The sequence below is a fragment of the Pinus tabuliformis genome, chromosome 1_1 (assembly GCF_031772625.1).
Source record: "Pinus tabuliformis cultivar Carrire ecotype Pingquan chromosome 1_1, CPIR1, whole genome shotgun sequence".
Taxonomy (NCBI): Eukaryota; Viridiplantae; Streptophyta; class Pinopsida; order Pinales; family Pinaceae; genus Pinus; species Pinus tabuliformis.
In genome coordinates, this window is record NC_142297.1 from 131,013,816 (window position 1) to 131,085,904 (window position 72,089).

Below are 72,089 nucleotides of genomic sequence, written 5' to 3' on the forward strand. Positions count from 1 at the left end.
CCATAACACCATAATATTGGAAAACGAAAAATAATTTTTTAATGATAATTAACTAATGTTGACATTAGTTTTGATATAAAAATACTTGAAAAAATACAAAAGAAAAAAATAAATGTAACATAAAGTTATAAAATTATAGCCTTCTTGTCTTAAGAAGAAGCCAAATAAGATGGCGAAAACATATTTCACTATGAAAAATACAATGCAGCCTAAAAAAACTTTATTTATGTAATTAGAATAGGGGAAATGAGGAAAGAAAATAAACATTTAGTTATACATAGACCAAGAAAGATTCATAATTGACTTGAAAAAATAAAACCAAACACACAAATAAACACACAAGATTTACATGGTAAAACCTTCATAGAGTGTCAAGGAAACATCCACGGGGCAAGGGATTTGAATCTCTATTAATTCAACAATGATTCTCCACGATTACATTTCTCAGGCATTCACTAGTTTTATACAAGCCTCCTCCATTACATAAATGTTGTTTCAGAGTAAAACTAACTAGTAGTAACAATTATTACTCATATTTACATAATTCGTTTTCAAACTTCCAACAAAGTCCACCTTGACAACAATTTTCCTAATCCCTTGCCCATGCCTATTCATCATCTTTTATGCAAGCCAAGAGAAGGTAAACACCATCGCAGATTCTCTACTGTAACTGGCTTTGTGAATATGTTTGCACAATTTTGTCGCGTATGGAATTTTTGAAGAGCTACCTTTCCACCATTGGTCAGATGTCTCAGAAAATCATACCTTACATCAATGTGCTTGGTTCTGCTATGATAAGCAAGATTTGTAGCCAAGTGAATAGCACTTTGAATATCACAAAGTACATCCACTTTCCCTTGCATCCTTCCAATCTCATCAAGCAGACCCTTTAACCAGATTGCTTCTTTACTAGCATCTGAAGCAGCTATATATTCAGCTTCGGTAGTGGACAATGCAACTGTTTCTTGAAGCTTTGACATCCAACTAATTGCTCTACCTACAAGAGTAAAGACAAGACCTATAGTAGATCTTATTTTGTCCAAATCACCTGCTTAATCAGCATCTACATATCCGCAGATTGATCCTTCACTACCACTAAAGATGATGCAATGGTCACTTGTGCCTCTTAGATATCGAAGCACCCATTTCACTGCTCGCCAATGTTCTTCACCTGGATTTGCCATGAACCTGCTGACAACTCCAACTGCATGTGAAATGTCAGGTCTTGTAGATAACATCGCATACATTAAGTTGCCTATAGCATTTGCATATGGTATGAGACATATACTGCTTTTCTTCATCAGTTCTAGGACTCAAAACCAAAGAAAGCTTAAAACGGGAAGCTAGTGGAACATTAATAGGTTTCACATTGTTCATAGAGAACTTTTCAAGTATTTTCTCCACATACTTCTACTGTGATAACCAAAGCTTACCATTTTTCCTGTCTCTGTGTATCTCCATGCCCAAGATATGTTTTGCTGCTCCAAGATCCTTCATATCAAGCGTCCTAGAGAGTTGAGCCTTTAACTTGTTGATCTCTTCCATGCTTTTGCTTGCAATAAGCATATCGTCTACATACAAAGCTAAGATAATGAATATGCCGTTGAAACTTTTGAAGTATACACAATGGTCATACTCACTTCTTATAAATTTCTGGCTCACCATGAAGGAATCAAACTTCTTGTACCATTGTCTGGGAGACCGCCTCAAACCATACAATGAATTCCTGAGCTTGCAAACTAATCTTCTGTTGCGCCCTTGTACAAAACCTTCTAGCTGTTCCATATATATCTCTTCATTCAAATCACCATGTAGAAAAGCTGTTTTAACATCTAACTATTCTAACTCAAGATTAAGTAATGCAGTTAGTGCCAAGATAGTACGAATAGAAACAAGTTTTTTAACTGGAGAAAAAATATCATGAAAGTCTATACCTTCAACCTAAGAATACCCTTTCCTACCAGTCTCGCCTTATACCTTTCGATACTTCCATCAACTTTATGTTTTAGTTTGAAGACCCACTTGCATCCAACAACACTTCTCCCTTCAGGAAGCTCTACAAGATCCCAGGTATTATTCTTGGCTAAGGAATCCATTTCTTCTTCCATAGTTGTTTTCCATTTTTTGCTATCTGTATCATCTACTGCTTTTGGATAACAAGAAGATTCCCCATATTCAGTAATCAAAGCAAAAGATGAAGCAGAATCTTCATACCTTTTGGGAGTTTTTCTTTCCCTTGTAGACCTTCTTAGAGCGACTGGTTGTTGAACTGGTTCAGAAACTTGAACTGGTTCAAAAGCTTCAACGACTTCCTTTGTGTCTTCAAAACCTTTTTCTCCCGAGGTCTCTCCTTCTTTTTGACTATCACCGAAAGGTCTAGCCTCCAACTGAACTTGTTGATTTGGCGATACCTGTTCCTGTTCAATTCTTTCTACATTTGATTTTAAAAGAGAAGATTCATCAAATGTTACATCTCTACTAATGACTATCTTCCGCAATGTAGGATCCTACAACCTGTATCCTTTCACTGCATAGTCATATCCAACAAAGACATAGCGTTTCAATTTTGGATCTAATTTTGAACACTTATTTTTAGGAATAAGAGAATAAGCATCACAGCCAAATATCTTCAAATGTGAATAATCAGAAGACTGGCCTGTCCAAACTTCTTCAAGAATTTTACAATTAATTTCTATTGAAGGTGACCTGTTAACTAAATAACAAGCAGTAAATACTGCTTCTGCCCACAACTCCTTTTGCAAGTTAGCATTGTTGATCATGCTTCTGGCTCTTTCCATAAGAGTTCGATTCATACGCTCAACAATGCCATTTTGCTGAAGAGTATAAACAACAGTTTTGTGTTTAATAATTCCCTCATCCTTACAATATTGTTCAAATTCAATTGAAGTGAACTCACCACCATTGTCAGTGCTTAAACATTTAATAGATTTGCCTGTTCTTTTCTCTACCATTGCTTTAAATTGTTTAAAGGCATTGAATACATTAACTTTCTTTTTTAGCATAAAGAAACAAACTTTACGAGAGAAATCATCAATAAATGTTAAAAAATATAAAGCACCTCCATATGATACAATAGGGGATGGTCGCTACAGATCAAAATGAATATAGTTTAAAATATCTTTACTATTATTATTTCCAAATTTAAATCTCTATTTACAATGTTTTCCATACACACAATGTTTACAGAAATCTAACTTCAAGGATTTCAGATCGGGAAGAGATTTACGTTTCATCAGTACCTGAAGACCTTTCTTGCTCATATGACCTAATCGCTGATGCCAAAGACGAGTACCTGCTTCTTCCTTTTCTGATGCAACCATTGCTTCATTGACATGAGTACTTTGTTTTAACCTGTAAATATTTCCGACCTTTTCTACTTTCATAACCACTAGGGCTCCTTTAAAGACATTCAAGATGCCATCCTGACCTGTAAACTTATAACCATCTGAATCCAACACTCCCAAAGAAATCAATTTTTTCTTCAAATCAGGTACATGTCTAATACTAGTTAATGTTATAACTATGTGATCATACATCTTAATCCTGATATTCCCCATCCCAACAGTCTGACATAACACATTATTACCCATAAACACAAAACTACCATTTACATTTTCATATGAAGTAAACCAATTTCTGTGTGGACACATGTGATGAGAAGCACCAGAGTCTAACAACCAACTTTCTAAACCTTGAGAGACATTACATTTAGGTGAAGTTTCATCTATCATACATAATTCTTCAGCAGATAAAACTTTGTCTATCATATCTAAATCGACCTGATTCGCTTCCTTTTTCATGTTAACGGATTCTTTTCATTTCCAACAGTATTTCTTCAAGTGTCCAATTTTATTGCAATGCCAACATTTTGCCTTACACTTCTTTCCCTTGGATTTAGATCTGGAAGAACCCCTTGGTTTTTCTCCTCTTTCCTTTGAGCGTCCTCTAGCTACCATGGCTTCTAATGCAGTTGTTTCAATACTGGATTTCCTTCGTGCTTCTTCAGACAAGAGAGATTCCACGACTGATTCAAACTTCAAAAAATCAATAGTGCTCAAGTTGATTGAAGTTACGAAGTGATCCCATGATACGGGTAGAGAACACAACAAAGTTATGGCTTTGTCTTCTTCCTGAATTTTAATTTCCATATCTGTTAATTGGCATATAAGTGTATTAAAAACATTCAAATGTTCTGCAACTTATGAACTTTCTTCCATTCGAACATTGTACAACTGTCTTTTCAGATAAATTCTATTGGTTAATGACTTTGTCATATAGAGTTTTTCTAGCCTTCCCCACAATCCTGAAGCTCTACTATCTTCAACAATGTTGAAGAGAACCTCATCTACCAGGCATAACCTAATGGTACTGAGAACTCGGGCATCCAAGTCATCCCAGTCTAAATCAGTCATGGTTGTAGGTTTCTTAGTTGCCTCATCTAATGCCTTGTGCAACCCTTGTTGCACAAATAGATCCCTAACCTTCAGTTTCCAAAGAGCAAAATTTCTCTTTCTGATGAATTTCTCCACCTCAAATTTCGCATTCGACATCATGACCATTTTTTTTTTCTTCCTAGGGTTTTTAGTCTTTCAACTAGAGTTTATATATATATATATATATATATATATATATATATTTGTTTGTCTTTCTCAAATAAAAATAATTCCCTAATTCAACAAATTTTTATTACAAATCCTTTGTTTTCTTTTCACCAATTTAATGGAAGAAACCCTTTGTTTTTTTTCTTCAATTTACACACATCCACCCCTTTATTTTCACAACTTTCTAAGAAAAAAAATTATGACACAAAATTTCTTTCAAAAAATACCCGGATCCATGTCTGCTGATCAGTCTCTGGCAGCACGTAGGGCAGAGGGTCTTCTCCAGCACGAACTTCAATGGACACGCAGAGAATACACGCACAAGCAAAGGGTTTGTGGCTCTGGTTTTCACTGTTCTAGACTAACACGTAGCAAACCACGCTTCACGCCTTCCATGCAGCAATGGAGTTCTGGCAACAATGGTTCACGCCTTCCACGCAACAATGGAGTTCTGGCAGCAATGGGATTTTCTCCAGCAAATGTCTTCCTCTACAGCGGTAGGCTCATGCACAACAATGGCCTCACGTGGTTTTGATATTCTTACAAGTGGTCTTCACGCAGGTCTGGCAGGCAGACTATTTTCAGAGGTGTTCTAGATTCCTCACGCAGACAATGGATTTCTCTGGTCACGCAACAGCAGCACCAGACTCACGCTACGCAACACCAACATCATTGCACACAGAGGTGTTCTAGACTCCTCACGCAGACAACGGATTTCTCTGATCACGCAGCAGCAACATCAGACTCATGCCACGCAACACCAACAACAACTTCCTTTCTCCTTACGCAGAGACAATAGTAGCTTCGTGGCCTTCATGCAGAGACAACAACAACCTTCACGCAGGCAAAGGCAGGGACTCACACAAAGATGGGCAGCATACTCCTTAACTGCAAATGGCCTCCTTCCCTCTTTTTTTTTCTCACAGAGAGATTGCTCACTCAAACTCAACTAACAGGCTCCGATACCAATTGTAGTTCGAATAGGGGAAATGAGGAAAGAAAATAAACATTTAGTTATACATAGACCAAGAAAGATTCATAATTGGCTTGAAAAACTGAAACCACATACACAAATAAACACACATGATTTATGTGGTAAAACCTTGACAAGGTGTCAAGGAAACATTCACAGGACAAGGGATTGGAATCTCTATTAATTCAACAATGATTCTCCACGATTACATTTTTTGGGCATTCACTAGTTTTATACCTGTTGTTTCGATATAAAACTAACTAGTAGTAACAATTATTACATAGTTCTTTGTCAAACTTCCAACAAATTATTTGTGTAACTAACCAGCTCAAATTAATAGTTAGCTCCACCATTCGGATTACAATAGTACCGGCCAGGCCGTGCCGGCTGCGGGAATTAAAAAGGTCAAAGCGTTAAAAACTGATATAGTTTTTTTACCGTATGCTTGGAAAATCAATAGTTTTACTTTGTATTTTTAGTCGTTAAAAGGGAACAAGCTCTCATATTAGTTTTGTCTTCTGTAAGCAGCGATATATATGGTGAGCGATATGACAGTGGATAAGTCCAAGAAAGGATGGACCATGAGATTCCATTAGATTTCCAATGCCTCCGGAATTTTTATGAATATTGTATCATTTCCTTGACACTCCATCAGCATCGCAATTCATACCAATGAAGTTTTACAGTTACATCACTATCCTTCCAGAGACGATCGGAATCTCGGATTGGCGGTTGATTGATCACATGGTCCATACGTGACCGCACCATCCACAACTGACTTGGACCATTCATATGGTATATATATTTTTCTCTTCATAACGACAAATGGGACTAGATCATTGAATATTCAATCATGTTTATGTCGATAGGGTGGTCGATTTTTTTTAATTTTTTTTTTACCATATTTTGATTTTTGGGAAATTTGACAGATGTGAATTTTGAGAATATTTCAAAATATATAAGAAAAAGAGTAACGCAGTTCGTCTCTGTAAATTGAATATTTGATTTTTTTGGGGTTGATTTTCAGAAATATTTTAGATGAGTTGTAAATTGAATATTTGAATTTTTGAGAAATATTTTAAAATCTTAAAAGACACTATGAAAATTATAAATTTGGATATTTGAAATAAGGAGTTTAAAATTTCAACCATGAATGATTTTTTATTTTTTTTAATTGAACACTGAAGTGTGGAAATTTTAACTCATTTCTCTTTCCTACTTCTGGAAGGTTTTTTGTTTCTAGTTGAATATTGCGGTGTAGAAATTTGAACTCGAATCTCTGCTCTATTATTTTAGGGTTTATTGTTTAGGTAGTTATGTTATCTAGATGGTACTGATCTTTTCAGAGGGAGTGGAGCGCATAGGAATTTGCATGTTTTGTTTTATGTGAGGAAGTATGGTTACAACTTAGAGGAAAGTTATAATAGTTTATACTTTATTTTTTTAAAAGAAGTTAATAAGTAGAATTCGAGTAGGTTTAATAGTAATAGTTAATTATATGTATTTTATTGAGTTTAAAAGTTTATTTTATGAAAACAATGTGTATGTTTATTTATTTTAAAATAAAACTAAAATATTTTCTAAAGAGAAAAAAAATGTTTGAATTTTGTCTTTCTTTCATAAAATAAAACTAAAACATTTTCTAAAAAGAAAAGTATGTGAACTATTTTTTTTTTTAATGCATATTTAATTAGTTATCTATATAATCTAATATAATTTCATTTAAAATAATTAAAAAAGAAAAGAAAATATGTGAGTAAGATGTTTAAACCTTATACTTTTGAAAAATATTTTAAGTTGAGTTATACCAACCTCATACATATCTCTATATAAAAAAAATGTTAAAAAATATATGTTAATGTTATATAGAATAAACTATCCAATATGAGTTGATTAAAATATTTTAATATGAATTAATATTGACATATATTTAAAAATATATTAATAATAAAAAAATCAAATGAATCAATACAAATGTTATGCAATCTCTATAACATTCAAAAATACATTTCAAACAATTAAAATTTGTACATGACTTTTGCACTCTAAAATAAGTTTGCATGTAAATAAATTTGATCCCTCTCTGCTATGTTAGATACATGTTGGTTTTTTTAAAGAAGTTAGAATAATTCTTTTTGATTGGAAAAGTTATATGTTTAAGCTCTAGACTATTTGTTATATGTTTTGGAGACTTTTTTGGCATATTTTTCAGCGTAATTTTCTTCTGGAAAAGATTTGTTGGAATTACAACTTTGAATTAGAAACCCTCCATAATCTAAGTGCCCTAAAAAAATTTTTTAGAGTGTTCCGAATCAATATATACAATCAAAAACATATTTTAAACAACAAATATAAAGATTTGACTAAAAAAAATTTAATTGGATTTTAGCTAAAAATTCTAAAACATATAATGATTAAACAAGGTCTATGTTCAAATATAATAATCAAATCTTATTTTAAAAAAATTAAAAAATAAAAAATACTTAACTGGTTTATGATAGAAATATTAAACTAAGTGTTTAATTAAAAATATTTAATTTTTTTTTATTCAACTATTGCCACTTTTCCTTTTTGTATCTTTAATTTTTGTTTTAAAAAATAACATTATCATTATATCTATGTACATTCTTCTTTATTAACTTGTTTTTCTCTATGTACATACTTATTCTTGTATCTAGTAACCAACACTTCTTTATTAAGATGCATTTCCCTTTCTTAGTTACAAACACTTATTTTCTTGGCCCCGTGTCTATTGTATTTTCTTTGTGTATTTCAAGTTATACTTCATTACTTTAATTGCTATACGCACGTACTCCCTTGGCCATGCTTGAAGTTACTCTTGTGAATGTGGCACATATCTTTGGCCTTCTTTAAATGACTTTGCATTTCTTATTGTATTAAGATTATATTTTAATAGTTTTATTTAGATACTCTATTAACGACCTCCAAATTTTTTAGCAGTTTCTTATTACAAGTAGCCCATAAATAGTTAAGATTTTATATAGATAACTATATTGTGATTGCATTTGGAACATTGTTTTTGGAAGTTTTCTTTTTGAAGACGCAAGTGAATATAGATTTTTATTTTATTTTATGACATATATGCTTTATACAATTTTAGCTATATTTCTCTTATACTCTTGGATTTTGCACTACATTATATACAATTTTTAAAATTTTTTTGGAGTTAATTACACTACAAGCATTATAAGATATATTTCATAGGGATTATGTGTGAGAAATTTTTGGCACACAGTGGGAGATTTTTTTCCATTTTGCTTAAATTCTTTACATGAAAAAGGGGATGGTAGCATTCATGTGGATTTTAAAAGATCTATAGGTAGAATTTAAACAATCTAGTTGGAGATATGAATTCCCCTTGAAAAAGGTTATGTTTGAGGTTGAGAACAAGGTTTCCTTATCTTACTTGACACATGTCAAATTGGAATGTTTAATAATACTTATGTTACATTACGAAAATGACAAAGAGTTTCGTCAAAATGATCATGAAGGGTTATGTTGCATTTCAGTGTTCCTTGATATTTATGTTGAACTAATATATTTCAAATAGCTATTTTGTATTGCAATGTTCACCAATTCTTATGTCACATTATGAAGTTGGTACATGCTAATCTTTTTTTGGCACATTCTCCAGTGATTATTTTGCTTTGTCAAATCCATAAATGGTCATGTCTATTTATGAGATTGATGAAAAGTTAACTCACATTATGATGATCATTAATTATTACATTGTATTAGATTTAAAAAAAGTCATGTATAAATGTAATGCACACCAAAGAATATGGTTATGTCACTTTGTGACATTAAAAAAGAATTAAGATTATGATGTATTACATGTACAATAAAAATTATTACATTGATATGTACCTTGAAAGTTATGTTATATTTTCACATTCAAATATAAGCTTTTGTAAAATGGAGCATATTACATTGATATGTACCTTGAAAGTTATGTTATATTTTCACATTCAAATATAAGCTTTTGTAAAATGGAGCATATGCCATTTAGGTTGATTGCACTATTATATCATGGCAATAATATATTTATTCATATTAGGTGACAATGAAAAAGTAACACATAGATAATTTATGTCACATTTCTCAAAAATCATTATACATGGTGATATACACAATGATTATGTCGCATTGATATATTTTTGGAACATTATATCTCATTATGACATTATTGATGACTGTCATATTCACCAACTTACAAGAATACACTTTGAAGTCAAATCATTATGCCAACCATGCATGTGTGGTTTGCTTTTCCATTATGGTGGTTGTTTATTTGCACTTATATTAGAGGAAGTTTTAGCCTAAAAGTGGCCTCCTAATGAAAAAATAATAAAATAATAGTTACAATGATAAAATGAAGGTTATGAATATTGGAGGGAAAAGAAGAAAACTACATTTTTTAATTATATTTTTGGCTTATCTCCTTATAGGTTTACTCAAATTTAAAGTGCAGATGCTCGTTGGATGCATAATTAAATTCCACATCCAACGAGTACCCATTATGCATATTTTTAGAAGACCCACATTGATAAAAAATGAAGATGCATTAAAAAAACATGTTCAACACATTTTTTAATGTATCTTTATTTTTCTTCTATCAATGTGGGACTTCTAAGAAATATGCATAATCGGTACTCGTTGGGTGTGGAATTTAATTCTGCATCCAATGAATGTCTGCAGTTTTAAATTTGAGTAAACCTATAAGGAGATAACTCAAAAATACATTTAAAAAAAAAAATCATTTTTCTACTTTTCTCTCCAAAATATTTACATGTACCTCTTTTTAAATTTAAAGGTTTTTGATTGGTTACACATTATGACATAGAACTTACGTGAAAAATCCATAGGCATTTCTATGCTGAAATTTCCTCTAATGATTCCTCCTTGTTGATTGCTCCAAAACTTGGTTAGTTTGGACTTTGAGTCGACAACAATATGGATTGTTGGAAGCATTAATATTTCAGTTGATCAACTCATTCAAAGTCGGCATTTATCTAGTAAACAACTATATGTAAGATTCTACATGCATGTCATGAATATGTAGCCTTCACACATTTTCACCAACAAATTCTAGCATTGTGCCAACTTTTCCAACCTCCTAAGTAGTTATGTAGTCAATTTTCACCAAAAATCATCATTAGAGAGGGCACCTGTAAGATATGGTATTGAAAATAGTGGATGGATCTCTCTATTAGGTGATATGGATCTATCTCTATGTAGCCTTTATAATTTGATGTAATAGTTTGGCCTTGTACTTAAGACGGGAACTACGTACGAGTGTATTTGGTATGTTGCAGGTCAACAAAGAAATTTGAATTTGTGCAACTGCCTACTAAATAGAACTCAAAGGGATTAAATCCCATTCAATCTTATTTGTATAGTGTAGTTGGAGGTGGCTACACTATATATGTGGTTAAATAGTTCCTCATCCTACCAAGAGCCTAAGTAGCATCTACTAAACCATCACATTTTTTTTAAGAACATAGGCCCCATTGAGGATAGTTAGTAATAAGGAAAAATCATATTTTATAGATTTATGATTTCCTAATTCTTATCTCTCTGAATTGTTGGTCATGAAAAGAAAATAGTTGTGTGCATTCACATACTAATATGTTTGCATTGGACCATGCATCACGATGACCTCTCCATCTTTGCCACTTTTTTTCTTCCATGAAATTTTGCCTATTCATCTCACATTATTTATGACACCATTTCTGCAGGCTCATAGATGGGCATCCGCGACCATTAATTACAAATAATGATTAACAATATCCATGAACAATATTTTTTCAAACAATTTGCATATTCTTCAAAATTTCCATGAGCAACTTGACTGCATCATTTTTTTACATATTTGTTCTGCTTAAATTCATTGTTGCTACAATCCTACATTACATAATGGGACCAACAACAAGGACACACAAATACTCAAGAAAAGAGATAAATATGAGGAAGGATATCCAAGTTCATTTGCATTTTTTATCAAGAGTATTTATATACTAGGAAGATGGTTGGATTGGTTGTACATGATCCAACTAATAATTAGTTAGATTCACTTTATTAACTTATCTTTTATGACATATATATATTTTCTTAGTAAATAAATAATTATGTGTGATGACTATTACATAGGCCGAAAAGGCCTCCCAATAACCACCATACCTTAATTAAAGTTAGGTTTAGTAAAATCTCAACTAAGTCAAATGTACACTAATAGTGGAAAGACCCTTTGAATGTCCAATGGTAGTATCCTAAAGAAGCATCATAAAAAAGAAAAAATAAATAAATAAATTGAGGGTACAAGGATGCATCCTTAATGATGCATGTAAATGATTGGACTTAAAATATTTTATCCATTCTTCAAACATGTAATATTAGGTAGTTAAACCCTCAGTCTTACACTTCTAGCTTGCGATGAAACACTAGAAATTCCACATGGTCAATGTGTTTTGTAGGGTGAATGCAAACATAATTGGACTTACTTAAAACATAGCCAACCAAATAAATAGTATCGTATGCCTTTGTATATTATTAGAATTCTTCACAATTTGTCATGACTATGTCAACAATATGCTCATGACTATGTCGACAATATACTCAACTCAATGGAAAAAATTATCTTACCCCATTATCTAGCCAATATACTCCAACATGTTGAGTTTAACAAAAAAGATTTGAGCATAGACTGATTATAATACATGTCCATTTGGCATGTTGTTGTAAGACTTTGTTGATTACTAGCCCCTTTTTCTGTAATGATCCCTCTTACAAAATCCATGTAGACGAGTCATTGGTCCTATGGATACTCTTTCTCTAATGTAATATGCTCATGGTAAAAGGTAGAAAAGTGAAGTGACCATGGTATAATTTGTTACAACTCCCATAGACAATAAAGGGCATAAAATTCCAACATTAATAACTGTTATGAAAGAACATAGGTGGTTATAGAAGTGGGAAAGCATTAATAGTTTTTGCATGAGGGGGTCATATGAAGTTGGATGAAGATGAATTTGTGATGCGGGAGCATCAAGACCATGAAAAGGGGGTGTGAAAATTTTAGTATTTTGTTATTCTAATAAAGTAGATTCTGTAAATATTCTTTTTCTAAAAGGATATGAAGGAAATGGAATAGAATTTCTATGTTTTTCAGTTAAAATTAGGATAAGAGGGAGAATAAAACCCATGCTTTAAATCATTATGGGAAAAAGAAAAAGCTGGCTTTTGTAAAAGATAAGGATAAAATGCCTATTTTGGTCATAAAACAAAAGGCAGAAAATCTCTCAGCGGGAGAGGAAAGAGCGCCTTGAGCATATTTTTAAAGAACAAACTATGCGCTCGGATTCAGTTCAGTTCAGTTCTTGTAATGTATATATTCATAATACTATGGAATAAAATGGTGTGTGTTGGAATAATTTGTTTGGCCCTCATGCGCCTCTTGATGCATTGATAATTGAATTGGTTTCTTTCATGATGATTTACAACTTAATGATGGTTGCGCATGCCTCTGGTTTTCCACAGTTATTGCCTCTGTTTTATAATTAATTGACACACCTGCAAATTTATGATTACTGGTTGTCCATATACCGGCGCCGAGATTGTGAACTGCATGTAAGAGATTGATATCATGTCTATTTGGAGCTGTAGTTTACGATGTTAGTCTCTGCGTTAAAGTTGTGGTTTGGAGCACAGGAAAACCAGAATTGCCTGGATTCGATTGTGCCTATACTTCTGTTTATACCACGAGCTCTGTCGAGTTGTATTTGATGGCTGTAGCGGATTAAAGGCTTCTCACCCTAAGCCTTAATATCTTAGTTACCATCTATACCGGCGTAGGAGGCTGTGGGAACCGTGGTCGAGTACTCTGTGGCGAAGGGAGTGAAGCGGTATTGGCGTAAACGACTGTTTGTGTACTCGATTTATAAAGCATGCTACTGTTTATATGCCCGTTGTTGAGAGGAAGCGGTATTGGCCTAACGACTGTTTGTGTGCTCGATTTATAACGCATGCCAACAACATCTAAATTTCCAGGTGCGTAGGTGGCGCAGCGGAAGCGTAAGTGGCCTTAGCTATAGCAATATATGCGCATGTCTAAACAATCCAATCGAAGGAAGGAGGCCTGGAATAGTTATATGTAGTATGTAGGCTTCGGTCGAGGTAAGGAATTTAGGTGGATATATATATACATTGCGTGGCAATTATAACATGGAGTATATACAAATAGAAGTCCTCGATATGTGAGTCTTGTTTATGATGATTTCCATTATGTATTGCGTGGGTATATATATAAAGGAGCATGACTGATGCGACCAGTCCAAAGAAGAAGGAAATTGACGGAGGCATAGAAGACCTCACTGACAGATTGAAGAAACTGTCCCTAACGCCTGCAGTCCCGCCATCAATTTGGAATGAAAAAATTTGAAGGTTTCATACTTATCTTAAAGTGTGGAAACCTAGAGAAGTTTAGTAACTTTTGAAATCCCAACTATAAATATTTGGTAATTTTAATGTGACTCCATTGTAGGTGGAATTTCGACATGATTATGCCAACCTACAATTTCGACATGATTATGCCAACAACCATCACACTTGTAGATAAAATTTTGATGTCAAAATTATATGTTTAATTGCCTAAAAAGAAAAAACACGATTAGGTTTATTTGCTAGATGATTGTTGTGATTCTCTGCATAATCTTATAGACAAAATGTTTTGCAATTCTCTCAAGAAGAAGAAGAAAATCGGGAAGGGAAGGTCATCACTTTTAAGATCTTGACAAAGGAAAGCAATGGTCATTAAAGCATCAATAGTTGTAGAAATAGAGAGAAAAGTATGGATTCCTGTAGGGAAACAAAATGTTATCTAGACAATGAAAAAGGTTAAATAGAAAAAACGTAAAAGCCTTCTTTTCCAATGGTGACAAACCTTCAAAAAAGATCATGCATGAGCTACAAAAAAAACAAGATCTTCTAAGCAAATCCATCCACCACCGTTGAAGAAGTTAGGAAGAAGATCTTCCCAGAAATGAGAGAATGAAGGCCCAAACATAAATGCTTATACATAAATACTTATTCATGTCTAGAACAAAAAATAAAAAATAAAAATCATCAACATAAATGCTTATACATAAATGCTTATTCATGTCTAGAACAAAAAAGTAAAAAATAAAAATCATCATTACTAATAACAAAAAGGAAGTATTTTGAATCTACGCACAAAACTAGTTGTTATAAAGATAAAAAAAAACAAAACGAATACCAAACTTCGGCTACTAGAACATCAAATCCTGAGTTTAAATAAATAGTTTCAACATTAAAAGAATCACAAACCAAGTAACAATGAAATGGAATGATCTTTAAATTGACTGAAAAAAACGTGATGAGGATAATTGTGAAGAGCTACAAGTTATCAAAGAAATACTAAAGACAAGTAAAAATGCTAATCAATAAGTGTACTCCCTTGAATGGTATGGTAGTCCTTATTTATGAAAATGGTCCCTTTAATGGTAGTCCTTATTTATGAAAAACAGAGAAGCCGGTATTTGATAATATTTCAGCAAATTATTGTTATGTGGTACTCTTTATTTATGAAAAGGAGAGAAGCCCGTGCTTGATAGTTTTCCCTAAAATGGATAGCAAATTATTGTTATTTTTCCAGTTTATTGCGAATAAATGACTCTTAGTTTGCAAAATTTATCGCCTTTAAATTTAATATAAAATTAAATAAATTAAATTAACCACTATATAGGGTTAATATTAATGTTGGTGAAAGAAACGGATAATCACTTGAAACTAAAAATATTTATGCAATCCCTCTGACTTCCTTCCCATTAAGTAAAGCATAGAAAAAATAAATTAAATTAACAACTATATATATGGTTGATATTAATGTTGGTGAAAGAAACGGACAATCTCTTGAAACAAAAACACTTATGTAATCTCTCTGACTTGCTTCCCATTAAGTAAAGCATAGCAATAAAGATTTGTGAGACTGTTACGTAAATCTATAAATCGAGTTAATTAGAAGGTAATGTGTATCGCTCTTAAATTAAAACGATAAAAAATTGAATTGTTTTTTGATACATGGGAAAGAACAAAAATCCAAAACATGGCAGAGAACACAGATTAAATCGTGTCACCTATGTGACATGGAAGACCCCTGTAAATGTCCAGGGTTCATAGTTTTGTATGCTAGCTTGTTCTGAAGTTTTTCTTTGCTCCAAAAAGTAGCGGAAAAATGGAAGGTTTACAACCTCTTTCACTCCTTTTCCCTGCACAGAATTATCCAGTTGCTAAACATGCTTCAATTTGGCCAATAACCAAGTATATGTAATCGATTTCTTGGTGACTATCTCTAACAGATTTTGTTTAATGCTTAATTTTCCCAGTAACCTTCATAAACTTTTGTCCATCCTTCAGGTTTATAGCGCTTTCAAATAACCAGAATACATGTGAAATAATGTTAATTCTGTCTCCAAGCACTACCGCACAAAGTCAGAGCCAATGCACCTGATTTCATAACTACGCTCCAAGGAATGCCACGCTTCCCTTTTCTCACCAATCCCTTGACAAATGACCACAGATTTATCACCACCCATACACTGCAAAAGTACTCCGCAAATAGCTCGTCTCTATATATATGATATCTGCCTGACACAAAAATTACAGATCCAGAAACAATGGCTGCCAAGTTTATAAATAACACTGTGGGTGGTATAATGAATAATGAAGATGAATCAAATGTGAAGTCACTCTCACAAGAATCATCCTCGTCTCCGGAATATGTAATATAAAGAATTCATGAACCTCAGGATCAAGTAAATTGACAAAATGATGAAATCATATATTGCATACATGCTTAGTTAGTTGAATTCACTGATCTTACCCCGGGCAAGAATGATTTGCCACTTAACAGACATAAAGCTGGCAATATTGCATAAAAGAGCGTTGCCACTGAGAGGAATATCCATAGAGTGAAATAAGCAGAAACCATCCTCTGGCATACCATGATGTTTCTGTCAATACCCAGAAGGGGCATAATTTGCTTAAGAATATTTCGAGCAGCCCAGTAGCCCATCTCCTCATTTGCACAAGACTGTCTGGACCATTAGCTGGTGCAGTTCCCAGGAAGGCTGGCTGCTCAGGTATGCAGAATACAGAATGCCATCCCAGACAATGGACTTTGAACCCAGTCATGACATCCTCAATCGTAGATCCGTACATCCATCCCACCTGCAAAGGAAAGTACAGAGATCTGATTTTTTTGGTGCAATTTTGTATTCACAGATGGTATGCAGTTAAAGAAGAAAATGTGAAACCTAAGAAAGAAGAGAGTTTATAGTCATAGAAGCTATTGAAAAATCCCATGTCTGACTGTTCTTTTATTAACAGAAATAATGGTATGCAGTTAGAGAAGAAAATATGAAACCTCAGAAAGAGATCCCATATCTGACTGTTCTTTTATTAACAGAAATACACAATGCACAAACAATACTTTCTACATGGAAAGAGGAAAAGGCTAAACAATCAAATATACTCACCACATAAACCAATTCACTAAAAAATTAATAACAGACAACGCACACACAACACCTACTACATGGAAAGTGGGAAGGGTAAACTCACCATATAACGAATACATGGAAAGAGGGAAGGGTAAACAATCAAACATACTCACCATATAACCAATTCACCATTATGTAGACATTAATATGGCTATGTAGAGGAACATATTTTCCACATAAAAGGAGGCCAGGCTACACAATCAAGCATACTCACTACATAACCAATTCACCTTTTATGTAGACAGCATGTGGAAAGTATAGACAATAAAGCATACTCACCACATAACCAATTTACATTTTATGTATACATCAATATGTCATTTTACATAGAGGGACACGTGCAATACATTTGATATGGAAGGAGGGAAAGGCTAAATTGTCAAGCATACTCACCACATAACCAATTCACCATTATGTGAACATCATTCTATCATTTTACAAAGAGAGACGCATGCAATTCCTTTCATGTAGGAAAGAAAGACTAAACAATCAAGCATACTCACTACAGAACTAATTCGTCATTATATTAGTAGACATCAAACCCTTGTAATTGTCATCTACATTCTAGAGCCAGAGCTAATGCTGGGACTGGGACTAGTGACACCGGACAGAATAGAGATTATTTTGCAGGCTAGTTTCTACCAACAATTTACAGGAAAGAAACAAGAGAACACCCAAAATATAGAGAAAATGTCTCTAATATCAATGAGAATTATCAATTATCCTGCCTCATTCAAACCCCAGCCCACAAGCCAGGTTGTATAGCTAAAATTCGTCCAATAGGGAATTTTACCAAAATTGGAAAAATCCCAATAATCATGCCCAAAGAAATAGTCTGCCAAAAATCTGGCCCAAATCGGGTCAAAATCACTTCCTAAATGATAAACGAAAAATTACCATAAAAGGAAAAGAAAAACTAAAATTAAGGATTCAGAAAGGAAAGCGGTGGAATTTGAGGTCGAAAATGACACTCACCAAGCGTAGCTGGGTGGCCATGACATGTGCGCCGAAAAGAGCTTTCCAGATTGGGGTCATATGCGCGATTCCGATACTTGTAGCCAAAGTTATGGCCAAAATACCGAAGCACACTCAAACTTCCCCCAATTAGGGAAAAATCAACGTTTCCTTCCATCTTTGCGCTGATCTGCCAGCTCAAGGTGTCTCAGCGCCATCAACGTGCTATCTGATAGCTCATCATCCTCTGGCTCAGATCCTCCTGCATCAGTCGCCCCGGGTTGGAAAGAACTCGTCCTCGAGTTCACAGTAGTGTCATTAGGATCCCCAAAACAAGGACTCAGGTGCTTCACATTAAATACATCAGAAGTCCTCAAATGACTAGGGAGGTGCAACCTGTAGGCATTATCATTGATCTTTTGCAGTATCTCACAGGGTCCAATCTTTTGCTCCTTAAGCTTATTATACTCCCCAACAGGAAAGCGATCACGAGTTAATACTGCCCAAACAAAATCACCAACATCAAAAAGTACTTGACGACGATGACTGTCTACTCAAGCCTTGTACTTGGCATTTATCTCGTGAATGGCCAGTTTCACCTACTCATGTATGGTCCTAAGATGTTCATCCATCTCATCTTCCTTAGGGTTCAGACGACCTACTCGTGGAATAGGAGCTAAGTCCAACACCCTGGATGGATTCTGACCATAAACAATCTCAAATGGGCTCACTCCTGTGGTTCTGTTCTTTGACCAGTTATATGTGAACTCTGTCTGAGGTAATGCCAAATCCCACTGCTTGGGCTTAGTTCCTGCCAAACACCTCAAAAGGTTGCCCAAACTCTGGTTCACCACCTCAGTTTGACCATCCATCTGGGGGTGGTAGACACTGCTGAAATTCAACTGTGTCTCCAGATTCTCCCATAAACTCCTCCAGAAATGACTAATAAACTTGGTGTCACCATCTGAAGTGACTGATCGAAGAAAACCATGTAATCGTACAATTTCCCTGAAGAAAAGTTGAGTGATTCGGGCAACATCCATTGTCTTCTTGCAAGCTACAAAATGGGCCATCTTGGAAAACCTGTCAACCACAACCAAAATGGAATCCAAGGCCCGTTGTGTATGGGGCAAACCCAACACGAAGTCCATATTGACATCAAACCAAGGGCCTTCAGGAATAAGTAAAGCAGTGTACATGCCCACATTAGTGAGAACTCCCTTGGACCGCTGACAAACATAACAACGCTCCAGGGCCACATCACTAGTAAACTTGGGCCAATAATAATTAGAAGATATCAAGGCTAAAGTCTTATCTCACCCAAAGTGACCCTTGCTATGAAGTTCACTAATAATCCGCTGCCTGAGTGAGCAATCTGGAATGCACAACTGTAATCCTCGAAATAGATAACCATTATGCACAACAAAATCATGTCATTTACCATATGTTACCTCCTGAAATATCCTCCTGAAGGAAGGATCCGCTGCATACATATTAATGAATGTCTCAAACCCTGCAATTCTAGTGCTCATGGTGGTCAGGAGTAACGTGCGATGGCTTAGGGCAACTGCGACTCGGTTCAGGCTCCCGGCTTGGTGTCTCAGTGTAAATGTGAACTCCTGTAAGTACGCCACCCACTTGGCATGCTGCCTACTCAACTTGTGTTGGCCATTGATGTACTTCAAGGCCTCATGATCTGTGATAAGAATGAACTCCCTCTATACTAGATAGTGATGCCAATTCTTCAGGAACTGAACTATGGCATATGACTCCAAATCATAGGTGGAGTAATTCTTCTTTGATCCAAATAGCTTTTCACTGAAAAAAGCTATGGGACGCCCTTCCTGACTCAGAACACCACCGATACCAATTCCAAATGCATCACAATTTACCTCAAACACCTTCTTAAAATCTGGAAGTGCCAAAACTGGTGCCTCTTTCATCTTCTCCTTGACCAGTTGAAAACTGGCATCTGCCTCCTCAGACCACTGGAAATCACGACCCTTGAGGCACTTTGTGATAGGAGCAATCAGTGTGCTGAAATTTATGATGAACCTGTGGTAGAAGGATGCCAATCCATGGAAACTTCTGACATCATGCAAGGTCTTTGGCTTGGGCCATTCCAAGACCGCATCTATCTTTGACTGATCTGCATGAACACCATCAAGTAGACACCACAAAACCAAGGAAAGTGACGGAAGTAGTGAAGAAGGAACACTTATTCTGATTGACAAACAGGCACTCCATCCTCAGCATATCAAAAACTGCATGGAGGTGGTCAAAGTGTGACAACCATGTTTGGCTGTAAATGAGGATGTCGTCGAAGTAGACAACCACGAATTTCCCCATGAAAGGCTGTAGAACCTGATGCATAAACCTCATAAAAGTACTGGGCGCATTGGACAGTCCAAAAGGCATGACCATCCACTCGTACAACCCATGCTACGTCTTGAACGCTATCTTCCACTCATCTCTAGGCCTGATTCTGATTTGGTGGTATCTGCTCTTAAGGTCAATTTTTGAGAAGACCTTAGAACCGGACAGCTGGTCTAACATATCATCCAGGCGGGGAATTGGAAATCTGTACTTCACTGTAATTCTGTTGATGGCTCTGCTGTCTACACACATACACTAGGAGCCATCCTTCTTTGGCACTAACAGGACAAGGACTGCACATGGGCTCATACTCCCATGGATGTAGCCTCTCTCCAACAACTCTTCCACCTGTCGCTGCAACTCTTCAGATTCCTTAGGACTGAGGCGGTATGCCGGTTGATTAGGTAGACTTGACCCGGGATAAGGTCTATCTGATGCTGAATATCTATCATAGGTGGTAACCTAGGAGGGAGATCCTCTAGCATTAGGTTAGAAAAATCTTCTAGCAGCTACTACACCTCTGCTGGTAAATTTGTAGTCACGTCTGTTGCACTATTCCCACAAGGAAATAATGAATAGACCATGTCTCCACGCTCCATCTCAACTAAGAACCTGGATATAGAAAGCAGGTTATTATTATTGGCCACCAGGGTAGGAGTGGTTCCTTCCCGTCGAGGTGCCAACATTATCTTCTTCCCTTTGATGCTAAGGGAATAAGTATTCTTCCGTCCATAATGCACAACACTGCGATCATACTACCAAGGCCTACCTAACAATATATGAAAAGCATCCATAGACACTACATCGCACCAAGCATTATCAAAATATTTTCTACCGATTGAAAAAGACACTAAGCATCACCTATCTACTTTTACCTCACTGCCCTTATTTAGCCATGACAACTTATACGGCTTGGGATGGTGATCTGTCTTCAACTGTAGCTTCTGGAAAACCTCTTCAGACACCACGTTCTCACAACTTCCACTTTCAATGATCATCTTGCAGACTTTATCTGCAACTGTGCAGGTTGTGTGAAAATTATTGGTCCTCAACCAATCGTCCCCTGAATCATCCTTGGGAGTCAGTAGACTCTTGCGAACGACCAGAGTCTCATGTTCATTTCCATACAGTACATCACCCTCGTCATCATCATCATCAAACACAGGCTCTCTAATCTCCTTAGTTTCATCTACCATGTCATCCCCAATCAGGAGATTTTTGCCCTTCTGACTAGCAGGTTTCCTGCAATTAGTCGCTATATGTCCTTGTTCACCACATCTAAAACATTTAATACTTGGGTTAGAATTACCCTGGGGTGGCTGCTGCGTAGGACGGGCTTCTTGAGGGCGAACTAGTTAACTTCTCTGATCGCTTCTGATCACTGGCCTCCTATTTTGTTGTTTCTCCACAGCAAGTGCACACTGATATGCTTCAGAAATGGTCCACATCGAGTGAAGGCTAAGGGCATCCTGTAGGGGTTGACGTAAACCCCCCAAATACCACGCCACCATCTGCTCTTCCGTCTCAGATAAATCGTTCCGGGCTATCAATTGATAGAACTCCTCCGTGTAATCATCAACTGATCTCGGGCCCTGCCTCAATGAATGAAGTCGTTGCAACAAGAATTGGTTGTAGCCGAGAGGAAGGAAGTGACCCTTCAACTTCTTCTTCATCTTCTCCCAATCAGTAATCTTTGCCTTGCCCTGCCTTTCCTGTGAACGTCTCGACCGCTCCCACCACGCAGATGCTCTGCCTTTAAGTTTGATGGCGACTAGTTTCAATTTTACACGATTTGGGACTTCTTTATAATCAAAAATACGGTCAACCTCATTCAACCAATCAATAAATCCATCAGCCTATAACATACCAGAAAAATCGGGCAGATCCACTCTAAAACCAAGGTCTCCATGATGATCCTCCCGACCACGATGCTCCTGGAATAGGGCATGATTGTGATACGGGTTCACGAAACTAGAGTCAGAATCAGAATCATGATTCTCCATCTCACGATTTTCGAATTCTCGTGCTGCCAGATGCTGGGTTAACTCTGTAACTTGTCTCTGCAAATCCTCAATCATCACATCCCGAACGCTACGATCACAATGTGGGACTTCCTCATTCAGAACCTGCCCATGACGACCACGACCACGACCACCAGCCATTGAAACTGATGAACTCGCACCCCAGGAAGATGTTGAAGCTCTGATACCAACTGATGCCAGACAGAATAGAGATTATTCTGCAGGCTAGTTTCTACCAACAATTTACAGGAAAGAAACAAGAGAACGCCCAAAATACAGAGAAAACGTCTCTGATATCAATGAGAATTATCAATTATCCCAACATTGTCCAAACCCTAGCCCACAAGCCGGGCTATATAGCTAAAATTCGTCCAATAGGGAATTTTACCAAAATTGGAAAAATCCCAATAATCATGCCAAAAATTAAATACACGCCAAAAGAAATAGTCTACCAAAAATCTGGCCCAAATCGGGTCAAAATCACTTCCTAAACGATAAATGAAAAATTACCATAAAAGGAAAAGAAAAACTAAAATTAAGGATTTGGAAAGGAAAGTGGTGGAATTTGAGGTCAAAAACGATGCTCACCAAGCATAGTTGGGTGGCCACAACGTGTGCACCAAAAAGAGCTTTCCGGATTGGGGTCATATGCGTGATTTTGATACTTGTAGCCAAAGTTATGACCAAAATAGCGAAGCACACTCAAACTTCCCCAATTAGGGAAAAATCAACGTTTCCTTCCATCTTCGCACTGATCTGCCAGCTCAAGGTGTCTCAGTGCCATCAACGTGCTATCTGACAGCTCATCATCCTCTGGCAAAGTTATGACCAAAATACCAAAGCACACTCAAACTTCCCCAACTAGGGAAAAATCAACGTTTCCTTCCATCTTTGCACTGATCTGCCAGCTCAAAGTGTCTCAGTGCCATCAACGTGCTATCTGCTCTCATCATCCTCTGGCTCGGATCCTCGGGCATCAACTAGGGTGATCTTAAAACTCTTATATGTAGTGAATTTGGATGGTAGATTAAGTACATGGAATATAAGATGAAAAGTTATAACAGTGAGAGTTGTTTTACAACTTGGGATAGCCACATTTCTGTGTGAGTTTTGCATCTTTGTATTCTTAACAATTAAATCAAGCAAGTTATACAGCCTACCTCTTTGCCCCAGGCAGTGTTGGCTTCATAGTAGCAGCTAGAAAAGTTCAGAGCCTTATCTATTACCAAGGAAGGAAAAGAACAGATGCTGTTTTGGGTGTCTCTCGTAACTGTCTGAGCAGATGCTGCAACGGCAGAAGATGGTGCAAAGATACTTGAAAGAGCCTCCAAAGACCAGCTGCCCAAAAGCCAAATGAATAAATATTATCAGCCGGCAACGTTGTATTGTAATCAATACAAGGGATAAGCTTTCATTTCAATTTCAAGACTGATTGGAGCAGAAAGGGGTCCATTAAAGACTCCGTTCTTCTGAAATTAGTACACAAAATGCCCCGGTTAGATAGTAATTGAAACCGAAGACTCACTGATGCAACTGACATAGGCTAACCAGTCTAGGAATCTTTACCTTTTGCATGGTTATGAATTTTTCTTATATCTTTGTTCTTATACTGGTCTGCAGCTGGTGGTACTCCATATAACGCTTTTTTTCGATCCTGTTCCACAGTAGACTGCACCTTGGAGTCTATTCATCCCTCTGGCTAGTGTCTGTGTATAGAATACCCATCTTTAGTATACCATCTTGATCAGAGATAAAATCTTATGATAGTAGGATTGCTAGCAGCCTGGGTTCATTTAAGTTCAGATTCATCACATGTGGAGAGAGGAGAGAGGCAAAACATGTTAGACACAAATATTTTTGCAAGACAGTTTTTTCAAGAAAAGTTTAAGGAGATAATATAAGATAGTTTTTATATATATAAAAATTATAGTTATTTATATATATATATGAATTAATCAGGCATATTATTTATGCCCACCTTACATAGTATCATTTAATGGCCTATAAATAGAATTTAATGGCCTATAAACAGAAACATAAAACTATGGATGAACTAATACTTACACTCACAAATAGTTTCATCTGGTTTCCAAAGGGATCATCCTTGAGGCTTTTGTAGAATAACTGTGGAAACTGAACAAAGCTGCAGTCCCTTTCAGACTTACAATCGAGAAAAAAACACAGCGTGTGTTGAATGGCCTTGGAGTTGTTCACAAACATATCGCAGTCAAGATTGAGTATGAAAGGTGAGTTTGTCATCACTCCGGACACTCTTGCCTGAGAGAAATATCAATGCCATTATAGGTATAGATTCATATCAAAATATATTGAATCCAATAATATTGCACTAGATTTATATTAATTTTTTTCCTTATTTATTTTACAGAAAATAATAAGGTCATTGTTGAGTAGTCATCACAAATTTGTTAGAAATAAAATTACCATAACATTCATTGCACCAGCTTTGTAATGGTGATTAACTTGGGGTATTTTTCTCTCGAGCAATATATATGTTGGGAATAATGTTTAATTAGTTATTTAAATTGCTGATAAGTCACGAGGTTTTGTGTTCTCTGCAAAATTAAGGCAGCAAATTGTTAGGGTGGACAGTGCTAGAAATTAGCTGTAGTGTCAGGAGATTTATTTAAGAGTTGATTGATAAACATTTTCGTAATAATTTTACTATATAAAAATGTAGTTAATGGTTCAATTTATATATGATATTTGTAGCAGTTTTTAGCTCACACAGTAACTATGTTTTATTTGTTTTCATATGTATTTTTTCATAGTATTGTTGGCTTATCAGTTGGCATAAGTCATTTCATATTCTACAAGTGGTATTGGAGCAGGTAAAATTGTTTTGGGTTAAAGTTGTATTGTTGCAATTTCACCAAAGTTAATCATGTCCAGATCTAACCAGATGCTAGTTCCAGAATTTGATGGGAACGATTATGATTATTGGTGCATTAAGATGTTAACCTTTTTTATTGGAAAAGATTTGTGGGAGATTGTTGAATCAGGATATGAGGAGCCAGTTGATTGGAATGCCCTTACATCCAATGAAAGAACAACAAGAAAGGAAGCAAGGAAGAAGAATGCTCAAGCTTTGTTTCACATTCAGATAGCTCTTTATAAGAGCTTATTTCCAAAAATATCAGGAGCAAAAACTGCCAAAGCTGCCTGGGAGACTCTACAAGAAGCTTACCAAGGTAGTGATCAAGTTAAGGTGGTCAAGCTTCAAACATTGAAGTGAGAGTTCGAGAATTTGAAGATGCAAGAAGCTGAAAGTGTGAGTGACTATTGTGTGAGAGTCAAAGATGTGGTCAATAAAATAGCTACACTTGGAGAAACTGTAAGTAATGAAGCTTTAATTTAAAAAGTATTGAGATCTTTAACATACAGATGGAATCATGTTGCAACAATCATGGAAGAAAGTAAGGATTTGGCAAAACTACAGTTTGATCAATTGGATGGATCTTTGATGTCTCATGAAGAAATATTGAAGGACACTTTTGAAGGTGTAGAGAAATCTTTTTCCTCTAAATTACAAATTACAAAGAATGAAGATGCAAGTAGCAGTAGTACCAAAAGCAATCAAGGTCAAGGTAAATGGCAAAGCCAAAATTATTCAAGAGGTTGAGGAAGAGGTTGCTCAAGTGGAAGAGGTAGTTTCAGAAAAAGAGGTAGAGATAGATTTGATAAGAGAAATGTTCAATGTTACTATTGTAACATGTATGCCCACTTTGAAAGAGAATGCAGATTGAAAGAAGGTAAAATTGCTAATTATGCTCAAGAAAGTGGTGAGTATCCTCGAGATCATTTATTTTTATCTTATGCCAAAGGTGAAAATACTGGTAAAGATGTTTGGTACCTAGATTGTAGATGCTCTAACCATATGACACGGAACGAGAAGTCGTTTTCAGCAAAGGATGGAAGTTTCAAATCCAAGATTGAGCTTGGTGATGATAAATCATTGGAGGTTGCTACCAAAGGAGCTATGGAGGTCCAAAAAAAAGAAGGTGTAAAGATTATTTATGACATTTATTATACTCCACAATTGAAGCATAATTTGTTGAGTGTTGGGCAACCATGTTAGAAAAATTATAAAGTAGTCTTTGAAAATAAGACATGTACTATCTATGATAAGAATAAGGGAAATAAGGTGATCACTATTTTACCTATGACAAGAAATAGGATGTTTCCCTTGAGATTTGATGAACATAATAACAGTCTTGCAAATATGGCTTATGAGGATTCAAGTTGGTTATGGCATCTCAGGTATGGGCATTTAAATTTCTAGAGTTTGAAGTTTCTAACCGCACATGCATTAGTTTTTGGTTTGCCCAAGGTAGAAGAGCATAAGGAGGTTTGTGAAGGATGTGCTAAAGGAAAGCATGCAAGGGAAAGGTTTCCAAAGGGCAGTGCATGGAGGGCTCATCACTCACTTCAGCGTTTTCATTCAGACATATGTGGTCCTATGTAGACTAAGAGTTTGGGTAAGTCATCATATTTCATCACTTTTATTGATGATTACTCACGAAATTGTTGGGTATATTTTTTGAAGGCCAAAAGTGAAGCCCTGGATACATTGAAGAAGTTCAAAGCCCTTGTAGAAAATGAAAGAGGATGCAAGATCAAATGTTTGCAGACTAACCGTGGAGGAGAATAATGCTCAAAAGCATTCCAGAGTTATTGTGATATGAATAGCATCAGGAGGTAGCATACTACAACATACACACCCCAATAGAATGGCATAGTTGAAAGAAAAATTCGTACTGTGGTTGAAATGGCAAGATGCATGTTACAAACTAAGGGATTGAGCAACTCTTATTGGGGAGATGCAGTTGCTACAACAGTTTACATCCTCAACCGTAGCCCCACCAATGCACTGGAAAAGATGACTCCTTATGAAGCTTGGTATGGAAAAAGGACTAATGTTAATCATTTCAAATTTTTTTGGTTGTTTGGCTTATGTACATGTACCTGATCAAAATAGAAAAAAGTTAGATGCAAAGAGTGAGTTATGTATATTTATTGGGTATAGTGAGACAAGCAAGGCTTATAAATTGTATAATCCTCTAAATAACAAGCTTATTGTCTCAAGAGATGTAATTTTTGATGAAGGAGGAGTTTATGGTCATCAAAAAGGGCATGTTGAGAAGACAAAATTTGTTTTGAATGATGATATAATTGTTGATAATGATCATGAGTAGCCAACTAATGTTTCTGTAACTAGTGGCTTAACTCCACCAAGCAGCCCTTCATCAATTTCTTCAACATCAAGTTCAAGTCCAACTTCTTCTCGAAGTTCTACAAGGAAGGTAAGAAGATTGAGTGATATTTATCAGAGGAGTGCAAATCAAGCACATGAACAAAGCCCAGTAGGTGAGATAGTCAATTTTACTTTATTAGCCAAGGCTGAATTTGAACCATCATGTTTTGAAGATGCATGTACTAATGAGGTTTGAATGCAAGACATGCAAGAAGAGATGGATTCCATTCAAAGGAATGACACTTGCAAGTTGACAGAGCTTCCACATGACAAGAAAAAGATTGGCACCAAATGGGTCTATATGACTAAATATAACAGTGATGAGAGTGTTGAAAGACACAAAGAAAGATTAATTGCTAAAGGATTCACACAAAAGTATGGAATTGATTATGAAGAGACATTTGCACCAGTAGCAAGACATGAGACAATTAGAATGTAGATTTCATTAGCAGCTTAGAAAAAGTGGAGCATACATCATATGGACGTGAAAAGGGCCTTCTTGAATGGGTACTTAGAAGAGGAAGTATATGTGGAGCAGCCACAAGGCTTTGAAGTGGAAGGAAGGGAGAATAATGTCTACAAGTTGAAGAAGGCTTTGTATGGTGTTAAGCAAGCACCAAGAGTGTGGTATGCAAGGATTGATGGATACTTTCAGGAAAATGGCTTCTAGAGAAGTAAGAGTGATCCTACCCTTTATTGCAAACAAGAAGGTATTGATATTCTAATCATAAGTTTATATGTTGATGATATATTGTACATGGGTAGTAGTTCTAAGATGAATGATAAATTCAAAGTTGCTATGATGAATGAATTTGAGATGAAAGATCTAGGAATCATGAAATATTTTCTAGGAATGGAGGTTTATCAAAGTAAGGATGAGATTTTCATTTGTCAGACAAAGTATGCACAGGATATGCTAAATAAATTTGATATGCTTGATTGTAATCCATCCCCTACTCCAAGTGCTCATGGAGAGGTTGTATGTAGAGATGATGGTGTTGATTTAGTTGATGAGAAAACTTATAGAAGTATTGTGGGGAGCTTGATATTTCTAACCCACACAAGGCATGATATTACATATTTAGTTTCACTTGTTTCAAGGTATATGACAAATCCATCTTAAATACATATGAAGGCACCCAAGAGGATTTTAAGGTATGTGAAAGACACTCTAAATTTTGGTATTCATTACTACTCTTTTGAAAATTTCAATCTTGTTGGATTTAGTGATTCAGATTGGGGAGGTAAGTCCACATCTGGAAATTGTTTCTCTTTTGGTTTTGGTTTGATTACATGGAGCTGAAAAAAAATAAAGCATTGTTGCCCTCTCATCCACAGAAGCAGAGTATGTTGTAGTTACCTCAATAGGTACACAAGCTCTTTGGCTCAGAAAAAATTTGGAAGAAATTGGAGAAAAACAAATTTAGCCTACAGTGATTTATTGTGATAATGTAAGTGCCATCAAGTTAGCAAAGAATCCAGTTCATCACAGCAAGACAAAGCATTTTGACCTGAAATATCACTTCATTAGAGATCTGGTGAAGGAGAAGAATATTGCATTGAAGCTTATAAATACTCAGCATCAACTGATAGATATCTTCACCAAAGCACTTGCAAAAGATCAGTTTTTGGCACTACGAGATAAGAGAGTAAATCCTCATTAATCATTAAGGGGGAGTGTTGGGAATAATGCTTAATTAGTTATGTAAATTTCTGACAAATTAGTCAACCAGATTTTGCGTTCTCTGCAAAATTAGGGCAACAAATTATTAGGGTGGCTAGTGCTGGAAATTAGCTTTAGTGTCAATAGATTTATTTGAGAGTTGATTGATAAACATTTTAGTAATAAATTTACTATATAAGAATGTAGTTAATGGTTCAATTTATATATGAGATTTGCAACATTTTTTAGCTCACATATTAACTGTGTTTTATTTGTTTTATTTTTTTTATATGTATTTTTCTTCATAATATCGTTAGCATATTAGTTGGCTGGAAATAAGTCATTTCATATTCTACAATACACTACATGAGGCAGAATATCTCGCTCATCTCCACTATTTTCATAAAGACGCTGTATATAAATATTACTTTATGAGAATGATGATAAAAAATAGAAATAACAAATTATTTATTAATAAAATAAATTTATAATTATATGAAAAATATTAATAAAAAATATTTATTTTAATTATAAATTTTAAAATTTCACATGGAAGAGTGAGGTCAGGAGATTAATTTCTTTTCTATTAAATTTTAAAATATTTTGTAAATCTATAATTTAATTCATTTTAATATATATTTAATTTATAGAGAAAAGAATCAAATTAAAAATAAAATATTTATGAGATTATATATAGTATCTATATATTTTTTAAATTTAAAAATTCATTACATAAACAGAAAAAATGTTTTGTAAATCTATAATTTAATTCATTTTAATGTATATTTAATTTATGGAGAAAAGAATCAAATTAAAAATAAAATATTTATGAAATTATATATAGTATTTATATATTTTTTAAATTTAAAAATTCATTAGATAAACCCAAAAAAATTGAAAAAAAAAATATGATGTTTCTTGATATATATATTATAATCAAATAAACTTTACATCATTACTAATAACAAAAGGGGAAATATTTTGAATCTACCCACAAACAAAAGGGGAAATATTTTGAATCTACCCACAAACAACTAGTTGTTACAACGATAGAAAAAACAAATTGAATACCAAACATAGGCTACTAGAACATCAAATCCTAAAACTTAAATAAACAATTTAAGTATTAAAAAAAACACAAAACAAGTAACAATGAAATGGAAAAATCTTTAAATCACAAACCAAGTTACAATGAAATGGAATGATATTTAAATTGAAGGAACAAAAACTTAATATTGCTTCTTCATGGTGATGACTATAATTGTGAAGAGCTACAGGTTATCAAAAGAAATACTATAGACAATTAAAATGCTTATACCATTGATATACTCCCTTCAATGGTATGGTTGTCCTTATCTATGAAAATGGTCCCTTAAATGGTAGTCCTTATTTATGAAAAACAGAGAAGCCGCTATTTGATAATATTCCAGCAAATTATTGTTATGGGGTACTCTTTATTTATGAAAAGGAGAGAAGCCTGTGCTGGATAGTTTTCCCTAAACTGGATAGCAAATTATTTTTATGTTTTCCAGTTTATTGCAAATAAATGACTCTTAGTTTGCAAAATTGATCGCTTTTAAATTTAATATAAAATTAAATAAATTAAATTAACCACTATATAGGGTTAATATTAATGTTGGTGAAAGAAACGGATAATCACTTGAAACTAAAAAAATTTATGCAGTCTCTCTGACTTCGTTCCCATTAAGTAAAGCATAGCAAAAATAAATTAAATTAACAACTATATATATGGTTAATATTAATGTTGGTGAAAGAAACGGACAATTTCTTGAAACTAAAAAAATTATGCAATCTCTCTGACTTCCTTCCCATTAAGTAAAGCACAGCAATAAAGATTTGTGAGACTCTTACGTAAATCTATAAATCTAGTTGATTAGGAGGTAATGTGAATCGCTCTTAAATTAAAACGATAAAAATTTGAATTGTTTTTTAATACATGGGAAAGAACAAAAATCCAAACATGGCAGAGAACCCAAATTTAATCGTGTCACCTATGTGACATGGAAGACCCCTGTAAATGTCCACGGTTCATAGTTTTATATACTACCTCATAGTTTTATATACTAGCTTGTTCTGAATTTTTTCATTGCTCCAAAAAGTAGCGGAAAAATGGAAGGTTTACAATCTCTTTCACTTCTTTTCCATGCATGGAATTATCCAGTTGATAGACATGCTTCAATTTGGCCAATAACCAAGTATATGTAATCGATTTCTTGGTGACTATCTCCAACAGAATTTGTTTAATGCTTAATTTGTCCATTCTTCAGGTTTATAGCGCTTTCAAATAATCAGAATACATGTCAAATAATGTTAATTCTGTCTCCAAGTACTACCGCACAAAATCAGAGCCAATGCACCTGATTTCATAACTACGCTCCAAGGAATGCCACGCTTCCCTTTTCTCACCAATCCCTTGACAAATGACCACAGATTTATCACCACCCATACACTGCAAAAGTACTCTGCAAATAGCTTGTCTCTATATATATGATATCTGCCTGACACAAAAATTACAGATCCAGAAACAATGGCTGCCAAGTTTATAAATAACACTGTGGTTGGTATAATGAATAATGAAGATGAATCAAATGTGAAGTCACTCTCACAAGCATCATCCACGTCACCAGTTCCTTGGGGGTCACCACGAAAACTGTTTCAGAAACCCTTAGTAACTTCATCAAAACGTCGAACGTGGCCAATAAAAATGGAGATAAGAACTGGATCAGCCACATCCTTTGGTTATTCCACCATTCTCTAATAGAACCGCCGATGCGAAGAAATTCGAACAGCGTAAAGCCATAGATTGAAACGAACAGTGCAACTGCAATTGCAAAAGCAGGCTCCGAAATGTTGAAATATAATTTCAACGCAGCCGTACGCTCCCCAAAACCGCCACCAAAAACCACAAACCGGTTTAAAGATTTCTCGGACCGCCTACCTGCAGAGAATTGTTTTCGTACACAAGGGCCCGAGAAAATGTGGAGCTGACACGTGGTTCAGCCCTGACGTAACGCAACGTCATTTTCTCGGAGGATAAAGTTCAACACTTGTTGGTCCTCCGATATTGTTCTCCACCGTTGGATTTGCTCCCGTGTTCTCCGCCGTTGATCACCTGGAGCTGCATACGAACCCACATCAATTCAATGTTTTGCGTGGAGTAAATTAAAAGCATGGTTGACCATACCTTTCATTAATGCTTGTCATAAACTTAGGTGAATAGTTAAGTTTTTTACATAGGGCACGTAATGCATTTAGTTTTATATATACGGCATATATTTATTTAAGTGTTGACCATATGTAATGTAAAAAAAAGGGGCCACGGTAATATAGAGTTTTTACGCATTATGTTTTATATAGCGAGCAAAACATATATGCTTGAGTTTTTTGCTCATTGTATTTTTTGAAAAAGGGAAAACACACAGCAGTGTGTAGAAAAACAAGAACAGGGGTGTGAGTTTTTTTTTGGCGATGTAATTTTTTTTTTGTGTTGGCCATAGCGAAAAACCATGTGTGGTTTTGCACAGCAGTGCATAAGGAAAATGGTGGAGCGAATTTTGTAAGCCTGTGTAAGTTTTGCTTTTACAGCAGTATGTAAAATTGTTTTACACCAGTAAATGTGAATGGAGGTTTTACAGCAGTAAATGTTAATGAGAATTTTTCCAGCAGTGTAAATTCTCATATGGAGACACAGTGAATGTTTTTTTTGTTTTAATGAATAGAAATATTTTATGGTGAAATCCTCTGTTCCTCAGTGAATTTTTTTTAAGTCTTCTGTGTGCACAAAAGATCCTGGAGCAAAAGAAACAGAGCATTGCCTCTGTGTGTTTGAATATTTGGTTTTTGGTATTTTCCCCATTAAAAATATCCAACAGTGGTATCAGAGCAGGCTTAGGCTCTTTAAGGAAGTTAAAGAAGCTGAAGGGAGAAGGTTGTTGCTGCAGCAAAACTTCTCAGGCAGACAAAAGACTCAGACAACAAAGGATTCAGGTATTCTTCATAGCTATCTTGTTTGTTATTGAAGAGACAGTCAGTGTTTTAAATATACAGTCAAGGAATGGCCAGCACAAGCACTGGTATGGGTTTGTTTAACACCCAGCTCCCACAGTTTAATGGGAAGAACTATGACTACTGGTCAATAACTATGACAGCTCTGCTTGCTTCCCAAGATTTATGGGAAATAGTTGAAGAAGGCTTTGAAGAACCAGCAGATGAAACTGAGTTCAATGCATTAACTCAAGGAGAGAAGGATCTGCTGAAGAACAATAGGAAGAAGGATTCAAAAGCCCGTGTGTTGTTGTATCTAGCAGTAGACCAGAGTATGTTTCCAAGGTTAGCAGCAGCTAAGACAGCCAATGAAGCATGGCAAACCCTCAAGACAGCCTATCAAGGCATGGAGAGAGTGAAGACAGCAAAACTACAATTGCTGAGAAAGGATTTTGAGAACTTGAACATGAAGGAGTCAGATAACATTGACTCATTCTTCACTCATGTGATTGGTGTAATCACACAAATGAGAACTCATGGAGAAACCATTGAAGACAGAAGAATTGTGGAGAAAATATTGAGGGTCTTACCCTCAAGGTTTGATGCCATAGTCACCACTATTGAAGAGACAAAGGATCTCTCAAGCTATTCAGTTGATGAGCTGCATGCATCACTGATAACACATGAGCAGAGGTTGAGTAGGAATGAAAACTCATCTCTTGAGCAAGCCTTCAAGACCCAGATGTCCTTTGGAAGAGGCAGAGGTCAAGGCAGAGGAAACAAAAGAGGAAGAGGCAGAAGCCAGAATAGAGGTGGAAGGAACAACTCATCAAATGCACAAGGAAGAGGCAACAATCCAAATCAGAACCAAGGCCAAGGCAGCAGCCAACAAGGAGGACAACATCATGCTCAAGGACAAAGGTATGATAAATCTAATGTTCAATGCTATTATTGCAAAAAGTATGGACATTATGCTAGTGATTGTAGAAAGAAACAGCATGATATGAACAGCAGACAAAATGCAAATGTTACAAGAGAAAACAGCAGTCAAGAAAATGTCCTGTTAGCTTGTAACATGGCTGAAACACATAGTGAGGACATATGGTTTTTAGACTCAGGTTGCAGCAACCATATGACCGGAAACATAGCCTTCTTTTCTGCCCTAGATAAAAATGTGAAATCAGAAGTCACACTAGGAACTGATAGTAAAGTGTCTGTTATGGGAAGAGGAGAAATAAAAATACTTTCAAAGCAAGGAGAAAGGAAAACCATAGCAGATGTATACTATGTCCCCGGAATGAGATGTAATCTCTTGAGTATTGGACAGCTTGTCCATAAGGGCTACAATGTTTTCTTTAAAAATGATGTGTGCACCATCATGGATATACCACCCAGCAAAAGATGCATTGCTGAAGTGAAGATGACAAGGAACAGGATGTTCCCTCTCCGGATCAGGGCAGACATGAAGAACAAAAGGGAAATGGCAGCGGTCACCGAAGAGGCCTTCCAAAGCGTGCCAAAGGATGAGAACTGGTTATGGCACTTGAGATTTGGGCATCTAAATTTTGGAGGTCTAAACTTATTGAGCAGAAAAGGAATGGTAAGAGGATTACCATTGATAGAGAAACCAGACAGCCTATGTGAAGGCTGCATTTTGGGAAAACAACATAGAGAAAGTTTTCCATCAGGGAAGAGTATAAGGGCAAAGACACCCTTAGAGATTATCCACTCAGATTTGTGTGGACCAATGCAAGCTCCATCATTAGCAGGCAGCCTATATTTCTTGACATTCATTGATGATTTTACAAGAAAGACTTGGATATATTTCCTCAAGAACAAAAGTGAAGTCTTTGAGAAATTCCAAAACTTCAAAGCATTTGTTGAAAACCAAAGCGGGCTGCACATTAAAGTTTTGAGAACTGATAGAGGAGGTGAGTATATCTCCAAGGAATTCCTAAGATTTTGTAGAGAAAATGGAATACATAAACAGTTTACAGCAAGGTACACTCCACAACAAAATGGAGTTGCTGAAAGGAAGAACAGAACCATCATGGAGATGGCAAGGAGCATGTTGAAGGCAAAGCATTTGCCAAATGAGTATTGGGCTGAAGCTGTACATTGTGCAGTTTATATATTGAACAGGTGTCCTACAAAAGCAGTCATGAACAAAGTGCCAGAAGAGGCATGGAGTGGGAGAAAGCAAGGAGTCACCCACATGAGAGTTTTTGGGTGTGTGGGCTATGCACACATACCAGATCAGCTAAGGAGGAAGTTGGACAGCAAAGGGGAGAAATGCATCTTCATTGGATACAGTGATGAATCCAAAGCCTACAGGCTGTACATTCCATCTACCAAGAAGTTCTTTGTCAGCAGGGATGTTCAATTCATTGAAGAGGAAGCTTGGGATGGAAGCATAGAGAAGACAGTTAATGTTAAACACTGTTTGTCTCATGATGAAGATGAAGAGGAGGTGGCTGAAATGAATCCCCAAACAGCAGCACCAACACAAGGACAGCAAGGGACACCATTGAGGATCAATGAGAGTGCTTCTCCAAGCACACCACAAGGAGGAAATTCAAGTGCATCTTCAAGCACTTGCACACCAAGTGAACGAGGTAAGAAGTTTAGAAATCTAAGTGAAATTTATGAAGAAGGAATGAATTCCTTATTTGCCTTGTATTGTCATGTTGATGATCCTATTCATTTTGAAGAAGCTATTAAAGATAAGAAATGGATAGAAGCTATGGATGAGGAAATTAATGCCATAGAGAGAAACAAAACATGGGATTTGGTTGAGTTACCAAAAGGCAAAGAAGTCATTGGTGTAAAATGGGTCTATAAGACCAAGAGCAATGCTGAAGGCAAGATAGAAAGGCACAAGGCAAGGCTGGTTGTCAAAGGGTACAAGCAGCAGTATGGGAGAGATTATGAGGAGACTTTCGCCCCGGTTGCAAGAATGGAAACCGTGAGAGCAGTGCTGTCCATAGCAGCACAAAACAAATGGAAAGTCTACCAAATGGATGTGAAATCAGCATTCCTAAATGGAGTGTTAATGGAAGAGGTCTATGTGGAACAGCCTCTCGGATATGAGAAGAAAGGTGAAGAGCACAAAGTGTGCAAATTGAAGAAAGCTCTTTATGGGCTGAAGCAAGCGCCAAGAGCATGGTACAGCCGGATAGATTCATATCTATTAGATAATGAATTTGACAAATGTGAAGGAGAACCCACAGTCTACATCAAAGAAAAGGATGGTAAAATTTTAATTGTTGTCTTATATGTTGATGATGTTATTTTCACAGGTAATGATGATCAGCTCATTAAGAATTTTAAATCAGTCATGAAGAATGAATTTGAAATGACTGACATGGGTTTCTTGAGATACTTCTTAGGCATAGAAGTAGATCAAAATGAAAAAGGAATTTTTATATCTCAAGCAAGATATGTAAATCAAGTTCTGGGCAGATTTAACATGCAAGAATGCAAGGCAGCAATCACTCCCACAGTGATGGGATTAAAGCTCAGCAGAGAGGACAGCAGCAAGGATTTTGATCCTAGTTTGTATAAAAGTATTGTGGGCAGCCTTATGTATTTAACAGCTACTAGGCCTGATTTAATGTATGCTGTTAGTTTAATTTCCAGGTTCATGGAGAGGCCGAAGGAGGCACATTGGCAGGCAGCAAAGAGAATTTTGAGGTATGTCAAAGGTACCAAAATGTTTGGAATTTTATATCATGCCTCAGAACATTCAGATTTGGTTGGATACACAGATAGCGATTGGGCTGGAAGTGTAGATGATCGGAAGAGCACTTCCGGTTATGTTTTTAATATGGGTTCAGGAGCCATTTCATGGGCTTCTAAGAAGCAGTCCATTGTAGCATTGTCTACAGCAGAGGCTGAATATGTGGCAGCTACAGCAGCAGCATGTCAAGCAGTGTGGATGAGAAGAATGTTGAGAAGCTTAGGCTAAGAGCAGGCAAAAGCGACAGTGATTTTTTGTGACAATAGCTCAGCTATTGCTTTGTCAAATAATTCAGTGTTTCATAAGAGAACGAAACACATTGATACAAGGTTTCACTACATCAGAGAATTGGTGAACAATGGAGAAATTGTCCTAGAACATTGCAGGACTCAAGAACAGGTAGCAGACATCTTGACAAAGCCATTGGATCAGAAGAGCTTTGAATTTTTGAGAAAGTGTCTCGGTATGACCGAATGCCCAGCTGTTGAAATTAAAGGGGAGTGTTGAAATATAATTTCAACGCAGCCGTACGCTCCCCAAAACCGCCAGCAAAAACCACAAACCGGTTTAAAGATTTCTCGGACCGCCTACCTGCAGAGAATGGTTTTCGTACACAAGGGCCCGAGAAAATGTGGAGCTGACACGTGGTTCAGCCCTGACGTAACGCAACGTCATTTTCTCGGAGGATAAAGTTCAACACTTGTTGGTCCTCCGATATTGTTCTCCACCGTTGGATTTGCTCCCGTGTTCTCCGCCGTTGATCACCTGGAGCTGCATACGAACCCACATCAATTCAATGTTTTGCGTGGAGTAAATTAAAAGCATGGTTGACCATACCTTTCATTAATGCTTGTCATAAACTTAGGTGAATAGTTAAGTTTTTTACATAGGGCACGTAATGCATTTAGTTTTATATATACGGCATATATTTATTTAAGTGTTGACCATATGTAATGTAAAAAAAAGGGGGCCACGGTAATATAGAGTTTTTACGCATTATGTTTTATATAGCGAGCAAAACATATATGCTTGAGTTTTTTGCTCATTGTATTTTTTGAAAAAGGGAAAACACACAGCAGTGTGTAGAAAAACAAGAACAGGGGTGTGAGTTTTTTTTTGGCGATGTAATTTTTTTTGTGTTGGCCATAGCGAAAAACCATGTGTGGTTTTGCACAGCAGTGCATAAGGAAAATGGTGGAGCGAATTTTGTAAGCCTGTGTAAGTTTTGCTTTTACAGCAGTATGTAAAATTGTTTTACACCAGTAAATGTGAATGGAGGTTTTACAGCAGTAAATGTTAATGGGAATTTTTCCAGCAGTGTAAATTCTCATATGGAGACACAGTGAATGTTTTTTTTGTTTTAATGAATAGAAATATTTTATGGTGAAATCCTCTGTTCCTCAGTGAATTTTTTTTAAGTCTTCTGTGTGCACAAAAGATCCTGGAGCAAAAGAAACAGAGCATTGCCTCTGTGTGTTTGAATATTTGGTTTTTGGTATTTTCCCCATTAAAAATATCCAACACAATCTGTAATATAAAGAATTCATGAACTTCAGGATCAAGTAAATTGACAACATGATAGAAATCATATCTTGCATACATGCTTGTTAGTTGAATTCACTGATCTTACCCCGGGCAAGAATGATTTGCCACTTAACAGACATAAAGCTGGCAATATTGCATAAAGGAACGTTGCCACTGAGAGGAATCCCCACAGAGTAAAATAAGCATAAGCCATCCTCTGGCATACCATGATGTTTCTGTCAATACCCAGAAAGGGGCATAATTTGCTTAAGAATATTTCAAGCAGCCCAGTAGCCCATCTCCTCAATTGAACAAGAGTGTCTGAACCATTTGCTGGTGTAGTTCCCAGGAAGGCTGGCTGCTCAGGTATGCAGAATACAGAATGCCAACCCAGACAATGGACTTTGAACCCAGTCATGACATCCTCTACCGTAGATCCGTACATCCAGCCCACCTGCAAAGGAAAGTACAGAGATCTGATTTTTCTGGTGCAAATTTTGTATTCAATATTTGCGTAAGGTATGCAGTTAGAGAATAAAACATGAAACCTGAGAAAGAGGAGAGTTTATAGTCATAGAAGCTATTGAAAAATCCCATATCTGACTGTTCTTTTATTAACAGAAATACACAATGCACAAACAATACCTTCTACATGGAAAGAGGAAAGGCTAACAGTGGGTGTCCGTGAACTACCAAAAAAAAACTAATTCACCATTATGTAGACATTAATATGGCTATGTAGAGAACCCATCTGATACTTTCCACATAAAAGGAGGCCAGGCTACACAGTCAAGCATACTATTCACCTTTTATGTAGACAGCATGTGGAAAGTATAGACAATCAAGCATACTCACCACATAACCAATTCACATTTTATGTAGACATCAATCTGTCAAGCTTACTCACTACAGAACCAATTCGTCATTATATTAGTAGACACCAAACCCTTGTAACTGTCATCTACATTCTATAGACAGAGCTGATGCTGGGACTGGGACTAGGGTGATCTTAAAACTCTTATATGTAGTGAATTTGGATGGTACATTAAGTATATGGAATATAGGGTGTAAAGTTATAACAGTGAGATTTGTTTTACAACTTGGGGTAGCCACATTTTTGTGTGACTTTTGCATCTATGTATTCTTAACAATTAAATCAAGCAAGTTGTACAACCTACCTCTTTGCCCCAGGCAGTGTTGGTTTCATAGTAGCAGCTAGAAACATTCAAAGCCTCATCTATCGCCAAGGAAGGAAAAGAACAGATGCTGTATTGGGTGTCTCTCATAACTGTTTGAGCAGATGCTGCAAGGGCAGAAGATGGTCCAAATATACTTGAAAGAGCCTCCAAAGACCAGGAAGATGCTTTCAAATAATGAAACACTGTCCAAAAGCCAAATGAATAAATATTATCAGCCAGTAACGTTGTATTGTAATCAATACAAGGGGATAAGCTTTCATTTCAATTTCAAGACTGATTGGAGCAGAAAGAGGTCCATTAAAGACTTCGTTCTTCTGAAATTAGTACACAAAATGCCTCGGTTAGATAGTAATTGAAACAGAAGACTCACTGATGCAACTGACATAGGCTAACCAGTTTAGGAATCTTTACCTTTTGCATGGTTATGAATTTTTCTTACATCTTTGTTCTTATACTGGTCTGCAGCTGGTGGTACTCCATATAACGCTTTTCTTCGATGGAAGCAGCCTGTTCCACAGTAGACTGCACCTTGGAGTCCATTCATCCCTCTGGCTAGTGTCTGTGTATAGAATACCCATCTTTAGAATACCATCTTGATCAGAGATAAAATCTTATGATAGTAGGATCGCTAGAAGCCTGGGTTCATTTAAGTTCAGAGTCATCACATGTGGAGAGAGGATTTAAGTTCAGATTCATCACATGTGGAGAGAGGAGAGAGGCAAAACCTGTTAGACACAAATATTTTTGCAAGACAGTTTTTTCGAGAAAAGTTTAAGGAGATAATACAAGATAGTTTTTATATCTATAAAAATTATAGTTTGTTTATATATATATGAATTAATCAGGCATATTATTTATACCCACCTTACATAGTATCATTTAATGGCCTATAAACCATAGTTACCAAGTTCGCCCGAATTCGGGCAAACAGTACGGAAATTCGCCGATTCGGTTCGTCCGCCGAACAGTTCGCAGAAATTCAATCCGATTCGTTGCATTAAAGGTTAATCGCGGGTTAATGCAGTTTGTTAATTCTGTGCGCAGGATGCCTTCTTACCATATATGGAAAATCTGAAAATGACAAGGAGTTAGGGTTAGTAAACAGTCACCCATTTCAAAGTCAATCCAACTATTACTTGTATATTTGGATAGAAAAATGGTCATAATCTCTGTAATTCTGTACGAGGAGTATAACCATAAATAAATAAATCGATGTAAATAATACAAATTCAAACCCCAAAGCATTACCAATTGAGAGGGTTTCAGTCGCAATGTTTTCCTCCCAACACTTAACGGACCGAATGAGGGAAGCAGAGTGAGATGGGAGGAGGCCATTACTTTGAAAAGAGAGATAGAAGCGGGATGGAATATAGGGAAAGAAGAAAAATGACCAACAGAAAAAGAAAGTAAAAATTGAAAATATCAGTGAAATTAGAAAAAATCAGTTTTTTCAATAACAGAAAATAAGTGAAAGTAGTTTATTTTTTCATTGTTACAAGATTCTATGAATCCAAATAAAGAGTTTAGATGGCATATATAAAGAAGGAAAATAAAAAGTTAAAAAGGCAGAACAAAATAGAAGGTAAAATTATTATTAGAAAATTTCTGTTTTTTCAATCATGGAAACGAAATGTGTGAAGTAACTAAATTAGTTTTTATTTATGGAAAGATTGATGTTTTGGAGAGAAAAGATGAATAGTAATTTTATTTCTAACATTGTTATATTATTTAAAATTAAGAAAAAAATATTCATAATTCAAAATAAATTGAGGAAAAATTAAGAAAAAAAAATGTTTTTATGATGTCTATTATCGAATTTTTTGCGAATTAAATTTTTTTCATTCGAATTTTTATCGTATCGAATCGAATTCGAATTCGAATCCGAATTCGAACTTGGTAACTATGCTATAAACAGAAACATACAACTATGGATGAACTAATACTTACGCTCAGAAATAATTTCATCTGGTTTCCGAAGGGATCATCCTTGATGCTTCTATAGAATAACTGTGGAAACTGTACAAAGCCGCAGTCTCTTTCAGACTTACAGTCGAGAAAAAAACACAGCGCGTGTTGAATGGCCTTGGAGTTGTTCACAAACATATCGCAGTCAAGATTGAGTATGAAAGGTGAGTTTGTCATCACTCCAGAAACTCTTGCCTGAAAGACATATCAATGCCATTATAGGTATAAATTCATTTCATTGAATTCAATAATATTGGACTAGATTTATATTAATTTTTTCCTTATTTATTTCACAGAAAATAATGTGGTCACTGTTGTTGAATGGTCATCACAAATTTGTTAGAAATAGAATTACCATAACATTCATTGCACCAGCTTTGGAATGGTGATCAACTTTGGGGTGTTTTTCTCGAGCAACATACACTACATGAGGCACTACATGAGGCAGAACATCTCGTTCATCTCCACTATTTTCATAAAGAACCTGCATATAAATATTACTTCATGAGAATGATGATAAAAAAGAGAAACAACAAATTATTTGTTAATAAAATAAATTTAGATTTATATGAAAAATATTAATAAAAAATTATTTATTTTAATTATAAAATTTAAAATTAATTTAGAATTATATGAAAAAATTAATAAAAAAATATTCATTTTAATTATAAACTTTAAAATTTCACATTGAAGACTGAGGTCATAGAATTAATTTCTTTTCTAAAAATATTTTGTAAATTTATAATTTAATTAATTTTAATGTATATTTAATTTATAGATAAAAATAAAATTAGAATTAATTTGTTTTCTATTAAATTTTAAAATATTTTGTAAACCTATAATTTAATTAATTTTAATGTATATTTAGTTTATAGATAAAAAAATAAAATTAAAAATAAAATATTTATAAGATTATATATAATATTTATATATTTTTTAAATCTAAAAATAAATTAAATAAACAAAAAAAAAATTGAAAAAAATCAGCATCATGTTGCCAGATATATATTATTATAATTATAATAAAATAAAATTTACATTAGAAATATTCTAAAACACTAACAAAAATTATTAATTAAAACATTATAAATAAATAAAATTAAATTAAAACATATTTTAACTTAATTAACTTTTCACTAATTAAAATTCATCTCCTGCCATTGTCCATTGGCACAGAATGAGCGAGGCATTGCTCACAAGCAGAGACCCACGTCTTACAGCAGACTAGGCATAGCCAAAATGAAAACGAAGGCAAATGACATAGTAAACCCTCGCACAACAGATCTAGGAACCTCACCAGCAGCATAGCAACACGGCTGGAGCTAACCAGCCATATATTGGGTATTTAATGTTCTCAAAGCAGCACGCCACAGCCAAAGCAAATAACACTAAATGAAATGAACAGGTAATGTTTCGAGGCACAGAAAGAGCGGAAGGAATAGAGCTTGAAACCTGGACACATGTCCTCATCTCCACACGCCAATAGTACACCACATTAAAGTGAACCAACAACCATATAATAAATCAAACCAATCAATGCACATACTATCAACCATCATAGTTAACACTTAGCATAAGGTCGTAGGGGCTGGACCCACCAAATTTGGCAAGTTCAAACATGTCTAGCAACTAGACAATTCTACGAATGGAAAAGAAGTGAAAGAGATTGTAAATCTTCGATTTTTCCACTATTTTTGAAACAATGAAAAACTTCATAACAAGTTAGCATACAAAACTATGAACTGTGTATATTTATGTGTATATTTATGGGGTCTTCTACCTCACATAGAGGTGACATTGGATTAAATTTGAGCTCTTTGCCATCTTTTGAATTTTGGTTATTTGCCATCTATTCTACAACACAACAGAAAATCGATCCACTTTACATGCAAATTAAATAAATTTATTTAATATTCTCATACATCCTTAGTAAGTATTATTATTTAGTTTTTAGTATTATTATTTAGTTTTTAGTGTAATTATTGAGTTGTTGGGAAGGAAGATAGAGAGATTACATAAATTTATAAAGTAAATTTTATTTCTTGTTTTTTTACTGACGGTAACAATAAAAATATAATAAAAATATATCATTTTTAATGTAGTTATTTTTATTGGTCTCTTTTAATGGGTACTTTAATTTGTTTTGTAATTATAAATTTTAATAAGATGGTTTGAAACTAATGATGCCAATATATTCTCATAGTCACCTCTACAACAATGGATATCACCATTAAATTTTTTGCATATCTAAACTATATGTTTAAACCATGATTAAATTAAAAATTCACAAAATATTATTAAAAATTTACTATGTCATTTGTTAAGTGCAGGATTAACAAAAAGTGGAAAGATTAAAGAAATGTTGTACTCCAATAACGACACGTATCTAAGTGGTGGGAAGTGGAATTACTATGCCTCAATTGATATTTAGAAATAAAGATGCCAAATATTAAATTTTGGTCATTTTCTCCTATCACTGTGTTTTCCCTCTTTACCACCTATCCTACCCCCTTTATTCTTCTTTAACCATGTGTTACCTCAATTCATGATGAATAAATTTATTTTCTTTAAAAGTTTCTAAATGCATTGTGACAAGAAGATTGTGGTGAGATAGCATCAATGCACACACACCCACCAAAAGTCATCCATATATTTTTTTGTTTACTCCTCAAAAACATGAAATAGGTGTAGATGTATTTTGATTATAGCTTGGTAGATCAATGTCTCTTGGAGGCGAAATTTTGACATGATTCTCCCCAAAACCATCATATTTGTAGATAAACCTTTGATATCAAAATCATATGTTTCATTTAAAAACATAATTGGGTTCATTAGCTAGAAGATGAATGTGAATCTCTTCATAGTCTTAGAAGCAAAAACTTTTGCATCTCTACCATTGAAGAAAAAACAAGTTAGGGGAAGAATGTGAACACTCAAGAATGGTAATCAAAGGATCAATATTGGTTGAAATAGATAAAAAAAGGGAATTCTTGTAGAAAACAAAAGAAAAGGAAAAAATATAATCTAGAGCAGAGAACAAAGTGTCAAATAGAAAAACGGTAGAAAACATTTGTAACAAAAAGTGACAAACCTTCAAAAAGGACATGAGCTGCAAAAGAATATCCATTTTTCTCTACTTTTACAAATATTGATCCTTTAATGACCATTCCTTTCATTTTCTACATGATAGAAGAAAGGGTTAAATAGACAAAAGGTAGAACCCTTCTCTAGTAAAAGGTGTCAATCATTCAAATAGGATGCATATGCTACCAAAGAAGCAAGATCTTCTAAGTGAATCCGCCTAGCACCACTGAAGAAGTTACAAAAAGAGACCTTTACAAAGATGAGAGGATGAAGGCCCAAACATAGAGGTTTGTTCATGATTGAAGCAAAAAAGTCTAAATAGGATTGTCATAGCTAATAATAAAGGGGAAAGATTTTAAATCCACTAATAAGAAACAATTGTTACAGAAATAAGAAAATAAAGCTTGAGTACTAATCTTCTTTTCATTTAAACCACCAAAGTCTTAGATCTTAAATAAATGGTCTCAACATTAGAATAATCATACACTACCCAAAAATGACAAAGAATTGATCTTTAACTTAAATAAGCAAAAACTTAACACTATTTATACATGTTGATAAGGAAAATGAACAAAAACTTAACATTATTTGTACATAGTGATAAGGAGAATTGTGATGATCCACAAGTTGGTAGAATAAATAAGAAAAAAAAGTAAAAACACTCAAAAAAAAAAGTGTAATCCCATGAATTTCAGTCCTCATTTATAAAGCTTAAATGCCATTAAAAAGGATGGCATTATTGTTATGCTTTTCAACCATTACAGGTAAATTAGTTATAATTTGCAAAAGGAATGACATTATTGTTATGCTTTTCAACCATTACAGATAAATTAGATATAATTTACAAAATTTATGGTTATAAAAATTGATATAAAATAATAATAATTTTTAATATAAAAATTATTATCACTCTTTAATAAAGATTATATTATAAAATTTGATCACTATTTTATAAAGATTATATTATTACTATCCAAAATTATAATGTAATCCTTTTTAACCCTGTAAAATATATTATCAACCATTTCATTCGTATAAAATAAATTAATATTAATATTAATGTTGATAAAAGAAACGGTCAATAGAGAGAATACTCAATTAAAACCAAAAAATAAGTTTATGCAATTGATCTTACTTCCTTCCCAACAGCTAAATAATAACACTAAAGATGTGTGAGAATATTAGAGAAATCTACTTTATTGAAAGCTAATTCAGATCGCTCTTCCATTACGATGACAAATTTTTGGAAATTGAAGTTTTTGGTTTTGTCGTGGAATAGATGGCAAATTACCAAAATTCAAAACATGGATAAGAACCCAAATTTAATCCAGTGTCACCTCTATGTGGCATGGAAGACCCCCATAAAGGTCCACAGCTCATAGTTTTGTATGCTAGGATGTTCTGAATTTTTTCATTGCTCCAAAATAACTGAAAAACCGAAGGTTTACACTTTCTTTCACTTCTTTTCCATGTACAGAATTGTCCAGATGCCAGACATGCTTGAACATGCCCAATAAGCAAGTGTACATAATCGATTTCGTGGGAAGTATAGCCAACTGTTTTGTTCAATGCTTGATTTTCCCAGTAGCTTTCATAAGATTTTGTCCATTCTTCAAATAATCAGAATACACTTCAAATACAGTTAGTTCTGTCTCCAAGCACTACCGCCCAAAATCAGCGCCAATGCAGCTGATTTCATAACTACGTTCCAAGGGATGCCACGCTTCCCTTTTCTCACTAATCCCTTGACAAATGGCCACAGATTTATCACCACCCATATACTGCAAAAGTACTCTGCAAATAGCTTGTCTCTAAATATATGATATCTGCCTGACACAAAAATTACAGATCCAGAAACAATGGCTGCCAAGTTTATAAATAACACTGTGGTTGGCATAATGAATAATGAAGATGAATCAAATGTGAAGTCACTCTCACAACAATCATCCTCGTCACCAGTTCCCTTGGGGGTCACTACAAAGGCTGTCTCAGAAACCCTTAGTAACTTCATCAAAACGTCGAACGTGGCCAGTAAAGATGGAGATAAACTCTGGATCAGCCACATCCTTTGGTTATTCCACCATTCTCTAATAGAACCGCCAATGCAAAGAAATTCGAACAGCTTAAAGCCATATATTGAAACGAACAGTGCAACTGCAATTGCGAAGGCAGGGTTCGAAATCTGCAATATAAAGAATTCAAGAAACTCAGGATCAAGTAAATTAACAAAATGATGAAGCTATATAATGCATGAATGCTTAGTTAGTTGAATTCACTGGGCTTACCCCGGGCAAGAATGGTTTTCCACTTAAAAGACATAAAGCTGGCAATATTGCATAAAAGAACGTTGCCACTGACAAGATTCCCCATAGAGTGAAACAAGCATACACCATCCTCTGGCGTACCATGATGTTTCTGTCAAAACCCAGAAAGGGGCATAATTTGCTTAAGAATATTTCAAGCAGCCCAGTAACCCATCTCCTCATTTGCACAAGACTGTCTGGACTATTTGACGGTGCAGTTCCCAGGAAGGTTGGCTGTTCAGGTATGCAGAATACAGAATGCCAACCCAGACAATGGATTTTGAACCCAGTCATAACATCCTCAACTGTGGATCCATACATCCATCCCACCTGCAAAGGACAGTACAGAAACCAGCTGTTTGTCTACTGCAATTTGTTTATACAGTATTTGTGCAAGATATGAAATTCAAGAAGAAGACATCAAAATTAGAGAAGGGGAGATTTCATAGTCATAAAAGCTATTGAAATATCCCATATCTGACTGTATATAAAATACACAGAAATACACAATGCACGCACAATACCTACCACATGGAAGGCTAAACGATCAAGTATATTCACCACATAACAAATTCACCATTATGTAGACAACATTAACCTTTCTAATTAAGCAGAGGGACATCTGTCATACTTTCCACATGAAAGGAGGCTAAACAATCAAGCATACTAACCATTATATTTTGTACACAGGTATATAAAATGCAGTCACAATACATTCCACATGAAGGGAAAGGAAGTATAAACAAAACAAACATACTCAACACATAACTAATTCATCAAATCACCATTATGTAGACATCAATTTGTCATTGTATACAGAGGGACAAATGCAATACATTCCATCTGAAAGGAAGGAAAGGCTAAACAATCAAGCATACTCACTGAACAACTAATTCATCATTATATTAGCAGACACCAATCCCTTGTAATTGTCATGTACATGGAACAACCAAAGCTGATGCTGGGGCTGGGCTTTGCGTGATCATAAAACTCTTATTTACATTGAATCCGAATGGTACATTAGATATATGCAATATAAGCTGCAAAGTTATAACAGTGAGAGGTGTTTTACAGCTTGGGGTGGCCACATTTCTGTGAGAGTTTTGCATCTTTGTATTCTTACCTGTTATATCAAGGAAGGTATATGGCCTACCTCTTTGCCCCAGGCAGTGTTGGACTCATAGCGGCAGCTAGCAACATTCAAAGTCTCATCTATAGCCGACGAAGGAGAAGGGACGCTGTATTGGGTACCTCTCATAACTGTCTGAGCAGATGCTGAAAGGGCAGAAGATGGTCCAAATATACTTGAAAGACCCTTCAAAGACCAGGAAGATGCTTTCAGATCATGAAACACTGTCCAAAAACCAGATGAATTTATATTATTATCTAGCAATATTGTATTATAATCAATAACAGGGGCTAAGCTTTCATTTCAATTTCAGGACTGACTGAAGCATAAAGAGGTCCATTAAACACTGTTCTTCTGATATTAATACAAAAGATGTCTAGAGGCTAGGTAGTAATTGAAACAGAAGGCTCAACGTTGCAAGTGACATAGGCTAACCAGGCTAAGAATCCTCACCTTTTGCATGGTTATGAACTTGTCGTACATCTTTGTTGTTATATTGGTCTGCAGCTGGGGGTACTCCATATAACGCTTTTCTTCGATGGAAGCAGCCTGTTCCACAATAGATGGCACCTTGGAGTCCATTCATCCCTCTGGCTAGTGTCTGTGTATAGAATACCCATCTTTAGTATACCATCTTGATCAAAGATAAAATGCTATGATAGTAGGATTGCTAGCAGCCTGGGTTCATTTAAGTTCAGATTCATGACATGTGGGGAGAGGCAAAATCTGTTAGACGCAAATAATTTTGCAAGACAGTTTTTTGAAGAAAATTTTTAGGAGATAATATAAGATAGTTTATATATATATATGAATTAATCCGGCATATTATTTATACCCACCTTACCTAGCATCATTTAATGGCCTATAAACAGAAACATAAAACTATGGATGAACTCATACTTACGCTCAGAAATATTTTCATCTGGCTTCCAAAGGGATCATCCTTGATGCTTCTATAGAATAACTGTGGAAACTGAACAAAGCCGCAGTCTCTTTCAGACTTACAATCCAGAAAAAAGCACATAGCATGTTGAATGACCTTGGAGTTGTTCACAAACATATCGCAGTCAAGATTGAGTATGAAAGGTGAGTTTGTCATCACTCCGGATACTCTTGCCTGAAAGAAATATCAATGCCATTATAAGAATAGATTTATTTCAAAATATATTGAATCCAATAATATTGCACTAGATTTATATCAATTTTATTCCTTATTTATTTCACAGAAAATAATAATTAAGGTCACTGTTCTTGAGTGGTAAATCACAAATTTGTTTGAAATAGAATTACCATAACATTCATTGCACCAGCTTTGTAATGGTGATCAACTTTGGGGTGTTTTTCTCGAGCAACATACACTACATGAGGCAGAATATCTCGTTCATCTCCACTGTTTTCATAAATAATCTGTCCATACATATTATTTCATGAGAATGATGAGAATGTTGATCAAAGAGAGAAACAACAATTTATTTAAATTTAGAATTATAAGAAAAATACTAATAAAAAATGTTTAATTTAACTATAAATTTCCAGAATATTTTAAGATTTATAATACTAACTTCATAGAATTGATTTTTTTCCTTTTTTGTCTATTAAATTTTAAAATATTTTATAAATTTATTTCTTAATTAATTTTAATATCTATTTATTTTATAGAAAAGAAAATAAAAATGAAAATAAGATATTTATGAGGCTATATATTTATCTATATGATCAATGATTTCCATCTTGTCTATGCAATTTTAGATATTGTTTGAATCTACAAAGTAATTAATTGGATCTAGGATGATTTACTTTCCTTTTTTAAATAAGTTATATTCCACATGAATATCATGAGTCAATATCATGGGTTCTCATACAATGGGTCAATACCATGAAATTATTTTTATTTTAACATTATTTTTTTATTAATTTTATTTTATGTTGATCAATTAAAATAATTCACTTAGGGTTATTTTTATTTTTATTTTATTTTAAGTGAATTAAAAAAAAGACAATTTTATAACAAAAACTAAAAAATAATATATTAAAGAATATTATATTGTCTTTTAAAATAAAAATATTACATTTTAAAATATTATATTCAAAATTTAGAGCCCAAAAGTGCCCATGTATATTGACTATTATGTACAGGATAAGACAAAAAGTACAACATCTCTTTACCTTTCAGTCCAAACACATATATAATTCAATAAATTTTACGGTACCAATATCTATCTATCTTAAATACGGATCTAAGATGAGCCCAGAAAGATCCAATTTCTTCACCCAATTTTTTTTATGAACTCACATTATTTAAATGTTTTGTATAATTTTTTTTTTTTAGATTTTATAAAAAAAAAATAATAGACATAAGCAAAATTTCAACTTTGATGATGGACAGACACTCGTACACATCATATTGGGCTATACAATTAGAAAAATTAAATTGAGCCTCGGCTAACTTGAATAAAAAAAATAAACTTAAATAACTTTTCCCTAATTAAAAATCTATATAATCCCAAAAATATAGATCTTTAAAGTGGACCTTAAATTTAAAAAAATGTTAACAGCTATGGAGTGTTAAATGTCATCACCTTGACTACACTCGAGTGGTTGCGGATGTCTGAACTTCTATGGGCAAAACCATCGACACCATCATGAGATATGGAATCTAATGGGACTTCTCCCGTCGCAGATGCTTTCACAATCCTCCGCTTCAGATCCTCATATTCATCCTTACAAAATTCAAAATTGATATTAAAAATAAATGAATAAATTATAAATTTTTAATATAAAACAAAAAAATCTATTTTTATTTCTATTATAGATTTGGAAATGTGACATATATAATGTAACCAGAAGGCCTTGGCAAAAAAATGTTAGAATATATGGTATATTCACATTATTAGAAGTTCAGGATTTTATATGAAATTTGAAGGTGATAGGACAATTGGGAAAAAGATATTATATATCTAAACTATTAAATGTTCAATTCTCATCCTCATGTTCAAATCTCACTTAAACAAAATTAATTTAAAAAAATAATAAATAATAAATAATAATAAAATAAAAAAATAAAAAAATGACAAACAGAAAACCACTCAAATTAATTGATCAATTAATTTTTCATTCTTTTCTTATAAATTTCAAAATATTCACTAAATCTGCAATCAAGTTATTCAAATTAATTGATAAATTATCTTTCCCTTCCCTTTCATATAAATTTCAGAATATTCACTAAATCTGCAATCTAAATTTCAGAATATTCACTAAATCTGCAATCAAGTTACTCAAATTAATTGATAAATTATCTTTCCCTTCCCTTTCATATAAATTTCAGAATATTCACTAAATCTGCAATCTAAATTTCAGAATATAATATTCACTAAATCTGCAATCAAGTTAAAATTAAAACATGGAAATCTAAGAATACCTTCATCTCTTGCCATTCTTTGAGAAATTTCGGATCAGATTTATTGCTATTATGGGGATTTTGTCTGTAAAAATACATAAATGGCGCCCTTGTCTCTATTTCGAACTTTCTGCAGAACGGTACCCATCTTTTGGCAAATCTTATTGTTTCTACCATAGAGTAGAACATGATGGTAGAAGCACCGTCGTCTGAGATATAACATGCAAATTTTTGGACTGGATAATCAATTGCAAGTACTGAAAGAACGGTGTTGGCAGTGATTATAGGAGGCTCCTTGAAAGGATCTGCTGTGGTGATAATTATGTCTACAGGAGGAAGCTTTGAAGCAGATTCTCCACTATATCTAAAACATAAAAGAAAAAAGACAGGTAAACGATCCATATCAAACTGAAACTACCATATTTGAAACAATTGAAAAAAAGACAAAGACATGTACTTTATTTATATTGTTTAAACAAAATAATTTTTCTCTTAAACAGCAGAAATTCTCTCAAAATATTCTCGGAATCTGAAATCTACATAAAATTGCCCTATTTAATGTATCTTTCTTATGCTATTCACCTTTGTACAAGCCTCTCTGGGTATGTTTTATAGTCAACAAACAGCCATCTCATGTTCCATTCAAGAATCCACTGGAATGCAAACCAAATCTCACAGGCAAAAGCTACAATCCAAATGTTATAAGATTCATCAAGGGGATTCAATACACGATAGCCCAGGAAGGATAGCATAAGCAGCAAGTGAAGGCAAGCATAAACTCGATATCGTTTGGGTTTCTCTACAAATTTTTCATACAGAGGAAGAGAATTCATGGCCATCATTTGGTTCTTCATTCTCATAGTTAGACTGCGATATACAAACACCAGTTAATATCAGCATAGAAATGGAAAGGGTTGATTTATTTGACGATCCCCATTGTCCCCAGTTGATTTATAAAGGAATTTTCAATGAATTATAGCCTTATACCCACCTGCACCAGTAGAATACTTCTAGAGAACAGTGGATCCTGCAACATTTTGTCGGTTTCTGCACTCTTGCTAAATCTCAAGTAAATGACAAACTTAAATGGCTGGCAAAGAGCCGAGAAGACACGTAAGTGAATTATTTGTGAAGAGCACAGCGAAAGCCAGGGTTATTACAAGGACTACCTGACAAGATTGTGTGGAGGATTGGATTGTACGTATCGTTTTGGCTTTATTTACGTATTCCTCGCAAGTGGCTTCATGGGTGCTCTCTAAACATTTTTAGAGAATTTAAAATTGCAGTTTCAATAGAAAGCATTCACAAATATATATTATTAGTTCTGGTTTCTGGAAGCAGCAAAGCAATATATTAGGGTTGACATGGATTCAAGTAATTTTTTAGTGAGAGTCAAGTAATTGATATTTTTGAGAGTATTTTTAAAATTTATCATAGATATAGGTTCACCTAAATAATAAATTCCAAAGCATTTTTAAAATTGACTATAGACATAGATTGAGGACATGACAATAAATTAATGGGATATGGTGTGAATAAGTCCATGAAAGGATGGATCATGTGATTCTCATTTGATGGGAGATGCGGCTCTATATTTTACAAAAATTTTGCTCATAATTAATGAATAAAACACAATCACACAGGATAAGATAGCAGAAAACTTTGCTCAAAATTAATGAATCAAACACAATAACACAAGATAAGATAGGATAATGTAACATTTACTTCTATTATCATAAAGCTTGATAGCCTTTTAAAGAGATTACAAATACATGTTTTAGAACATGTTTGCTTTCTTATGAGTTGCTAAATAGGAAAAGCTAAATACATTATATAGATATTTCCTTTTTTGATAAAAGTTTCCTAGGACTACATGTTTCCTAACTCATTATATGTTTACCATTATGAGCCAGGCAACCTGGCTTCCCAATTCCTCCAAGTTTAGATGGAAAGCGTCCCCTGCTTTTCGCCTGCTAGTTTAAGTGTGAAGCCATGACTGAAATGATTTTTGAATGCTGCTGGTGTTGACTTGATGTGATGTTCACTGTCGATGAAGTATCAGGTGCCTACATAGCCTAGGGTGGGAGGGCACGTCTCCAATGAACCCAAGCCAGTTGTTACTAGAGTTGATGTGATGTGACGTTGCTTGTTGATGAAATAGTAGGTGCCCACATAGCTTGGGGTGGAAGGGCACGTCTCCAAATGAACTCAAGTCGAATGCTACTGTGTGGAATCTCATGAATGTGAATAAGGTGCCTACTAAAGCAAGGCGGGAGGGCACGTCTCCAAAAGGAATCAGCTCTGAATGCTACTCTTGATATAAAAAATCATGGATTTTGGATGTGGTACAGAACCAGGCCACACCAGAGATATACCTGAACTATAAATCCATTGCAGACTTGTAACAAAAGTGGACATGGGTGTTGTAGATGTTGTGATGTGGCAGAGGAACTCAAACATCGTATCTAGGGAATGTGTGAAGGAAAGGATAAATATTAAGAAAGAAAGTGAATGTAGAATGACTAGAAAATAAGAACTTGTTATGGGTGGAAAAAAAAGAGGAATTAAATAAATGAGAATTTAAAAAAAAAAAAAAAAGATTAGGCCCCAAGGAGCGTCTTGCTCTCATACCAATTGATCTACAATTGATGGGATGTGAGGCTCTCTAAGCCTCACCTCTCAACTATATTTTAAAAAACTCTACTCAAAATTAATTAATCAAACACAATCACACAAGATAAGATAGAAGGAGTAACATTCACTTCTATTATCATGAGGCTTGATAGCCTTTAAAGAGATTACAAATACATATTTTAGAACATGTTTTCTTTCTTATAAGTTGCCAAATAGGAAAATATAAATACATTATTTGGATATTGTCTTTCTTGATAAATTTTTCCTAAGACTCTTTCTTTATTAGATGTTACCATTATGAGCCAGGTAGTCTCGCTCACCAATTCCTCCTAGTTTAGATGGAAAGTGTCCCCTGCTTTCTACCACCCGGTTTAAGTGTGAATCCATGGCTAAAATTATTTTTGAACACTGCTAGAGTTGATGTGATGTGATGTTCATTGTTGATGAAGTAGCAGGTGCCTACTTAGCCTAGGGTGGGAGGGAACATCTCCAATGAACCCAAGTTAGTTGTTGCTGAAGTTGATGTGATGTGATGTTGATTATTGATGAAATAATAGGGGCCTCCATAGCTTGGGGTGGTAGGGCATGCCTCCAAACGAACTCAAGTAGGATGCTACTACGTTGAAATTGATAAATGGGAAGTAGGTGCCTATTAAAGCGAGGTGGGAGGGAATGTCTCCAAAGGGAACCAACTCCAAATGCTACTGATATAAAAACTCATGGATTCTGGGTACGATACAGAGCGAGGTCACACCAGACATATACCTAAACTATAAATCAATTGCAGACTTACAAAAAATGTGGCCATGGGTGTTGTAGATATTCTGATGAGGTAGAGGAACCGAGATATCATATTTAGGGAATGTGTGAAGATAAAGATAAATATTAAGAAATAAAGTGAATGTAGAATGGTTGGAAAATAAGAACTTGCAGTAGTTGGAAAAATAAGAGGCATTAAATAAATGACCATTAAAAAAAAAAAATAGATGAGGCCCGAAGTAGCGACTTGCTTAGATACCAATTGATCTACAATTGATGGGAGCTGAGGCTCTCTAATCCTCACTTCTCAACTGTATTTTACAAAGCTATACTCAAAATTAATCAATCAAACACAATCAAACAAGATAAGATAAAAGGATGTAACATTCACTTCTATTATCATAAGGCTTGATAGCCTTTCAAAGAGATTACAAAGACATACTTTAGAACATGTTTTTTTCTTATGAGTTTCCCAATAGGGAAAACTAAATACATTATTTAGATATTGGCTTTCTTGATATAAGTTTCATAGGACTAGATGTTTCCTTCTTCATTAGATGTGACCATTATGAGTTAGGCAACCTAGCTGCCCACCATGAGATTCCATCAGATTTGCAATACCTTTGGAGCTTTTATGAAAATTGTATTGAGGTTTCTCAATGGATCAATTACTTGACACTCCATGAACATCGTGACTCACATGAATGAAGTTTTATGGTTACATTGCTATCCTCCGAGAGACGATCATAATCTCGTAGTCATGGTTCACTGATTAGATGGTCCATACATGAGTGCATCTTTATCAGGTATCAATAATTGACTGAGACCATTCATGTGATCTCTCTCTCTCTCTCTCACACACACACACAAAAAAATTGATTCCAATCATTGAATATTATTGTCTTAGGTTGATAGGGTCATTCAAGGGGCATTATTATAGGTACCTTTGTGGATTGCATACATTGAGAATATCTCGAAATGTGATGGTCAAGAGAGGGGCCAATGTTCAACCTCTAGTAACATAAATATGTATTCAACATATCCTCAATATCTTCAAAGTTTTTCAATTTAATTACATATTTCTAAAATTTGTTGAAGTGCGATCCTTTTGTTCACAAATTCTAGTAAATTTCCCTAAAGAAAGGGATTAATGTTTGATCTCTCCTTACAGGAATCTACAATCCAATTCATGTATTCTCAACATCTTCAAAGTTTTTCAATTTAACTACATATTTTTAAATTTTATGAAATGTGAATTGAATGATTTGATTCAAGAATATTTCAAAATTATTATTTATTTGTTATTTGTTTTGAAATTTATTGGACATATTTTTTTAATTATATTCATTTAAAATTTTGTATTATTTTATTGTAATCACAAATTTGATTAATAGACTCTTGACAAATAAATATTAAAAAAATATTTTCCACATACTGAATATTTTAAATAACAAAAATTACAACCGACCAAAAACTTATTTCACCAGATTCTCCCAAAACATATAACAAATAATTAAACAACTCAAATTACAAAGTTTGCGCTTATTCCAAAATCTACATTTAAAATAAAATAAAATGATGAGTGGTTTGAGATAAAACTTCGACCACAAATACTATAAAATATCGTTTAACGAAAGAAATTATTTCACTATATATTGAACTTCGAACTTTGGACATTTGAACGAGGTTCTCCATGAAATTGATGTTTTTGGTACTTCTAATAGAAGAGTGAAGCGTAGAAATTTGAGGTCGAATCTCTTCCCTATTATTTTAGGGTTTATTGTTTACGAACACGCGTTTTCTAGTGGAGGGCAAGGGAGTTTGCATGTTTTTGTTTTATGTGAGGAGTAAGGTTATACTTTCTGTTTTTATTTTTTTTATATTAGGTTTAGTTTACATTAAGGTTAATATCTCTATGGTAGGAAAGAGATTCATTTATTAGTGTAGCTACGGGATAGAAGAATGATTTATTATTATGATAGATTTATTTACTTGAAGTTTTGTTTTTTTTGTTTTTTTAATAGTTTTAATTTTTATTAAAAGTGGTTGTTATTTTTAATATATTTTTATGAGGTTTGAAAGTGAGATTTATTTGGGATTTAACTCCACTCAAACTAACAATTTACATCTTTTACATCTTATGGGTATATGTTCAATAGTTAATAAGGAATAGGAAACCTTAGAGAGTTTTCACTTCATCAATGGTCAATACTCTCTGCGATTGCTTAGTTATAAGGTCTTTTTTGTCATATATATATAAATTAAAGTCATATCCACCTCTTAAGTGTAATTTTAATAGTTAATACTATGTAGTCTTTTTCTAAACTCACTATGTTCAAATTTAATAGTTACAATTTGAAAGTTTGATACTTAACAACTTGAAAGTTTAATACTTAACAATATATATATATTTTTAGAAAGTCACATGTTAAAATCCAATAATCAAACCACTACCTCAAAAACACCCCTTATCCTACCTAAAAATAGAAATATCTACTTGATCTTCTTATGCCGGAGACTTATTTAGGTAAAGATATTTAATCTTTTGTTATTTAACTATTGTCACTTATTAATTGGCACTTTTGTTAATTATTGGTTTATTTAGGCATGGGGTTATCTTTATTTCTATGTACATGCTTATCTATGTCCCTAGTTACCAACACTTATTCTTTATTAACATGCTTATCCTTGTCTCTAGTTATCAACATTTATTCTCTTGGCCTTTTGTCTTGTTATATCTTCTTTGTATATTTAAAGTTATGCTTCTTTACTTTAGTTATTGGCATTGATTCCTTGGGCCAGGTTTGAAATTTATTTTTTGACATTGTGGGGTATTTCTTTAGACTTAATTAAAAAAAAAATTATCACCAATTTTATTAAGGTCCTACTTTAATCCCCTTTTCAAATAAATTTTTAATACATGAGGTTATCTTCATTGAATAGAGATCATTAAATACTTAGTTAATAGTTAGTCATTATGAAAAGGATCAGCTTTATTAATAAAACCTAGATTATTTCATAAGTTCACATCAGCTACCAAAGGTAGAATCCACATTCGACCATCACATCCAGTAGCTCAGGTGTTACCTAGTGCGCTTGATAAAGTTCCAATATGATCTTTATAAGACGAGTTTAACAACTTAGGAAGACGCAACTACTATGCACATTTTTTTTTGTAAGCTTCATAAATATATTTCCATTAATGATAAGTGATACTACATTGGTAGCTCCTTTTCATTAGAAAGGTACTCTACGATCCCATATTTTCAACATGTGATGACCACAGATTCAACATTGCTATCAGTGAGGTCCCAATGTACCATAATTTAACTACCCAAAGAATTTTACAAAACTTCCAGAAGTCAGAACTAGAAAGATAGGACTTGGATAAAACATTATGAGCAATACTACACCAACTACCAATTTATAGTGATAGCGCATCCATTTTACTATGAGTAAAACCATACAAAAAATAATACCTAGTGTTTGAAAGTGGCATGCCATTAACCCTTTATGAAAAAAGAACAAAAAACCAATAATAACCAGCTACAAAAAGAAGCAATATCCAAGAAAATTTGTTAATTTGAAATGATGACTAGAGAGAGTGGAGTAGAGTTGTCTTGGGGAAAAATCCCCACTAGAACATTAATGATTGTTGATACTTCAATTTGCACAGCATACTTAGTATATGAGTCAAACACCAGGAAACACTCTACCCTTGTTAACTTAGCCACGATATTATCCAAATTGTAGTGAATATCTTGGAGAATTCTCTTGATTTCCTCTTGCCCCACAAATAACTTGTAATTTTTGACTTGCTTGTCGCGAATGACCATATGGAGCAATATTTCTAACTAACGATGCATAAACAACGAATGAAGGAAGTGGGGCCTCCTTTTTTTGAATTTTCTTGGGTCAGGAATCGACCTAAGGTGGTTGCCACTAATCTCAAAGTCAAAAAAATATAAACGGTCCCCAAACTCCTTTGCCTCTAAGTAAATACTTTTATTCCTCACTTCAAGAGGAATTGAATCGAAGTGATTTGTCATTGAATCCTAGCTAAAGAGATGTCGATGACAACATTAGGATGAACTTGATGCCTCATCACGACAACTAGCAGACGTTGCCTAGGTGCTATGTATAGACAAAACCATAGAAAATTTTAGGGGTGAATCTTAGCCCAAGGGTGAAATTTAAGGGGTTTTGTATTTTGGAGAGGCAATTTTTTTATAATACACCCATTTTCTATAGTTAGCCAAACATTTGTTTAAAAAATAATTATTTATTACATTTTAGCCATAAAAGAAAAGGCGGATAAACCATGCAAAGCCAGATTCACCTAGTTTGGGAGGTTAATTTGCTTGTAATGGCCCCAATATGTGGTTTGGGAGGTTGGATTTGGTTGCAATTGGCTTGATTTCCTTGTTTTCAAGTCGATGGCAGGGTTGAATTTGGAGATTCAAGTGTATAAATTTTATAACTTCCACTCCTCAGTTTGTGACTCATTGCAAGAGACTCAAACTCCATTGTTGTAATCCGTGACTCATTTTCAAGCCTTGGTTCTAGCAATAATATCTATATCTCATGTAATAAAAGAGGCAGAAGTAGTGCCATTAGTCACAGAGGGGGAGGCTTCACTAATAGCACCATGGTAGTGGCATTATCACCTCTTCATTCTTGCATGTCATGATTGATTTTCAAGTCTTCATTGCAACACCAATAGCTATGATTCGTTAGTTGATATAGTGCCAGTAGTCACAGAGGCAGAGGCTTCAACAATAGCACTAGGGTCTTGCATTAGGTGGGATCGAGGCTGGTGTGTTGTGTTTGTTGTCACTCTACTTATTTGAATGTTTTGTAACAAAATATGTATAGTTCTTGTATGAAGAAGAACTATGGATCATGCATATTATTTCTAGATTATGGTAGTATCAATTACTTTCAACTACATGCCCACACAAGCTCAAATAGTTCTAGAAAAGCCTAGACATATTCCTCTACATCCTCTGCATCAAATCTCATCTCACAAATAGATTAAAAATACCTTAAGTATAATGGAACATAGAGTGCCATTGTTGTACCTGAGCTAATGTCAAATATGCCACTTATTTTCTACTAATTCCTTCTACTTTTTGTTGTTGTTCAAAAACTAACATTACAGGTAGGAGACTTTCGTTGTCCATACTGTTAAATCAATCGCAAATAATTATAATAGTAGATGACATTCACTGATGATGGAAACCAAAGTATCCAAATTGTAATTGTATTTCTTATTAGGGCTTAGATTAGGGCCTAGATTACATATGTACTCCCATAAAAAAAACACACTAGAAATCATTCATCTCATTAAGTTCCCAAATATGCAAAATTTTCTTTATCAATGGTCTGCTCTAGAAAGCCAAGATATGTCCCAAAATATTCTATTGTTTAGGTGGTTGAAAAATCATACAAAAAATTCAGTTCAAATTCATACATATAGATCCAAGGAGGCTGATAACATATATGCTATGAATTGTTTCCTTAATTAGGTGTAAGAAGGATGAAATCCTTCCAAAAGGAAGTTTGCACTTATTCTAGAGACCCGGAAAATGAAACCCCCAGATCGACCATAGTAGTTTTCTTGAATACTTGGCACAATTCTACCTTGATTTGAGCCTTAAGAGCCATAGAATGTGTATAAATATTGCCATGTAAGTATAGCTTCAGAAAATACTACCAAAATATTCCGTAGTTAGGGCACATATCTTTCCTTAAGATAGTGAGAATCATCAACAATAATTTCTCATTGAATTCTCTAAATCCTACTCTTTGCTTATTGAAGAACTAACTAGAATGACTTCATAGAAGATAAGCTTACTATTTTGAGCAAACAAGATTAGCCTTTTGATTTATACATAAAGGTGGACCTTAATAAATATATATGTGTTTTTACCATTTTCCATACTGTTAGTTCAACAACCCAGTTATATAATCCAGGTCTTCAACAAATCCTAACATGCATCATTTATCCGAGTATGTATGCTCAAATCAAATTAACCTGTCATCAAATATAGACCGTGAGATATATTGACTGCTCAATAGATTCTGAATCTCAATAATAAATTTTATTCAAGGTTAAATATTCTAGATGAAGTTATTGTACTCCTCGCAAACTGAAGCCCATACATCATCAAGATGTACCTTGACTGTGATACATAATCATACTAATAGTAATATATTTCTACTTCCCTGGATATCAAAGAAACTACTTTAATATTCTATATAGATGTAGACATATGGAAAATACTTTGAAAACCTTAGTAGCTTTTCTTAAGCTATCAAAAAATCCTTTGAACTTCTATAAGAAAGTCTTGCATCTTTCATCTTTTTCCACATTCATCTTCTCATATGAATTATCAACACGATAAATCAACTACACAAAATTTTGACAAATTGTGCTCAAAGTCAAATCCTAGGTAGCACCAAGAACATCGAATCTCGACCTTGATGTGCATTATACTACCCTGCAATCATTATTTCACAACTGTGTATTTAGTAGTACTAACTCATGTATAGTGATTCTAATATATCTCAATGTCAAGTCTTCCATAATTCCCAGCATTTTCAAAAGGCATACAACACCTACTCTCAACAAATGTAACTATCTGGAAGTGTTGTCAATAGAATATCTGGAGAAGCAATTGAAGTGACCTTTGGAGTTATTTGTTTACAGAGTGACTTGATATTTTAATCTCTAGAAGGGATATAGTAAGATTCAATAATAGTAAGCCAGCAATCAATTATGTATGATCAAATGAGAAAAGTACTAATCATAGTATTCCAAGGGTGATCTCCACAAGATGAAAATCTTTTAACAGGCTGCCTCAACTTACATTCTTCATATTTAAGCCACAAAGGTATTTACACATAGAATTAGATCTTCAAAGATTGACACAATGCAAGGGTGTGATCAACTTAAACCCTATATGATTTTCTGAACACTTCTATCATTTATCATGACCCTCATGATTGTGCCATTTATATTTACATCATTTACTAGAAACTATAGGGTTTACTACGATAAATACTAATCCTTGTCGACGTTACTTTTACGTAAGGTTATTTTCAAATTATAACCCAAATCTAGGAGATATATCACATCTACTGATTTCAGGGCACTATGATAAGGTTGTATTACAGGAGCAATTTTTCTTTGACTAGATTATAGTTTAGACTACTTCAAATAATAATTAAAGGTGTGAACTTGATTAGTACTAAGTTAATGACATCTGAATTATGTTATACTATGAGGTTACAACAATACAATTATGTTATACTATGAGGTACCAATGATGCAACAAATGTTGTTGGTCTTAGTGTAATGAAAATTATTAATGAACCCACCACTACAACTTAGGTGGAGGCACCTTCGACTTCTCCATTATTAAATTTTCATGGTGGTAAATTCAAGGTGAAGGAAAACATATTGTTCAGTCATTATGTTCGACACTTACAAAGAAAAATCAGGAAGCAGTTGAGCACGAGTGCCATAACTTTTCAGAGACTTCATTCAGAATGTGAGAAGGAAAAGAGAATTATATATTTCGTAGTGCAGACTCATAGATATTAATTGTCTCTACAAAGGATTAGATTTAAACATGAATATCACAAGACCCAAGTTTGAAGAGATCAACACTGATTTGTTTGGAAATTCCATGCAAACAATGAAGAAATGTATGGAAGGCAGCAAGAAAAAGATAGGCAAAATTGATGAAGTTGTATTGGAACACAGGGGTATTCTTGTTGGATCTTTTCTGGGTTACCTTATGTGGTTGTTTTCCATAAGGTGGCCATGTTGTGATAAGCACTAAAATTGATGGAAGTGTCCTTACTCTGACATTTGATCCAAAATAATCATCTGGCAGTTATTTGTTGAGATCTAGTTCCATGCTTAATTTGGAATAGGTGAATAGTCTAATTTCCCTATTCTTATTGCTCAAGTTAAAATATTTTCCAAAGGGATTCCCATTTATTTCACAAAATTCTTCTTTTCAAAGATGGAGTGTAATATTTTGGAACCCTCACCCACACTGGTGTGGTGGGGACAAACATTTGCTGGAATGGATTCTAGAGACCATGGCTTCAAGGAGAATCCTACCCTTTCCAAAAACCAAGATCTACCAGTTAAGACATTAACTCTCTCCTTTGAAGTTTTGAGATAAAACATAAAGAAAACATTTGGCACATAAGTTAATGTCATAATTCTAGCCCATTTTTTGCCTATTTTTTTTATTACAATTTCTCCATTTGGCCATATTCCATTGAATTTCTAGATGTATATGTATTCTATATAATGGTGGAGCTTGTTTTTAGCTTTATTCTAAGGTGATTATAAGGATTGTTATTTTCCAATTTATCAATAGTGAGCATAGTCTATTATATAGGGTTCTTCTTTGTTTTGATGTCCATTGCATGTGTTCTTTCTTTGATTTCTTATATTCACGTTGTTATTTTCTAGGCAATGTTTGATCCTTGAGGTTTGTTGGACAAAATTTGAAGGGTGGAGTGTTGTTGTTGCTTGGACCTAGCCTTTGATTAAACAAAGGGCATTAGGTCATGTCCTAAAGATTTGGAGGTGAGAATCTTCCTTTAGTTTTTGTCCCTTCAGTGTATTCTAAATTCTAGATTAGTTATACCATGAATGTTATACTTGGTTTCTGAAATCAAGTGATTTAATAGCTTTGCAATATCTTATGAACCTAATTTATTCAGAGTAATACATGTAAAGTATTCTTTAAAATATCTACTAATCTTCTATACATTTTATGAAATTTCCCTTTAAATCATGCCAAATACATTTTTTCTAGAGGAATCTATTAGAGGAATGGTTTTCGTCATAGTTTCCATTATCTAGATGCCCATCTAGGGCCATCTAAAAAATGGTATTGATATTTGTAGTTTTTGGGTCATATACGGTTGATACATATTTTGGGGCATTCCCACTAACCTTTTGAGGTTTTGATGCCCAATGATTGAGCATCTAGTTCAATGTGTGTTTCCTCTTTCCAATGAGTTAAAGAAGACTTGAAATGGAGCAAGAAGAGAAAAGATATGGTCTTGGATTTTTCTTGGATAGTTTAGTCACTAGTGTGAAAACCTATCTCAAGATACCTGGTGAAAGCAACATATAGAGAAAATGTGAAAGTCAAAGGACATGGGAAAATGGTGCAACACCCATAAAATCTTTTGGCACAAAAATGACAAAGTTATGCTCAACCATGGTTATTAGATGAGATTAAATCCTCAAACTTGATTTAGTGTGAAGGACACCAGATCCCATGGATAGGGAAATAAAATGGACCATCGACATAGAATCCAATGTCACAATCACCATTGCAAAGGTCAATAGAGGAGCTTGGGAAGGTGACTGCCTCTTCCACTTGCAAATGTAGGTGAAGGGGGCATCACTTCATGTCGTTGTTTGTAACAACGGTTAAGAGAATTTGATCTCAGTTGAGGTTCTCTTTAGATTAGGGACTGAGAGAGAATCTAGAAAGCACAAGGCAATCCTAGCTGTGTGCAACAAAATTACATGAATTTAGTAATCTTAGTAGTGAGATTCTAACATAGTTAGTGGCATCCATATAAATTTGGGGGAAACAACAACCTACTAGGATGCAACAAAAGCTTACTAACTATAGTAGTGAGAGCACATTGATGGAGGTACATAGTTCCATTCAAGGAGCCATTAAAAATTGCAAGTTGTCTAGTTACATTAGAGGTAAGAAATGTGGTAGGAGCCCTGATCTGTTTTGAGAGGCACTCCTCTTATGTTTTGAAATGGTCCTTGCTGAGGTTGACAAGGATTCCTTTCTTATTATGTTTGTTCATCCTAATGACAAGTCATCTTATGTTTTCAGTGTTCATAGTGGTCCCTGTAAATCCTGATCCAATTAGACATAGTTATTTATTTTCTTTTTTTGCAACAACCCTTAAAGATCCTCCAGGGCATTCCCCATCGCTTTTCTAATTATTTTCTATTTAGAGTTGGAAAAATTTTAGGGCTGAGATCTCAGGGATTAAACCCCTAAATAGAGAATATTAGGCACCTAATATCTCACCTTCATTCTTCATACTCAGGCATTATTCTTATTATTTTCATACTAGTGCATATAGATCCTGTTAAGGATTCCTCTTATGGTTTTGCAACAATGACTACACTGATAAGCATCCATATTATACCCTTGTAAGCATATATTTTACTCATGTAATTATTTATGGCATTATACCAGTTGGGCAGGTAGAAGTCAGTGATTTAGTTAGTGGTTCCTGTGGTTTGTGAGATCCTGATAATAATTTGTGTGAAAACATTACTGATTTGGCATAGAATAGTCTATTTGATAATTTCCTTTTGTGTATCCAGGGATCTTGATAAAGGTAATAAGAACATTTTTTTTGTATAAATGTTGTAGCTTTTGACTGGAACCATCCCCTACTCCAAGTTATCTAGATAGGCAGTTTTGTTATTGTTTTCACAATAGATCCCTTTTCTTCTTTTCTCCTTGTGTGCACCTTCCATGTGACGCTGAGAATGTGGACCCCAAAAAAGTGTGGAGTTACTTTTGAGCTTCCCAGCTTCCTCAGTTCAAAACCAAAAGATCTACTAAATTAGGAGACAACATTGAAGATGAACACATTAGGCTTTAGTTTTATAGTTTCTTCATTTTTAACATGCATTATGTTTTTCCCAAGGCTGTCACCAACTCAAACTAGGCCTTCTATACAAACTAAAATAGTTGATCTAGTTGGTGATAAAATTGATTTTAAGAGTTGCAATTATTATTTATTTCTATGGGATGTCTCAAATTTGAACACCCTGAATCAAACTTCATAGCATTGGACTGAATCTTCTCAATGTCTCAGATTGCAGATACCCCAAATTGTCCAAATTTCAAATGTTCTAATGACTCCTAAGGTGACTCTTATGGAGGATGACCCCATGCAAAAGTGTTGCATCAGAGCTTGCAGAGGGCTGCCACAAATCTTCAGAAGAAAACCAGATTATTAGAAGCAGAGTGTGAATGTTACATGTTTTGACATATTTAGATGTTGTGTGTACAAACGTTGGTCATTATTTTATATATCTCGATTTTTATATCACCAATATTTATATCATTATTGGTCAATGTAGTTAAATAAAATTGTTCTTAGTGCACTGGGGTAAATATTTGCTGGTGAAGTTATAAGCTAATAAAATTTTACTTGGGTACAGTTTCTTAGCTTGAAAAGCAACATCATCAGTTTCCTTTTGTGTGTCCAGGGATCTTGATAAAGGTAATAAGCACATTTTTATTTCTATAAATGTTGTAGCTTTTGAATGGAACCATCCCCTACTCCAAGTTATCTAGATAGGAAGTTTTGTTATTGTTTTCACAATATCTTCCTTTTCTTCTTTGCATCTCGTGTGGATGTTCCATGTGACTGTGAGAATGTGGACCAGAAACAAGTGTGAAGTTACTTTTGAGATTCCAAGATTCCTAACTTCAAAAACAAAAGATCTACTAAATTAGGAGACAACATTGAAGATGAACACATTAGGCTTTAGTTTTATAGTTTCTGCATTTTTAATAGGCATTGTGTTTTCCCAAGGCTGTCACCAACTCAAACTAGGCCTTCTATACAAATTAAAATAACTGATCTAGTTGGTGATAAAATCGATTTTAAGAGTTGCAAATAATATTTATTTCTATGGGACAAATTTGAATACCATAAATCAAACTTCATAGCATTGGACTGAATCTTCTCAATGTCTCAGATTGGAGATACCCCAAATGGTCCAAATTTCAAATGTTTTGATGACTCCTAAGGTGACTCTTATGGAGGATGGCCCCATGAAAAGGTGTTGCATTTATAGGTTGCAGAGTGTTGTCACAGATATTCAAAAGAAAACCATATTATCAAAAGTAGAGTGTGAATGTTTCATTTTTTCACATATTTATATGTTGTGTGTACAAACATTAGTCATTGTTTTATATATCTCGATTTTTATATCACCAATATTTATATCATTATTTGTCAATGTAGTTAAATAAAATTGTTCTTAGTGCACTGGGGTAAAACTTTGTTTGTGAAGTTATAATCCCTGTATGCACTCAATGCAGTGGCAATTAATGTGATAGATGAAGAAAAATTTATAATGACATCTACTGAAATGTCAATTATTTAAGACTTGGCATATTCTTAGTTATACACTTGTAAGAATTATTTTTTTCTCTTAGTTAAGATTCCATTGAGTAAAATTATGATAATGCTTTATCTTGAAGATTCCATTTAAATGAAATTCTTATCAATGCTTTATATTGTCTTGCAGATTCGAGCATTGGAAGTCAGCCTATCATATTTCATTTATGATTTCTTTTGTTTCCTTTTTGACTCTCCTATCAATGTTTCAAATTGTATCCATCAAACAATGAGCATATTGGGTCTGCTTGGAGGCATTTATTATGGTCCAAGGAGAAAATCACTATTTCCAGAGAATTTTCACAACATAGGTCCAAGGAGATATCATTGGCCCAATAGTTGAAGTAGCAACACTCAGCATCCAGGAGAAAGATGCTCACCCAAAGAGAGAGAGTAGAAGCCATTATGTTGAACACCAACATTATAAACCCTGGGTTGGAGGAGCATCACAATGCGTTTATTTTGATTTTCCCATGAAAGGATGTTTGAGCTTCTGTTCTAGTCGAAATCATCATTGTGATCCATAGTTGCATTGTCCTCCTTTGCCATCGTCTGGGTCTAGGATTTTCCCCTAATTAGGTCTATTTTTTCACAGAGGAATAGATCAGGCCTTCTTCATGATTCACCTTCATCCTCCTCTCTCTCAAGGGAAGTTATTGCAACTAATATATCTCCTGTTGATGACTGTGTTGGGAGCTCTCTGCATGAGCCATTTCCATTAGCATTGTCTAGGGAAGCTATTGTAGCAAACAGAGCAGGTGCAAATGTTAGAACTATACATAGAAGAACATCTTAGCAAGTTCCCGCAACACCCCCCATTTGAAGAGCATGAGAGAGATGAAGAGGAAAGGCTAAATTGCTATCTCCCAAGAGATTTCTATAGAACAAAGAAAATGGTCACCTATTTCTAGTATTGATGACAATTTCAATACAAATTATTGAAATTGTCACCTATTTCTAGTAGGATGCCATATGCTTCTATTAACGATTGGAGACATCCTCTGCAACCTCTAGCTTCTCCTTCTTCCCTGTTACAGGCATGGTAGATTGGTATTATTATCTGAATGAAATCTTTGGCAAGTTTGATTTTTGTATACTTGTTTATTTTTTAAGCTTAGGAAATAGTCTAAAATTGACGAGATTGTGACCATAGCGTGTGTATATTATGACACTATAGGAAATATTTCATAAAAAATATCACAAAAAAACTACTTTTCTCAATGTCCAAAATCTTTATTAGACACACCATATCCACTACTTATTCATGTGTGACAGTAGCTTTGAAGGTGATGGGGATTTTCTTTAGAAATGATGGATATTATCATGTCATCCACTATTGAAGCTTGAAATTTTGGATGATTTTGGTATTATAGAGTTAAGGTTTATGTGATTTGATTTAGGTGGAGAAATATTTTTTAGACACATTACTTCACAAATTTGTTTTAATTATTTGGTGTTAATATTCTAAAAAAAATTGTTGATGAATAATTTTCACATTCACAATTACTCACACCAACTTTATCAATATGAAATTTGGTTTTAAGATGCAAGTTACTATGTCCCAGGCTTTATGTGATGATATATTCCCTTAGCATGCTAACTTCCCATGTGTTATGACCTCTGCGTTGTGGTAGTTATTTGATATACAATTACAAGCTATTGTGAATGCTTTGTTATGGTTTTTATTTGTGATGCAATTGCAAGCTGTAAGTATAGTGAAAAATTATTATGATGGTTTATGTAACCTAAATGTCAAATTTTCTAGTTATCGTGAGCTAACAGAATGTTGAATTTCCCACTTGTATGTCAATTGAGGTTCAAAGATAAGGATTTGGGACAAGTAAAATGGTTTCAGAGCTCTCTTAAAATACCATAGGTTGAAGAAGGCTTGGTATAGGTATTAGTTGAGAAGAAATCAGAAGCTTCTATGACTTGAACTATCTACCAACTATTTCTCCATTGCAAAGGATTTCGATTTTTCCATGCGGATTTAGAAATAAAAAGATAGGGAAGAATATTTTTCAAAGTTATCCACGGTTTCTCCTATGAAGTCTTATGATTGGATTCCTAGCTCCATTGTTTCTCCATGGTTTCTTCCAATTGTTGCTCCATCGTAAACATTTTAGAATTTTCCACATGGAGTGAAAATAAAAATAATAGCAATGAAGATCTTTCAAATTTATCCATAGTTTCTCATCTAAAGTTGTATCTTTCACTCTTTTGGTTACCCTACAACTCACCTTGATAATGAATTCTTCTTTTAAAATCTCTCTCTCTCTCTCTCTCTCTCTCTCTCTCCGACTCTAAAGTTTTGGTTTCTTTTTGTCAATACAAATAAATAATTGTAGAGGACTAAAGCCAACTTTTTCTTTTGTGGAAGTCGATGCTCTAGATTGGATTCCTAGCTCCATTGTTTCTCCATGGTTTCTTCTAATTATTGCTCCATTGTAAACATTTTAGAATTTTCCACATGGAGTAAAAAATAAAAATAATAGCAATGAAGATATTTCAAATTTATCCATAGTTTCTCATCTAAAGTCGTATCTTTCATTCTTTTGGTTACCCTACAACTCACCTTGATAATGAATTCTTCTTTTAAAATCTCTCTCTCTCTCTCTCTCTCTAAAGTTTTGGTTTGTTTTTGTCAATACAAATAAATAATTGGTAGAGGACTAAAGCCAACTTTTTCTTTTGAGTCATTAATACTATCAATCTTACCCTACAACTCACCTTGATAATGAATTCTTCTTTTAAAATCAATCAATCAATCTCTCTCTCTCTCTCCTTGATAATGAATTCTTCTTTTAAAATCAATCAATCAATCTCACTCTCTCTCTCTCTCTCTCTCTCTCCTTGATAATGAATTCTTCTTTTAAAATCAGTCAATCTCTCTCTCTCTCTCTCTCTCTCTCTCTCTCTCTCTCTCTCTCTCTCTCTCTCTCTCTCTCTCTCTCTCTCTCTCTCCGACTCCGACTCTAAAGTTTTGGTTTCTTTTTGTCAATACAAATAAATAATTGGCAGAGGACTAAAGCCAACATTTTCTTTTGTGTCATTAATACTATCAATCTCTCCCATCGAATGATGAAAAAATTTGTTAGACTCTAGAATACAAGTGCCTACAACATTGTGGAAGTCGATGCTCTCTCTCTCTCTCTCTCTCTCTCTCTCTCTCTCTCTCTCCAACTCCGATTCTAAAGTTTTGGTTTCTTTTTGTCAATACAAATAAATAATTGGTAGAGGACTAAAGCCAACTTTTTCTTTTGAGTCATTAATACTATCAATCTCTCCCATGGATTGATGAAAAAATTTGTCAGACTCTAGAATACAAGTGCCTACAACATTGTGGAAGTCGATGCTCTAGTTCAATATATCAACGCGGTGAATCCAAATCTCTCTTTGTCGTTTAATTTTCCCCAAAACATTTTGAGGGGTTATATGTCGGCTTCATTTTTTAATTTACATCTGGTTCATAAGTATAGAGGCTAGCATTCAAAAAAATAATCAAGATATACACCATGCATTGTAGAAGCAGTCACCTTTTTTTTCAACAATTTGAATCTTGGATCTAATCCTATGTATCATTTATGCCAGAAATTGTTTATGAAAAAGTGGAAAATCCCTTCAAATAATCACTTGGCCAATGCAACCCTATGCTTCCCTCTCTTGTATTTAAACACCAAAGGAAATCCTCTCTCTTGAATCAAGCACTAATAACTATAATTAAAATATGGAAATTAAAACAATTTAGCATCCACCCCTATGTCATGAATGATTCTCCACAACCACATTCACCTTTGGAATTTGGATTGATAAAAATAAACTCCAACTTCAATATATTTCTTGAAACAAGTTCCCATGATACATCAAGTTGAGAAGCAATCTATGGAAAGTTGGTATAGGTAACAGTTACTTAAGGCCAAGAAGCAATTGAAAAGGTATGTTAATTTGTGAAGAGATGCTTCTATGGTATTTTAACAATTGTGAAGTAACATGTAGATTAGGATTCTATTCTCAACTGGTAACAATATGGTAACAATTGTGATAGGTTTCGGAGCCTTATTTTATACATGGGCACTGTTTCGGCAGGTATATTTATATTCACTCTAAATTTATGTGTTTCATTTGTGGTTATCCCAATTGCTGGGAGAGACTCAAAGAGAAACCTTTTTTTTACATTGAGTACCATCATATGTGCAATAAAATAATAGACTCAAATCCTTTAGTTTCTTGAAAACTAGTACAAGAGGAGCTCATGTAATAACTTTTCCTACCTTTTGTAGGTTTTATGTATGGAGAAAACATCTTTGTCACTTATAGCATGTCTATTAGCATCTCATATGATCGTGTGATATTTAAAAGTTCTACACTTGATCCAAGCCACTTCACATATTTAAACAAACCTATTCTTAAGGATTATAGACCTTGGCATCTTTTAGATTCTCTAGGTAGCAATCAAGTTCTTGTAAGATTCTATCATGGATTGTCTCCATGTAGCATACACAATTTTTCAAGATCACTAGTAGGTTCAAGCAAGGGTTTCCATTATCTCCCACCTTGATTGGGATTTACATCAATGAGATGGAATTGTTCTTAATGGGCATACATATGACAATAATGGGTGCAAGTTTTCATTCCAATTCTTCTTTTTGTTAAT

At 34.4% G+C, this 72,089-nt stretch overlaps 1 protein-coding gene and 2 pseudogenes across 2 annotated transcripts; all 3 read right to left on the reverse strand.

Moving 5' to 3' along the window:
- Positions 1 to 13,442: 13,442 nt before the first annotated feature.
- Positions 13,443 to 25,064, reverse strand: LOC149211988 (cellulose synthase-like protein H1; annotated as a pseudogene).
- A 6,631-nt stretch (positions 25,065 to 31,695) lies between these two features.
- Positions 31,696 to 42,400, reverse strand: LOC149211989 (cellulose synthase-like protein H1; annotated as a pseudogene). Its single transcript, XR_016250193.1, has 6 exons — positions 42,266 to 42,400; positions 41,893 to 42,105; positions 40,357 to 40,504; positions 39,925 to 40,127; positions 38,844 to 39,200; positions 31,696 to 32,339 (listed from the first exon to the last, which is right to left on the reverse strand). The product of XR_016250193.1 is annotated as a cellulose synthase-like protein H1 (transcript).
- Positions 42,401 to 46,302: 3,902 nt separating this feature from the next.
- LOC149211990 (cellulose synthase-like protein H1) lies at positions 46,303 to 52,787 on the reverse strand. Its single transcript, XM_089391642.1, has 9 exons — positions 52,406 to 52,787; positions 51,845 to 52,187; positions 51,006 to 51,146; positions 49,717 to 49,833; positions 49,331 to 49,543; positions 48,880 to 49,027; positions 48,451 to 48,650; positions 47,280 to 47,627; positions 46,303 to 47,176 (listed from the first exon to the last, which is right to left on the reverse strand). Exons 1-9 carry the CDS (start codon positions 52,681 to 52,683, stop codon positions 46,637 to 46,639), a joined length of 2,328 nt encoding a protein of 775 aa, XP_089247768.1. The 5' UTR covers positions 52,684 to 52,787; the 3' UTR covers positions 46,303 to 46,636.
- Positions 52,788 to 72,089: the final 19,302 nt, after the last annotated feature.

Coding starts and splice junctions, on each gene's coding strand:
- LOC149211990 (XM_089391642.1), bottom strand. CDS start 52,683: ATGAGAATGAAGAACCAAATGATGGCCATGAATTCTCTTCCTCTGTAT. Junction 49,834..51,005: donor ACCACTCGAGTGTAGTCAAG/GTGATGACATTT, acceptor ATGTATGGACAG/ATTATTTATGAAAACAGTGG. Junction 49,544..49,716: donor CTGGTGCAATGAATGTTATG/GTAATTCTATTT, acceptor TATTTCTTTCAG/GCAAGAGTATCCGGAGTGAT.